General features: G+C 38.5%; 2 protein-coding genes across 6 annotated transcripts; one reads left to right on the top strand and one right to left on the bottom strand.

Moving 5' to 3' along the window:
• Nucleotides 1–2,583: 2,583 nt before the first annotated feature.
• g3bp1 (GTPase activating protein (SH3 domain) binding protein 1) lies at nt 2,584–9,926 on the top strand. Of its 4 annotated transcripts, none has more exons than XM_036548899.1 (12): nt 2,584–2,718; nt 4,392–4,508; nt 4,831–4,912; nt 5,222–5,395; nt 5,540–5,630; nt 5,796–5,889; nt 6,278–6,500; nt 7,365–7,466; nt 8,029–8,146; nt 8,623–8,748; nt 8,839–8,948; nt 9,061–9,926. In XM_036548899.1, the coding sequence occupies exons 2-12, from the start codon at nt 4,414–4,416 to the stop codon at nt 9,289–9,291; spliced, it is 1,446 nt and encodes a 481-aa protein (XP_036404792.1). In that variant the 5' UTR covers nt 2,584–2,718; nt 4,392–4,413; the 3' UTR covers nt 9,292–9,926. The 4 variants fall into 4 exon arrangements, with proteins under 4 accessions (XP_036404792.1, XP_036404788.1, XP_036404789.1 ...); XM_036548895.1 differs by having other exon boundaries at nt 8,608–8,748; XM_036548896.1 differs by lacking the exon at nt 2,584–2,718 and adding an exon at nt 3,646–3,738 and having other exon boundaries at nt 8,608–8,748.
• Nucleotides 9,927–19,302: 9,376 nt separating this feature from the next.
• glra1 (glycine receptor, alpha 1) lies at nt 19,303–70,505 on the bottom strand. Of its 2 annotated transcripts, XM_036548081.1 has the most exons (10): nt 70,235–70,505; nt 64,333–64,457; nt 54,297–54,335; nt 43,970–44,037; nt 39,272–39,495; nt 34,862–34,944; nt 34,158–34,295; nt 31,202–31,416; nt 28,990–29,136; nt 19,303–19,629 (listed from the first exon to the last, which is right to left on the bottom strand). In XM_036548081.1, exons 1-10 carry the CDS (start codon nt 70,288–70,290, stop codon nt 19,342–19,344), a joined length of 1,383 nt encoding a protein of 460 aa, XP_036403974.1. In that variant the 5' UTR covers nt 70,291–70,505; the 3' UTR covers nt 19,303–19,341. The 2 variants fall into 2 exon arrangements, with proteins under 2 accessions (XP_036403974.1, XP_036403973.1); XM_036548080.1 differs by lacking the exon at nt 54,297–54,335.
• Nucleotides 70,506–72,089: the final 1,584 nt, after the last annotated feature.

The raw sequence follows: 72,089 nt of genomic DNA, 5'->3' as shown, positions 1-72,089 counted from the left end.
CTCCAAACCAATTTATTTGAGAGAGATGGATGAAATGCATGAAATGGACTGTCTCCTTGTCTCCCCATTTCTCCTGACCCCTGTCCTAATGCTACTCTTGTGCTCACTAATTCTTGGTGTAGGACTTGTTCATATCTTACCGATGCAAGGAAAAACAATGGGACACTGTGGCAGGTGAGTAACTTTGGATATTGAGCAGGAAATAACACCACAAATTTCAAACCTAACACCAGTCAATGGATGGCAAAATAAATTACACTTGAATGTAAAATTACATTGAGAACATCTGTTACACTTATAAGTGTCTTCTATAGGGTAATCAGTCTTTTTTAAGATGGTGGTAGATCTGATTTGATCAGTAGCTTACTTAAACTGGGAGGACAGGACATGAGGTCTTATTGAAGACTTCTTTTAAGTGGTAAAAATATGGTGATGTTTCATGGTTATGTTTTTACACTCCACAGTGTTGAGTACCTTTTGAGCAAACTCCACCTTTTTGATTGTTGGAAGTGTTATTTCTGTGCTTAATCACTGCAATATGACTTTAAACTGATCACCTGTCCTTTGCACCCAGCTATATGTATAGGTATTTAAATCTAGAGCTTAGATCTTTTCCATGGAGTGCATCCTGACTGTCTGAAGTACAGATTCTCCTCAACCTACTAAATTAACGTAATAAGAGCCTCTTTTTAGGGCTGTAGGGTGAAATCTGTAACTTCTCAGGAAAGTATTTCTATCTGTAGGTTTACCGTAAGGATCGGTCCTTATACTGTTTTCATTAACTATCACTATTTTTATTAACTAGTGAATTACATTTCATCCGGTCAAAGTCAAGAGTGAAGCATTGGTGTTAGTTTTTGTATTTGAAATAAGGTAAATCAGCTCTGATTTAGTGTCTGCCCAAATGAAGAATATGTGATCATTATATATTCTGCAGATTGTATTACTGGGAGAAAAGGGTTGTTCTGGACATCTCCCATATAAAAATGAGCATTATTGGGGGCATAGTCCCTTGGGGGCATAGTCCCTTAACTTAAGATACAAAGTTAAGTGCTCGGCTAGTGTAGAGATTTTTTTTTTATATAATGAAAATAGCAATCGATAGGATAGATAGACATAGATAGGGAGGAAGGTAGGCTACAGATACAGCTTGAGCAGATGAGTTTTAAGCTTTTTCTTGAAAGTGTTCAGGGAGTCTGTTGTCCGAATCTCGACAGGAAGCTCATTCCACCAGTGTGGAGCCAGAACTGGGAAGAGGCCGGTTCGAGAGATGCTGCCCTTGTATTTTAGCATGTCCTGTATGTATTGGGGGACTGATCCGTTAAGTCCCTTAAAAGTGTCAGGCAGATGATGATTCAGGCAGAAATAAATGGAATTTAAACTACATTCATGGGAATGTTAATAGGAATCTATAGGCTTTTGACATCTAATGACACTAACAATGCCTGCTCTTCAACTATTTCTTGCATTTAGAGAATTAATCATGTCAATTGTATCACATTTGTAGGAAGGAACTGCTTTAACTGATGACTGATGAAAATGGTTAACAAAAGCAGAGACTTTTTCATTAAGGAATCAGTCTCAGCTAATTCTGGCCCACCCTTGACAAAAAGTTTTGGTGCTTTGGTGAGGATATAGAGCATTGGAATTACTGATACATCCACCCTTGTTAAATCAAACTTTTTTTTGTTTTGTTATTCTCTCTTATCTAAAAACCTGTTATTTGTCACAAACAGTAGTTGTTAAGTCAGATCACAATTTAAATTTAGAATGTAAAGCCAGGTCTCTCAGTGGTCTGTAAATCTCACTTTCATATTCTATGATATTTTGGAGGACAACACTGTGACTTTATTGCCTCCTCCTCTGCCTTAGATTTGATACTTAGGACTTTATACATTCTTTCTTCTTTAGCACTGAGTGCATATCCTTTTTTCATCTTTTTTTACATTACATGTTCATAGAGGTGTTTGTTTTCGGCAGCAGGCATAAGATTTTCCTTTTAAAAAGGGAGTTCTGTCTGTCTAAGGAAGTCGTCACTTAAATTTATTTTATCTGTATGTCATCATCCTTTTCCATGCTTTCGTGTGAAGACCAACTGCCTCCACACCTTTTTCTTTCTTTGCAAGCAAAATGTCATTTTTCATATTTCAACGACAGTAGTAACTTTACATACTGCGTGGATAAATTCCCAGCGTTTAATATAGCGTGGTTCCACCGTTGACCACACAGAATTTTGACTTACAAAATTGAAGTAGCTTAAAGAATACGTCTAAATATGGTACATGTTGTACAAATATGTGTCCGTGGGTGTTTTCGATTGCCTTTTTTGTCTAATCTACACGGCCATTGTTTTTCGTCTCCAACCTCCCATTTCCATCATCGTGCTCTTAGATGAGGAACCAAACTTGCTTGGTTCTGTCCAATTGGTGGATTCACTCTAATGACATCCTTTACGGCAATTGGCTACAGAGAACGCTTGCCAATCAAACTACTGTTTGATTGGCGGCATTTTCTCTGTCCTGTAACAGGATTGGTCTGCTAAAAACGTTTGAGCGTCGTTAGGTTGTTCCTTCGTAAGCTGTATGAGAAGCCGGTTGAGCACGTTGTAAGGCCGTTGCAGTCGACTTATCGCCTGGCAGGGGTCGAGGTGATATTGGAACTACTGAAACTCACGCTGTAGTAACTATAAAAACAGCTATCTAACACATTTGCCCCCAGGTAAGGTGAGAATTCACGAATAGGTAATTAGCTACCTGTTTTGTTTGAATTTATTCGGGCGAGGAGAAAGGCCATTTTACATGCTAGGTAGCGACATGATGCCGGCTGAGTAGTATGTGGCTACCTAAGTTAGCAAGCTAACGATAGTGAAAAGTGGCACTCGACTTGTGTCTGGTCACCGGGTAATTTCTACTTTGAAGTTACTGACCAGATCACGATACCCTTCCCGATGCAAACGTTTGTTTGTTGGCTTGTTGTGTAACTTAATTTGTTAGCAAATTATTCGAATCAACGCTCGGCTTTAGGTAGCGTTTGGATTAGCGTCACCTAGTTTGCTAACTAGTGTCAAGTAAATCGTCCACGGCACAGCCGACCTGGCCGCGGATAGTGGCACAGGTAGTTTACTAGTTTTCTTGCAAGTTATCTTTGCTGACACCGCAGTAAATGTTAAGACGATGTTGGCTGGCTAATTCTTTAATGGCGAAGCCTCGAAAACGTCGATGGTAACGCAGGTAGCCGAATGGATAACTATTAATATCTTATGGGGACAAAGTAGCACTATTTGTTATATCAAACCAGTAATGTTAGCCAATATAGTTAGTCTGTGTAGACTATTGTTAGTTTGCTCTTCGATACCCATCCAGTTCACTCGTTGTCTGATCTGCTTTCAGAACTAGGAACATTCTAGAAAGATCTAGCTATATGGTGCCCAACACTAAAACCTATTTTGAAGACTGGGTTTGTGAAATATTCGAGCTAAAGTTGATTTAAAGATGCGATGTTCCTCGCTAAACGAACGAGAATTTTGTAGGCCATGTGCCGATATTGTTAGCTAACTTGTTAGCTATATAACGTTACACCCTCACATGTGCCTTTCGTATCCATTTTGCAATGCGGAAATGGGTGAGCCCGCTTCCATGAGCTAGCAACGCTAGTGAGTGAGCTCGCTTGCTGGCTACCATTTTAGCAAGCTAGGAAATGTCTTCAACAGTGCGGTCATGAGTTTTGCGCAATTTCCAGGTTGATCTTCGTTGAATATCTAAATGTGTAAAGTATGTCGTAGCTGTTAGAGTTGAAAACGACGGATTATGTTTTTGAAATGGCGTTTCGTTTAGAGTTTAAGAGCTAGCAAGTCAATTCCTAACGCAATGGTGAATAGACGTAGTGCTTTCTCACTGTCCTATAGCACGTCTTTTTTGCCGAGGATATAAATTTAGCTATGTCTTCATTATCTTATTGAAAGGCGATCGACTTGGTTATGGAATGGCAAGCTGTCTTAATGTAACTACTCTCTTGGGTTTCTGAATACAACCAAAAACGAACGAGCTGGCTGCCGAAGCCGAAGGACGGATTTATTAAGTGTCACACCCTTGCTTACATAGATGTCTGCAAGGCCTCGTTTATCACCATGATTATCGCGGGGATGTGTATTTTCATGCAGAAGCATATGCTCCAGTTAGGACATGAGCAGGTGGAGCCTGCAGTCGGCTCTACCAGGTTTTAAGTACTTCCCAGATCTGTTAAACTTGGAATGATTTGGCAACCATTTTGTTTCAGTTTTAAGGAGCAACTCTTGGGTCAGGATCAGTGCAAAGTCATACTCTGATATGGGAAAACCAGGAAGAAGTTGTTTTGTCTTGTTTTTGCATAATTATAATTTTGTGCTCTTTTAGTTCAAACCAGTTGACCAAAGAAATGGTGATGGAGAAGCCAAGTGCCCAGCTTGTCGGGCGAGAATTTGTCCGACAGTATTACACCCTTCTGAACCAGGCACCCGACTACCTACACAGGTAAATTTTGCACCAAGCATTCCCGCAAGCTCTTAACCGTCACAACTGCTCACTAGTCATCAGAAAATGTGATATATGTTAACAGTCCAAGTATGTTAAAAACTGAAGTGTTTTCAGAAATTAGCCTCACTCAGTGATTTCTTTTGATTTCTGGTTTAGCTCTGTGTCTCCTAATTAAATCTTGTAAACCAGCCTTATGCCTATCAGGTCTTGGTGTGAAAAAGCATTCATTTTTGGTGTGCACACTTTCCTTTTCATGCAGTAAGTCTAACTTTGGGGCTGTGGAGCCTCACATTGACCTTTTCAACCACATTTTTTACAGGTTTTATGGCAAGAACTCATCCTATGTCCATGGAGGATTAGACAGCACTGGCAAGCCAGCTGAGGCAGTCTATGGACAGACTGTAAGTACCCAATTAATTAACAAGGCCCTTTGCTAATTGAGGTGAATATGTCTTAGTGTCATACCTTCTGAAATTTGCCTCATTACTCATCCTAAGTACCGGGGAGATTTCTCATTGACATGCTGGGCTAGACCCTCAGTGATAGTGTCAGTGAATGCGGCGAGAGCTAGGACTGTTAACTCATATTCTTGCCTGGCAGAAATGAAAGGAACCGTGACTGTCTCCATGTATCTTGAATTACAGCTCATTCAGTTTTTGGCTGTTGGAACCGTTGCAAAGTCAGCTTGAAACCATTCCATTGTTTTCTAGGAAATCCACAAAAAAGTGATGGCTCTGAGCTTCCGTGACTGCCACACCAAGATCCGCCATGTGGATGCCCATGCCACGCTGAATGAGGGTGTGGTGGTGCAGGTGATGGGTGAGCTGTCCAACAACATGCAGCCCATGAGGAAGTTCATGCAGACCTTTGTGCTGGCCCCTGAGGTGAGGCGCTGGCTCTGCTGGATTTCTGAAGACTCTTTTTATATTCAGTAACCACATGCTGTTATAGATGTTTACTCAAGGGGCAAGGTAGACATTTTAACACTTGGAGCAAATGTTTCACATGTCTTGTGCTGTTCGTTTCAGGGCACCGTGGCGAATAAATTCTATGTGCACAACGACATATTCCGCTACCAGGATGAAGTGTTCGGAGACTCCGATTCTGAACCCCCAGAGGGTGAGCAGGGATTGATATTGATATTAAACCAACAATTTTTAAAATCGAATGCTCCCTTGCCTGTTGTCATTGATTAATATGTATAATTCAGGTTGCGATATGGTTCTGTGTTACCATTCAAACACAAGTGTGGCCTGAGCCTTTATGCATTGCCTTTGTTCTCAGAGTCTGAAGGGGAGGTGGAGGAGCTAGAGGAGAGGGTCAACTCACCTGAAGTAGCACAAGAAGAGTCTGCTGCATTCTATGAACAGACCCCATGGTAAGGTCATTGCCATTCTTGTTTCCCTTGGTAGAGTCCAGTCATGCTACTGTTATCTCAACATTTTATTAGGTTTTGCTCAGCAGAACCACCAATACTAAGCAATTAACACTGTAACTGATGACTGAGCTGATCATTTCCTGCAAACTAGACTATGTAGGGGATACAAACCAGCAGAAAGAACTGCTATCGCATTGCTTATGTTCATATCATCATTTAATGGGTCTCTGTGGAATGTACCATTGTGCCCCACAGGGTAATGGTTGTGTACATGCAAATTGGATTAGATCCCTGGTATCTGCACCAGGAGCAGTGTGGTAAAACGGCAGGTTGGTTTTGTAAGTGAAGATGGCGGAGCTATTATTAGACATATGCCGTGCCATTTCAGCGGTGACCTGGAGGAGCCCGTGGAGGAGGCAGCGGTAACCCCAGACCCAGAACCCGTGCAGGAGCCCGTGCAGGAGCCTGAGCCGGAGCCCGAGCCAGCTGTGGTGGAGCTGAAACAGGAGCCCGACACTGAGCCGGAGCTCCAGAGCGAGGAGCAGGGGGAGAAGTGCCCCCCCTCGCCCACGCCTGCTGACCCTGCACCTGCCGTGCCTGAGGAGAACAGGGTATGCTCCCCGCATGTGGCACCAGTTCTGCCTGACACAGAATCCGTTTCAGCAACAGAGCTTGTTAGCAAAATGGAGTCTGACATTCTAAAATTGACTCAGTTGAGAAGTGCAGTCAGGATGTTCTGACGGTTATGTTCAGGAATATATCAAGTCAGTTATTTACCAGCACTTTTACAAAAAATTGCAGTTAGCAAGGAGTTTACAGCTCGTTTAAAACAAACTGCAGTACTCTAAATCCCGTTGACAAACTGTGGGTTATTGAATAAGTACAATCTAAAGTTTTAAGGTCTGTGTGGTAGAAATGAGATATCTGAGATCAATTGCAAGATTATTGTTTTGGCCAGTTCATTCTACCACTGGAGTACTAAAATGGAAAAAAGTGGGTTTGCGTGAGTGTCTGAGATTTTAAGATTAAAGAGCTGTTCGAAGTAAATGAAGACCAGTGAGCGCAATGGTTAAAGTAAAAGCGAAAACATGAGTTCTGAAAGGAAATGCTGATCGCAAGAAGTCTGTGGGCAAGTTAGCAGTTACGGTTTTTCATAGCATTTTATGTATTGGTTAGGACACACAGTAAGAGGAAGCCTAATGACAATACAGAGTAAGTAAGCAGAGAAATGACCAGAGCCTGAACAAAGGTTGAGTAAAAACACAAGCATTGACATTAAGAACTTGGCAAGAATCACAGCAGTAAAAGTAGCAATGGGGTCAGTAAAGACCTGTGCTTGGTGAAAGAAGGGACATGGCCCCCTAGTGGAGTAAAATTTTTTTGTTTTCCATAGGAGAAGTAAGTGGTGGTTTTTGCCATTGCTCCAAATGATGAAATGAGAGGTAGGGTGGTCATGATGCCCTTGTCTCCTGCAGCCTTTCTCCTGGGCCTCCGTCACCAGTAAGAACCTGCCTCCAGGCGGAGTGGTGCCGGCATCTGGAATCCCCCCTCACGTTGTCAAAGTTCCAGCTGTACAGGTATTCTCACTAACCTTCAGGGTAACAGAGGTGGAGACGAATGGAAATAAGCCATAAGCAAATAACTCATTCTTTCAATGAGTCTGAGCGGCAGGATGAGGCCCAACTTGATGAATGGCCTTTCTGTTTTGTGATGTGCAAGGCTCTCAAAACTGAGTTTTAGTCGGTAGTCAATCAGAAATCTCAATGCTGTGTGAATACGTAAAGGTAATGTTTGCTTCATTTTTACCTTCATCTTCATCTTGACATGATGCCAGTCTGTCAGGTGTAGCTTAAGGGACTTCTGACTTCAAAAGTACAAAGTGGTGTTTCAGTACAGTATTAGTTCACTGTGTAGTTGTGTTATGCTGTGTGCTTTTGTGGTGTTAGGCATGCAACAGAAGTCCAGTTAAGTGTTGTTAGTGCATACTGTGCAGCTGGTTCTGTTCACAGTGGCCAATAACAAAAAAAAACACGTGATTTGGCTTCACTTATCTATTGCTCCTAGTTTCACTTGGTTACCTGTAAGACCACTGGCATGTTGTCAGATTTGGTGACTGTGTGTGGTACCTTTCTCTCATAGCCCCGTGTGGAAGTAAAGACAGAAACTCAGACAGCAGCTCAGAGACCTCAGAGAGACCAGAGGCCACGGGAGCAAAGGCCAGGACCCCCACCAGCCCACAGGGGACCGAGAACAGGAGGTACCAGCTGTTAATGTCTCTACAACACCATGGCTGAAACCTCTAATTGCACCACATGTAGCTAATTCAGTCTTACAGATGTGCCTATTACAGTATTTCATTTAGCAGTGCTCAAACGGCATGTACATGTTACGCAGTCTCAGGAAGCAGCATTGCACAGGCATTAGTCAGTTCTGTTAGTGACAGTGCTGTACATTTGTCATAAACAGATGTTATGGGACATGATTCAAGCAAAGTTGCTCACATACAACTAATGCTTTTCTTGTATATGGTCGTCCATTTGCATTCAGATGTTTTGTGATACTTGTGTATTTTCTATTGTAATATGTCACGAGAAAGCTAGCAGGAAGTAAAGCGTTGCTTTCTAGACCGCAAAGAGTAATGGGCTTTCTTTGCTCCTGCAACTGAAGATTTGATGCATGTGAACATTGCTGCAAATGGAACCTTGTGTGTAACTGCAGCTGGTGGTGTTGCAGTTCGCGAGGGCGAGCAGGGCGACTCAGAGGTGCGGCGCGTGGTGAGGTACCCAGACAGCCACCAGGTCTTTGTCGGAAACGTGCCCCATGATGTGGACAAAGCAGAATTAAAGGAGTTCTTTGAACGTAAGTGACCTCCTCAAAGGATGAGCTTACAGTACAGAGTCAGAACAAGCATTTTGGGAGTCTAACAAATTTTTTTTTCCTCTTTTACAGAGTATGGCACAGTATTAGAGCTGCGAATCAACAGTGGGGGCAAGCTCCCCAACTTTGGCTTCGTAGTGTTTGACGATTCAGAGCCTGTGCAAAAGATCCTCAACAACAGGGTATGTTTTTCCAGTTCACTGAGTTATTTTAACATATTTTAAAGTGGTGTTTCCCCCCGCCCATAAGTGGCAGTTAAACCAAAACATTTCAATACCTGTATTTTAATTCCAGCCCATCAAATTCCGAGGTGATGTACGTCTGAACGTGGAGGAGAAGAAAACCCGGTCAGCTCGGGAAGGAGATCGGCGAGACATCCGCCCGAGGGGCCCAGGGGGACCCCGCGACAGAATAGGGGGACCCAGGGGAACACCCACCCGGGGCGGTATGGCCCAGAAACCTAGTTTCGGTGCCGGGCGGGGCACTGGACCTAGCGAGGGGCGCTATGCGGGGCAGCGTCAGTGAATTCTTCCCCCACACTAACCACTACTGATCCCTGTCACCAAGCAACAGAGGTGGCTTACATCTCATCCTCTCTCCGCTTTTATTTTCAGCATTGGGGTTTTGGAATGTGATCCCAACTTGATCTGGACATTATTTTCCTCATCTTTCTTAGTTCTGAACTTGAATTTGTAACAGGAAAATGACAGAGCTACTTGAATTGAAAAACCCAGAGACTGGTTTTGGCGTTCTCTCCCTGTTTCTTAAAGGAACGTTTTTACTTCTTGGGCAATCCTGTGTATTGCTACCACCCCCTTTTTCAGAAGTTAAATGAAAGCATGGTTTGTTGGAATTACTGCTAAGTTCAATCACCTCTATCTGAATGGGTACTGTGTCCTGTGCATCTGAACACTTTCTGTATTGCTTCATTTATACTTCATCAGGTATGACATGCAGTATTTTTAACAACTGAGTCAATGAGAGAACAAACCTTTTAATACATACTATTTTTAAACCACTTCATTTGTTTTGTAGTCTGGTTTCAACATTTGGAGGTCCTCTGGTGAGAGATGGTGTTCTGTTTTGTAAAAGCAAATTGTTGTGCCTTCTATTTATCTCATTCCAGTCATGAAAGTTGTAAAAATAAAGTGTAGATTTGCTTTATCGCTACATTCCTTAATTCATTCCAAAGTGTTTTTAATTTGCACACTTTCAGAAAGGAACGGCTCTATGATCTGAAGGTATGTTATTTGCTGTCCTACACGCAAGGCAGGTGCATAATTTAAAATCACTCATGATATGAGCTCAATGGACCTAAAGTAATGTAGCATTTCAATTTAGAATTACCTCTCAGCTCCCACCTATGGAGTTTCTCTCATTGGTGAACATTTGTTAGTTACCTGTGGTCTTGCCTGTGGGAGCCCAGGATAGCGAGTCCTGTTACACAATGCTCTGTGTCTAGCTTAAGCCACAGCCATCTTGGTGTCTGAACGCATTAGGACAAAGGTTTCTGCAAATTTCCCTGCTGGTCACATTAAATAATGAAACACTGATTGCTGTGGTATCTGGTTACACTCTTGTCTTCAAAGAACTTGGAACTGAAAGTGCCACAAGAACAGCATCAGACATCTTTTCCAATCTTTTCCAAACCATATAGCTTGTGTACACAACATTTGTATTCTGAGTACTTCCTGGGGAAATGGAGTGTTGCAGTGTATGTGCCCATGCATATTTTTCTTTTTATACAAGCAGAATTATATTGTACACATACTAGTGGAACTATTCCTCATGTCAGTCACAATCCCAGATCACTCCCAATGCTGTAAGTAATATAACCATCTTCACCTAGATTTGTCCCTGGACCTTTGTGAGGTACAGAGGTTAAAGGAGCACCAAACCACAAAATGACGGTCTTCGTGTACCTTTCTTGTGCTTTGTTTGGGAAGCAAAGTGTCTCGGGAGCAGAGAAACCTCCAATTTGTTTCTTCATATTTGGTTTTGAATCCCCAGAAGAATTTCACACCAGCTTGTTTTATTAAAACAAAAAGTCTCTTAGTTGTACATTCTGACTGGAAAAGGGGAGAAAATTGTTCATGAATTGTATTTTAAAGCAAAGTCGGGCACCTCATGTGTTTTTGATGACCAAATATACTTGGACTCTAATGAATCCTGATGGAAATGTCCTGACTGCTCAGATTTCATGTTCAAGTTCATGTTCAAGATTTCAAGGTCACAGTCTCTTGATTTTTTTCCAGGTTTCTGTTTGATATTCTGGCTAATTAATAAGTGGCACCTGTGTTTGACTTTTACCTTTGATTCTTGTTCATAATGCGTAGCCAAAGTTCATCTTGACCGTGGCCATTGACCATGGTTTATCTTCCTTATACTTCATTCATGTTGTTTAAATCTCCATGAAGTATGCACAGAAGGTACATTTTGCAGCAGAATGACATGCCAGCTTGTGGATGTTCACATACCCATACATTTCAAAGGCAATACAACAATAGAAGTGTCCTTTGGAGCAAGCATGCAATTGTGGATGCAACCAGAAATTGTGCTTCCAGGTTTCACAGTGTAGGATCAAATATAAAGGCCACATAGGCTCCTGATACAGGTTTTAATTATGCATTTTTAGTGCTGGTGGATTTAACTGCATGTGCTCTTTTCTCTCTCCTTGACATTCATTGGATGTATAGTATTTCTTAAATTTCACAATGCTTGTTCCAATTTTGCACTTCTTGTAGGTAGAAATCAGTTCTCCCACCGATGACTGACTCATAAAGAATATTTCCATTCTGATGCAGCATCCCGATTCATGCTGCATGTTGTTTTACTTATATATTTGTCACAATAATTATTTATTAATAGCAAACATTACCTTTATTTATTAATACAATATAGGGCTTTATTAATGGTCAGGCCTTTGAACCCCCCACCCCCACCATCACCTTTCGCTCATGTCTCCAAAATCTGGCATGAGATTAACAGTTACCTCCAGAGCATGCACAAACGTCTGTACTGTGAACAAATGTTCTTAGCCTGGAACATTGATATGAAAAAATATTTCTGGGAAGGGAGACAGCAATATGTGAAATGGTTTGCATTCCTTCTCTGAATGGTCATTTTTGGAGCTAGTACAGACAATACATTGACTTATTTTAGTCAATTCATCAAAAAAATCATTTAATTAGGTAAAAGCTGAGATAAAAGAACCTCTTTGGGGTATACATTTTTCTTTTTTACATTTACACTAGAGGCAAAAATGTGTTTTCCACATTTATTTTTGCAGGCTAAGAAACAAACATGAGAACAAATGCAAATGTTTCTAAAATGTCACCCAGGACAGAGTCTGCCAGCAGGTGGCCGAGTAAGAGTATTCATATTGAAAAGAATGCAGCCTCAGCTCTTTTGATTATTTATTTGATTTCATTCTCAGCTCGCACCCCTTGGCCCATGCAGGCTCAAGATGTCCAGCTACAGCTGGCAACGACCCTGTGAACATACGGCCCCCCAGCTGGAGGGACCCATCCACACGCCCCAGGCTCTCCACCCAAGACTCTGGAACACATTGGACGGGTTTGTCACACAGGCTGTCATTGTCCTTCTTTGGATGCTACGCTGGGCCTACCATTTCGATTTGTACACATTTACATTTTAATTTTCCTTTGACATTGCATGTTTGCAAATTTAGATTTTTTTTTCCTGGTTGGGTACATCTTGGCTCTTTTATTGTCTTGTCATGCAAGGCCATTTGCCAGCCATGGTTTAAATGGGGTAAACTATTCAGATTTCACTCACGGAGGAAAACAAAACAACGTTAAAGCCTTCATGTTTTACTGGGTCCTCCCCTAAGGTGTAATGTAATTCCAGCCCAAGTACGATGCACTGCGGGTGGATCAGTGGGACTGGGTGGTCCAGGAATGGGGGGGGGGGGGGGGGGGGGGCGACTTCTTTGTTACTTGGGGCAGGGTGTAGGGGAGGGGGGGTGAATTGATTGAGCTGTTCCTTTGAGGTACATAATCCTAAATCGTAATTTGCATGCTGAATTTAGGGGAGTGTGCCAACTGAAAGGATTTGCATGGGCACGTCAGGCAGAGAAGATCCCACTGCTTCTGCATACACTTACTGCTTGGCGCTGTATAGAGCTAGAAGGGACGTTGGAAGATTCTGCCGTTTCCTAGACAGATTTATCCTTCTCTGCAGTTTGTTTGTCTTTCATTCAAGTCATATTGTGTTTTTAACAGCTTTTTCAAATGGGGAACTAATCCACACTATTCAGTTACATGATAGATGTGTGAAAGGTAAGCCTAATTACAGAGGCATTTTTGTGGTTTTTGTTGTTTCTGTCAAATGGTAGCATGCTCTGATGGATTTAGTTTAGGCCCAGAGCTGAATGTTAAGTTAATGTCGAGCAAATAAGTAATTTAACCCTATTTTTTAAAGGAACAAGGCAGAATAATTTTGCAACAAACAACCAAAATTAATCGAAAATTACCGTTGAATAAAACAACATGAAACACAATTAAACGATAAACATCCATGAGGCAGAGCCATACTTGGAGGCTGTATGAAGGCCGTGAGGATCCTGTCGACCTTTTTCCACTTGCATGATTGTTTTGCTCTTGACTTTTAAAATAAACAGTCTGCAGTATTGCTTCATGCTTTATATGTATGGATACAGCATTACAGTGTCTGAGCAGTGGCTGGCAGACTGCTACCACCATGAAAATGTACATGATAGAGCCTCCTCACAACTCATTGGTCATTATTTGTGATGTCTTTTATTTGAATATTTACACATTTTAACTCTTAAGAGTAAAACTATGTAATGTATTTACAAGCTGTATTTTAAAATAAACATATAATGTCCCACAGACTCACAATGATCAAGGGGTAAAATAAGAAGGAATGTATACAGACTGAAACATATGGCATGAGTGTTCAGGCCCAGCCTTATTCCTCCAGAATGACAAGAATCAGATGACAATTTTGTAAAATCTCCCAGTACCCAGATTACATTCTATGTTCTGTAAACCCAAATGTGGCTTGAGCTAGCTCTTAAACCAGTGACTCAAATCCCTTTTCAGTAAGTGTGTGCATTCAATTACATTCATCTAGATATTCAGGTCAAAATGATAGATAGGTATTGAATCTTTTGTTATAGGTACTACACTCATGTTATTTTGGCTGTTACTCAAATATGGAGGTATTTACTTTTTTAAAATGGACATGAGACACTTTAAAATGATAGTATTCATAACAACCCATAATATCTATACTGTGTTTTGGCCATGTTCAAAAAAAAACATGATTGTATAGCCCTCTTATTTAAGCATCCCTCTTTTATTTACAAATTTTACAAAGTGTCCCCTGGTCTGGATAGTGTTTGTTTGCACCCACATTTGTACATGAGGACTTATTATGGCCCTGCATTATTAGGACAATATTAAAGCTGTATGTGTATGTGTTTCTTTGCAGGCAATTTTTATTGGCTATCTCATTGTATATGCATTGTCAGTGGTAAGCGTTGGCTATTCAGAGGGACAGCAACAGGAACAGTCTCAGAATGGCCAATCCACAGCAATGCAGTGATCCCTCCAGAACTTCCTTATTTTGATAGACTTGAACAGCCTTGAATGGAATCACAAGATTACACTTCAGGTACTGTGAAATTCTTAATTTTCAGTTGTGTAATTGTGTACACATGAGTAGGAGTAAGTACACATGTGTGTGTCTCCTCAGCTGTCAGCATATGGCAGTACTTCTGATGAAGGCAATACAAGAACAAGAGAGAACAACAGCATGCTATTTTTGCTAGGACTATTAATATTCATCAGGGACAGTACATATAAGCTGCATACTATAAATCCTACAAACTGAACACTGATATACGGACACATCATACAAATTTTAAAGCTTTGTATATGTCTTTTCATAAGTAAATAATATAGCTGAAAAAATAAAACAAAATGATAATACATAGAATAGTGATAGATAGAAAAATGTGGGCTATGCTCCAGCGCAAAGGCTATCTGCATTGTGTGTGTACAATATATACATTATTTATATAACATATGCTTCATAAGTCACACAATTACAGTGATTTGTACATATAACCATACAATTCAAAAGAAAATGTTTTGCTCACGGGCTTTTGCTAGTTATTCTTTTAAGGAATACAATATAGGGCTGTAATTCTTCTGGCTCTTTAGTTTACTGTGATTACACATAGCTCCTTGAGTTCAGCAGCAACAAAAACAGTAATAGTCCAACAACCTTGACAATGTTCAGAAACAGGTAAGAGGATTTTTTTTTCAGAAAACCTTTAATTGTAATTAGAATTAGCATTATAACATATTTCAATATTTAGTTATATACAGATACAGCAGAAATTTTACATTCCTTTTTTCTTCAAATTGCTCACATTTTTGTACAAGCCAAAAAATATCTGCCAGTTAATATTCTATCCATGCAAAATATACAATATTCCAGATTTATAAATTGAAAAGAATGAATAAAAAGGATCTGCGTAACTTTGTCAGCTCCAAAGTGCGCACTCAATTATGGCAATTTGCAAATTAAAATTTGCACTTTGTGCCAACACACAATATAAGCAAATAAAATAAGAGAATTAAGGCCATACCAAGTTGTGCAAACAATATTTAACATTTTTTTCAGTAATGAATGCCTCTTCAGTTCTTTCTTATTCAATAATTCCATTAGGACCTTAGCACATCTGCAGTCATGTATATGGGAGGTATTGGAATTTTTGGATTCATAATGTTTTAATTTTTCCATAGGAAGCTCATGTAATGATATGGTGAGGAAACTAACAAGAAAAAGAAAAGAAATTGAAATCTGGCCTCAGGAATTAATACTGCCTTTTAATTAGTGTCTTCATTTATTTCTCTGGCTTCCAGATGATGATAACACTGCATATTGCATATTTCATATTGCAGTCTTTCTCCACAAAACAGTTGTGATTGATTTAATGTCTGAATGTGCTCTTAATGTAAAATGACATTTCAATATGAAACTATGCAATATGAATGATAATATAGATATATAGATATGTAATATAGATATATGGATAGATATACAGATACACAGAAATATATATATATATATATATATATATATATATATATATATATATATATATATATATATATATATAGAAAGAGAGAGAGAGAGAGAGAGAGAGAGAGAAAGAAGCTGTGAGAGACTTTCAGAATTGCTCTGAATTCTGTTCATGTGTCCCTACTGAGCTAGGTGTGCCAAAGAATTTAGTTAAATGTGTTAAATACTTGTAACCACTGTAACTCACCCTGTGCGTAGATGATTATTCATACTTACTTTTGTTTGAGTCCATACATGAGTGAACAAAACACACCCACATATATACAGAAACACCTGCAGCCAACCACCTCCTCTCTCTCTCTCTCACACACACACACACACACACACACACACGTTTCCTTTCATTGATGGTACCTCTGTATAGGATTCTTAAGTATTCAACAAAGATATCTGACCCCAAAAACCAAATAGTATTTAACAGAATACTGTTTTATCACACATATATATGCTTGTATAACAGATACGTTCGAGAGGAACAATCCATTTTTCCATTGGAATGAATGGATGAATGCAATGCTCAATTTGCTGCATTTCAACACAATGTTAGGCACACGTTGTGCTTTTCCATGGTCACGTGACAGTACAAACATGAATAACGCATGTCAAAGTAAAAGTTGCAACACCGTAACCTCTTTCTACAGCTTTGGTGCACTACTGAAACACCCACATGTTTAGGTTTCTGTTATGGTACGCTATTATTTAACACACGGATTGGCAGATCTACCTTCAGTTATATTACCATACTGCTGTTGTTTACAATATTGACAACTGATGCCTTCTTGCAAAATGTTAAAGAAATCTCACACATATTTGTCAAGGGCAAAGCCTTTCAAGTGATGACATCCATTTTAAGAGACACTGGCAGATAAGATGCCGAATAAAAAGGTATATTTATGAAAATAGATTCAGATAAATGTAATTATTTTACTACAGTAGGAAGTGGTGTAGCTTAGCTGAGTTATATGTATGAGACAAGGAAAACAGAGGTACAACTTTGATAAAATATACAAAACAAAACTAAACTAAACAGAACTGGTCAAAAGACACATTAATACTTGTCATAAAAGTGTAGCATGTTCCTATTCTATCAAACATCTCCATGTTAGGAAGACAATGACAACAGTGTAGCAAAAATAATTCTTTGGTTTTAGAAATAAACCAAATGAAAACAATCAGTTCAACAAATTTTGGCAAATAACAGCTCCTTGCAAATAGGAATACTGTTAAATCATAAAAAAATGATTGCACAGAGTGAAAGCCATTAATAATATATTATAGGAGTGACCTGTGTTGGTCTTGCAGGACTGGATTACAATATAAATAAAGTACAATGGTGAATGCTTACAAACAATATGTCCACTAAATTGGAAATATAATATTGCATAATATTGCCATGCATAGTTCAACATAAGTGAAGTTTGTCTAATCAATGATGAAATGTTAGAGGAGGATACAGCACTTACAAAACACTATTAGGAAAAGCTATTGTTTTCAGATGGTGAAACGAAAGGCCAGTGGTGGCAAATATATTTCATCAAAGGGGTTTCTCCTAAGGTCATCATGAAGTATAAATATTTGTATAAGCCATTCAATGTCTTGATTTGCTCATTGGACGAATACTTTAGAATGAAGTAAAATGGTAACAGAAAATAATTGCATATATATATATCCATAATTGCATAGAAATCCCTTGTGAAAAAGTAAAACATTAAACATCTTTCATTACTTTGGGCTATGTGTTGTATAGATAAAATAAAAGTCCCAAGACAGATGTTTGAAGGATTCCATTTCATAAACAGCCCTATTCAGAATATGTCTTATTTTTACTCATTAAATCCAATGCTGAAGCCGGATTAGGAACAATCAGGAAATAATTCCTTTCTGTTTATGAACACATTTTTCTTGCAGTAGTGTTTTATTCAGTTTTTAAGCCAAATAAATAATTTCATAACCCCTATTTATTTAAATCTTTTGTAACTTCTTAAAAATGCAAGACATTTGTTATGCACAACCTTGCAAATCCTTGCTATTCTCCTCTCTATTCTTTGTTTCTCTCTATATATCTTTTATCTTTCTCAGTCTCTATCTTGCTTGCTTTTTTATCTCTCTCTCTCTCTCTCTATTTATCTATACACATAGAGAGAAATACATGTATTTAATTTTATATGTGTATCTTTTTCATAAGGGATTGTACTTTTGTACTTTTGCATGTAAGCTTATGCAGTGAACCTCAAAGTAGGTTGATGAGCTACACTAATGTAATTCAATCACATAGATTAAGGTAAGTTTAGTCTTTCTGAGTTAACAATTCTTTCAGTTTCCACTTTGACCCACAGCTAACTCTTGTTGGATTCTGGCAGACATTTGAATGAATTGAGAATGTGAGTGCAGATGATAGGTGAAGAGGTTTTTGGGGGACACTAAGAACAGCTATGAGTCAACAATAACAAATATACTACAGACAAATGTTTGATATTGAAAAACTTATTTCCTTTGTTAGTACTGCAAACTTATGAAAGATCTGGTGGCAAATGAATATTAATTACAATTCAGCAATGGTATACATAAATAAATGCATAAATAAATAGTATGTAACAGGGATGGTCAGCAAGTGCTAAATGTTTCACATATTTCATTTTGATAATATATATATAGATATATATATTACAGCAAAGTGATGTAACTTGGCACAGCAATAAAAAATAAAAATAAGAATTGCCATACAAACACATACATAGACAACTGCCCGAATAAACAGTATCTTGGATCCACATTCGTCAAGCCTCCATCACAGAACTGATCTCAGAGATAACCCCATGAAATCCTCTCAGTTTTTGGCCAGGGACTGGGGAAAGCATTGACAAGTGCTCATGATACACATATTGAAGCAAATTTCGATATATAGGACACGCAACTCGTCATCTTTTGCATCATTTTATTGTTGGAAGCACCAACCTGCCTCAGAACCTTTAGAAATCCTCAATTACCAATAGCCTACCTTGAAGAAATACTTATATATACTATATTACAGTGCTGTAGGTTTTGCCCTTATTATTCTTGTAAAGCAGGGTTTGTCTTTCAGGCGCAAAAAAGTCTTGGAAGAGTGTCTCCCTCGTTTCAGATACCTTTTTTTCTTCCCACCAGTTTAGAAGTTCTTCAGTGTCTCCATAAGTCTAATATTTACTTTTTTCATTTTCTTTTCTTTTGTAAATATATTGCCACATTCATATTTCATGCATTTTACTGCATTGCTATTGCACAAGTCCGGATATTTCAGGGAAAAAAGGGGAAAAAGAAGAAAAGAACCCACAATAAATATCGATAAATACCTCTGCCAAGGAGTCGCCACCGAAAAGCAAGTGAGCGTGGAAGAAGGCGGAGCCGGGGGGGGGGGGGGGGAGTAGGTTATAGGCCATGTTTTCCACTCTTCAGGAGTTACTGCTTATGGACATCCTCGCTGCGTATGATCTTGTAGATGATCCAGTAGAAAATATTGAAAATGAGGAAGACGAGGGGGAAGGCCACACGGGACACTGTGTCGATCCTCTTGGCGCGACCAATAAAGAGCTTGCGCATCTCCTCCACGGTCTTCTCTGGGGGGTTGGTGGAGGCAGGAGCGTTGTTGTTGTTGCCTTTGATGGCCATGCCGTCTTTCGCCTGCAGGCATGCCGGGCCCATGCCGTAGGCCGCAAAGCTGAACCGGCCCTCCCCAGCCTCGTCTTCCTGTAACACAGCCAAATATTCAAACACATATTATCCATCTGACATGTCCTTCTCTTTTCTCCTTTGCACACTTTTACAAGTGGAAAAAGTAGATCTCACACTGGTGCTTGGTTCTTGTCACTCAACCCAAGTCCTGGAGGGCTGCAGTGGCTGCAGGCTTTTCATTCCGGCCAAACACTTAACCACCTGATGCCACTAATCATTGTCTTGATTGAATGAATGTCGCTTCCTTCCCCAAGAGTATTAGTGCTTAGTGATGTACAGAACTGGATGCAGCCCTACAGGACCAAATGTCAGTAACCTTGTGCATGGTTAATGGATTTTAATATTTAACAAAGTATCCTGTGATGTTAGCAATTTATTGCTAGCACATGATAATGTTCTATTAACCTGACCTGACCATGTGAAAGAATGCTGTAAATTACAAGAAAAGATCCATGCAAAATGATGAAGTTATTTAAAGACCTTTATCAAAACTAAAAGCTGCATTAATTTGTCTCACAAAGCAGGGATAGATAGCTGGGACATATTTATCTGAAAATATCTGCCACTTGAAATGAGCATAAGATGCGACTGGATTTATGGGTGAATATTTATTTTGCTGTGTTCACGTTCATTCATTCTCGTTAAGAGAGCATCACTGTCTTTTGAGCTTCAGCAGTTTATGTCATTCGGCGCTGAACATCTTTCTGTATCATAACCTACGTAGCTAATTACTTTTCTGCATAGGATAAGACCTTCCATCTGACCATAAAGGTATTTTATGGTTGTCGCAATGGCTGTTCTGCTGCATGCGGGGCATGTGAATAGGGTCTCTAAATTTGCTTTATGCTTCGATTTAGACTCACATCACATTTCTGCGATTTGTGCTACGGAAGGGAAAAAAGGAACAAGCTGACATTTACTAAATTAAGAGCTGGCTCCTTTAGAAACAAACAGCCATTTTTAGATGCCCCGTCCTCCTTCTGTCCTTGTCTTTATGCTTCCCCATTTATAACCGTTAATGTGTAGGGGGGTGAGCAGGAGAACACGTGACCATGAAGGGGAGAACCTTCGGATTCCCACCCCCCCCCCCCCCCCCCCACGCCCCCCCCCTTTGTGTGGACACACGTACATCTGATTATGGAGGCTGTGACCTTGGCTTGTCCTTCAAAGGGACCGGCTTGCCATTTGTACGTATAACGGATGCTCCACTTTATTCCCGCTGCCATATGATTAATGTGCCCGGCTCCAGACGTGACGTGGCTCGGCAAAGAGGAGCAGAGGCGCTGTTTGCCTTCTCCTCATATCACCCTCTCATCATCCCGGCCCGATTCATCGCATCGCCTCCCTTCCTAGTTAAGAAGTCCCCCATTAATGCGGTGTGCAAAATCAGACTCCAGCTCTTATGCGCGCGTGAGGGAAAGAGCAGCAGAGAGCAGTGCACAATCAGAGCCGTGCCCTTCAAAGTGGCTGCAGAATGCAACGCGCGGGGCAGGCCATCAGAATGCACATCACTCTTCCATTTGCAAGTCTGAGCGAGGCGGCGGCGAGCGCTGCTCGGCGGACCTCTCGACTCCTCCATCCATCATGCTTTTCGCTCGTGATTGATGCATTTATATCTTTGACTGTGGCGCTCTTGATTAATGCAAAAGATTAAAAGGCACCGTAATGAGAACCGCTTTCTGCAGTTCCCTCTTAAATTCCCAAAACATGTTGGCCTTGCAGCGGTCTGGCGCACAACACAGACAATTGATGATGAGCATAATTTTGTTTCCTGGATCTCATTCCCAAGTGTCATACTGAATTGTTTATTTTTTAGCTGAAAATATGAGTTTGTCTTGTGCTATATACCAAGTGATATGCCACGCAATACATTTAATTTCTTAACATTTTCCATCTTTTAAAACCCCTCTCCAAGAATCGACTAAATTTGAAAGCTTTTTAAATTAATTTCTGAAAGGTGAGACTGATGGTTAGTATCAAAGTGCTGTAATGTAAAAATGCAGAGTGTCGCAAAAACAAATTCTGACTTCAATTACTAAGCCTGTTTTGAATTTCATACAGAAATCATGTCTTCTAATGCACCAGTTACCGTATGCCGTTGGGGGCCTTTTTAGCATTCCAGTAATTATTTTGGAGGTTTCAGAAGTATGCTATTGACAGAAACTCTCTCTGACACTCATTAACGCAGAGGACATGACAAATGTATCAGTTCTTTCCTGTTTATACTCTGTTCAAACAACAATTAAAAAAAATCTATTTGAAAAGATTGCTGGATGCAAATTAACCTGTTCCACTTTGAAAATGTGTTTGACTGTGAGCTGGCAGTGGCATAGTGGGCTCACAAATAGAATACTGCAGGTTGCAGGAGTCAAATCCTTTGTGGTGCATCACAACTGTACTCTTCAACAAGGCACTTAACCTGAATTTATTCAGCAATACATCCAGCTGAATAAATGTAGAATAGTGTAAGTTTCCTTTGATAACAATAATTATAGTTATGATTATTAAGTGCCTGGGGGACAAAAAGAGGCAAAGGAACTGTCTGTGTGCAGTAAAAATTTCACTTGATTATATATGCTATACCTCATGTACCATATATTTTTAAATTAAATAGTATGTCCACTTTTGCCCATGTTCCCTCCAGCTCTGCTATCCTTTAGTAGTTATTTACATCAATACTGCTAATTCTTATCTCTTAATGCTTAAAGAGCAAGACAGTCGAGATCATGTCTTTAAGGAAAAAAAAAATCCTGTGAAAGACTACCCTGAAGTAGTCTTCCCTAATGAGCTGATTATAGTAGATCAATCAAGGGCCTTTCCCTAATGAGCTCTTGTCATTGTTCAGTGGTGAAACAGAATATGCAGCCAGGAGGTCATGTTATTTCACCTAGTTACTAATATGTCCCTGGACTCCTGCATTAAAGAGGAACAAAAAGAGAACATCTGAAAGCAATGGCTTCCGGCAAAAGCTCTTCAGCTGCATTCCAATTCAAGATTAACATGGTCTCTGCAGCCATTTTCTTCCAGTGTAAACCTTTATGTGATCCAGCATCAATACAAGCTGTAAAATACAGACAGCAGTCTTGCATTCTACATCTACATTATGATATGATGTTTACATTATGATGTTTGGAATTCTCAGTCTGAAAACTGCAATGTTTTTTTCAAAATCAAGGTTGTCTCATTTCAATACAACTACCAAAGTAAACGTATGTGGAGATCTGTGGTTTATTGCATTTCTCCGCAGTATGTGTTGTACGTTTTCAACAGGAAAATATTTCCCTGTGGCTCCCCTTATAATTTTACCACTTATTTATTCAATTTTGTGCAAGGGCAGGAATTGACTAAACAGATTTTTCAAAACCCATTTAGTTCAACTCTGTTTAATTCATTCAGTTATTCAAGTGTAACATTTTTATTCTGCAGTCCATTTTATTATAACTTCCATACAAGGGAGATTAAAGCCCTTCATTCAAGCAATATAAATGTTAATTTCCACAATATTCAATTAATGTTCAGTGCTTGTTTGTCTTGTATTGGTCATCTTCTGTAAATTAGGTGCTAACCTATTGATTAGAAGGTTGCACTCCTTACCTACCTCCAGCAGAGGGAGTCACTATTCTTTTGCCTGAGACTCATTTGAGAGAAGTCAATCAAAAAAGAAAGAAATAATAAAAAAAACACTATCATCTGCTATAATAACAACAGTGTACATGTGTCAATGACTGCAGTTTCCAGTTAAAAGATAGCCTCTACAAGATGTAATGGATGGCAGTCCCTTTGCCAGCCAGAATATCAGTAGCGGTCAGTGTGGTTAATTTGAAATGTTATACTGCAGCTGCAACCAAGGTGATGGAGAGCTCTCCTCTAACATTAAGGAAACAGTTTTACCTCAACTGCAGGTGAGGAATATGAATCAACAATAGCATTAAATAATTTAACAATGGCATGCAATTTACTCTTCCTGTGCACTTTCATAGATAGTAAAATTCAATTTTGTTTTAAAAATGCAAGATGCAAGACACAGAATACCTTGCAAAAATGACTTAGAAATGTTAGAGTACACAATGCTAGAGTAAAAAAATGTATGTATCGAAGTGTGTATGTGTACATATTTGTTGTGTATATATTTGAAACAACTTGCCGTGAGCTGACTCTCTTGCTAATTACCAGTTGGTAATGCTCTGGTGCTGGGATCCAGCAACACGACAACATGACAGTGAATGTTACACTTTTGAATTCATCTGTTGGCTTACTGAAATGTGTATCTCTGTGTGTACATATGTACATGAGTCTTTAAGTTAGCAATATAGAGTGAAGGTTATTGAATTAGACTTATAGCACATTACATGTTTAAACCTCAGGTAAGGGACTGTGATGTACCATAGAGGAAGACACTTTGCCTGAATTATTTTAGAAATGCATAGTGATATATTAAAGGTAGGTTCTGTAAATTGCCCTGGGTAAGAGTCTGCAAAGCCAATATATAATGTATTTATTTTTAGTAGATGTGCTGTTGCACTGGTGGTTCTAACGACTAGAACGACTAGTGAGGAAGGTGCAAACCATATCAATGTCTAAATATTTCATTCAGAACATGTTTCAGGTTTCCCTCTGAGTAACCCAGTTCTCAAGGGGGCACAAGAGATTAATCATCACTATAATCATTTTGCAAATTGCAAATTACACCCTAATACTTAACCACACCGTTCCACTGGGCATTAACTGAAATCTCATGAAAGTGTTGAGGGTGAGATTGGATGCAGATCTAGGTCATTTACAACTGACAGTTGGATTTAGTACCTCTGCTCTTTCCCGCAAGCCGTGGGTGTATGTTGCCAGTGGGACAAGCATTTGCTTGCCAGCCTTTCTGCATTGACCTGGAGTCTAGGAATTGTAGACTAATCTACCCTCACCTATTACATGCAACTCTAGGGGATTTGAGGATTTCTGACAATGGGATTTTGGATTTATTTTTGAGCTTTTTTACTATTTAAATTACCGTAAAGACATTTCCAGAGAGTCTGAGCAACATTACAACATGACAGAGAGCTTATACGACATTTGTGTTGGTGTGAAGTCTTCAGCACAGCTTTGCTCTTGCATGACATCCACCATTCAAATCGTTCAGGTTTTATATCTCCTAGAAGCTGGCAGGTTTATGCCTCATTCAGTATAATGGCTTTGAATTTATAATCACATCGCGAAGGTAAATATGATTGATTAAATACATTAAGCCAACCCGTTTTGGTGAAAGCACACACTCCTTCCCGTGAATAAGCTCGTTGGTGTAAACAACAGATTTCAAAACATGCGTTGGTGTGTCCTTGGTATCTCTGGGGAGCCTGTAGGTTTGCAGTCCACCTCCCGAGAAACAAATCGGATGTCTGACAGCTTGTTTAATATCCTTAGAACAAAACTGCTAAAAGCTAAAGGTCTACATATGGCAAGAAAATATTAGAAAAGGTAACTGCTGACTACTGCGGCATGACAGGTGTTTTAAAGGAAAGAGTTTCAGCAAAAATCAACTCTGCACTGCAGTCTATCATCAGCTAAAGAATATTTCAGTGCAATTTCAGTGGAAATTGGCTGCAATTCAGGTAGAGAGAATGCAGCACTGCTGAACATTGACATTGGAGGTTCACATACAACACACTGCTTAATAATATTAAACAATTAAAACATCTCAAGGCACTGCCATGATTTAATAATCTCTTCAATGTTTTTTTTTGGGCATTTCTCAGCATGCTTACTCCATGTTACTCCAGGCTCTCTACTTTTCAGCAGAGAGCCTCCATGCACAGGCCCTTTAAACTACACAGAAAATGGCTGCCATGGATGGTGTTTCCCTATCTTCAACTATTTTAATAACCTTGGAAAACTTCCACACAGTAGTTCTTCATGGGTTATTACTCTAGCCTGGCTGTTCCTGCATACTTACCAAGGGAGCAGTCCCCTGTGGAAGCTATGGTCCTGGCAAAGTGAGCATTTCCTACAAACTGTTGGCCCTTTCCTGCTCTGAAAGATCCCCTTGTCCCTTTGGTCTGATTTCAATAATCCCTTATCAATTAAGGATGACTACAGTCATGTTAATGTAGAAGACATGTAGAGTCAAAACCTCTCTATTTCACATAGACTGAATAATTGTTTACTTAGTACAGTTTAACTATGGGCAATATCTAGTAGAGCTTGCCATATTTCACATTTGATAAAAGCAAGAATTGCAAACAAACCTTTCATGAATGGAGCACTTATTAGTTGAGAGAGAAAATTTTTTTTACAGGCATTGTGTAAAATCTATAGTAAGAATCAGAAAACTGAAAACGCTTTCAACTGTTTAAAATCATCCCTGGCATCTTAGTATCTAGATACTGTACAGAGACAATGGCAACATAAGCTTCTGAAGAAGCTAAGGTCAAAAGCCAGCCTGCTTGTCATTCAGCCATGTTTGAACTGTTTTAACCTTGGAAATAGGCAGGTTTATTTTGCAAAGAACAGTCCTCAGATTACTAAAATAAACCACTGTCTTGAAAACATATAAAAAGTTTGTTTATGATCCTGAATCTTTGCAGAATCTGTGCACAGTAAATGAAAAAAAAAAAAAAAACTGCTGTACCTCTACACGAGATGATAGATTAAACTTCCAGAATTTGCTGGAATACCCATAGTGGAGGATATATAGAGAATGCTGATTATACATTTTAGTTTATTTCTATTATGTATAGACAATGAATGCTCAAAGACACTTGGGACAATATTTACACATCATCAGTCTGGATGATGAATGGGTTTTTATCAGCCATGGAGCAAAACAAGCTACCTTAAAATAGACTGCTAATTTAAATGACCAAAACATATGTTTTTTAAAAAATAAAGACACAGGTAAATACAATACCCGTAATTAGTATAGAGGTAAGGGTTCATAATTTGCATGAACTGTTTGATGGCTCCAGATTGCAAACTGTACTACAATGTGTAATCTTCCCTTTGCCATAAACTCTAGTGTGTTTCTTTAAGCAAAGCCAAGTATGTTAGAGCAGTGACACATATGCTGTAATGACGGGAGGAGGGTTTAAGCGATGGTAACAGTAATGAATTCAATCAAATTAGGGCCTAGCCAACACGGTTTTATGGGTGCAATAATCATTCCAGAGAGGCCCTACAAACTTAATAATCCTGACATAGTATATTAAAACAAGGTAACAACAACAAAACTACAAATATTTGACAAGGAAAGACATTTCAAGAAATAATAAATGATTAATTTATATAGTATGTATTAGTATAAAGACAAAAAAAGATCACAATACAATGAACTCCTGTAACTTGTTCAACTAAATGTCACAATGCCAAACTCATGCTCATAAAAAAACGCAGCAAAAACGCATGCTAAGTCTTAAAATATGATGTTTTGTCTTCGGTGAAACGATTCATGACTTTGACTGGTTTCCCCTGTTTTATCTAAAGCCAGTTTTAACCACATCTACTTGATGCCTTGTTTCTTTGTACTGGGAACCACAACTATGACATCAGAGATATGGAATGACATTTTGAATTTATTCTGTACCGCAAGCATAGTCCTTTATGCTTTTTCAAAGCTTACGTTTGTGTCTCATTACTTTGCTTAAATATTTAATTTGCAGATTCTAATTTCCTCGACTATAAGACCCTGGTCTCAGAGCCCAAACGTCAATATGCAATGCTTAAACATGGTGAGTGAAGCGCGAATATTAGACGTGTACCACTTGTCAATATTAGAGGTTCAGAGAGAAAAAGAGAAAATGTGATTGCGCTTTGATGCAAGAGTGATTTGCTCTGCTGTGCCACTGCACACATGTGAAGTGATGTATTGTACTGGATATTAATAAATACCAGGTAATTATAGAAAGTTATAGAAAAATGTATTACACATTTGTTACATAAATCTTATTGTATAACACAATGTCATGATATTAAATTACCCTAACCACAATATAACAATTTTTACTTAACACAAGTGGGGTTGCTACAGTGGGTGGCACAGTGCAAAGGGTTATGTCCTTATAGCTCTGGTATCATCATTTTTAATTTTGACAAGTGATCCAATCCTAAAGTGTCCTCTACTAATGATTCACTTACTTTGGTCAACAGTCACATAATGACTTTTGGGCTATAAACTGACATTTGGGTTTGGGCTATCTGGGTTTGGGCTTAGAACTATTAGCTATTGTCTGAAAATCTTTTACATCTTTCCTGAGTGAAAACTGATCTTAGAAGTTCTAACCTATTTACACAGTTGGGATATGAATGGACATACGTTTAGACCAAGTTCTTGTTTCAATGGCTGAATAGTGCCTGATCTGAGACCTATCCAGTTGCGTATGCTGCTTTATTGCATTGATCTTAAGTCAACAATGACTTCAAATATTTTCTTTTTCCTATCCAACAAATACAGTTGGTTCTTCAGCCCATCTATCTAATGCCATTTTTTCTGTCATTGAAATCAGTTTCATTAGAATGTCCTTGGTGGTTTTCATGGCGGTATGCTTTAGTTTTTCACAAAGAGGGCAAACATACCGTAGATTCGAAATTCACAGCACGTTTTTGTTTTCTTGTACGCGAATGCTGCCTGGACTGCTTGAAAGATTTGTTTACATGCAGTGGGTTATTGATTGCTGTAATATTTCATTTTTTTCTATCCTTCCTAACCTTCCAGTGTTGCTGTAGAAGGTATGATGCGGATTCTGCAATGTATCCTCTGTTTTATTACTTAGGCTTGCTAATGGAGAATGCTGCTAAACTGTACATGTACACATATTTTATAGTAATCTAGGGATGAAATGTGATGAAAAAAGTAATCTGACTAAAACTGTAAATATGACTAGAGGACTTTCCTTGGGTGATCTATGAATGCCTTTTGGCAGGGTGACAAGGAAACAGCAGGCAGTAGGTAGCACACACAGAGCTTGCTGTTTGCCAGTGTCAGTTCATGATTATGATAAGGGTATGACACGTGCACCTGCCAGCAGAACCCCAGGAAAGACACCAGTGTGTTGTTTAAATAGCAAGAATATAGCACATTGCCTGACATAAAATAATACTTCTGGAGAACTGAAAACAAGTAGCATAATATATTTTACTGTATTTATTATTCAATTTTTATAGATACTCTGTGAAAATGTAGGACATTTTACTGCTATCTATATTGTGAAATGAGTATGTGCAAAAGTAAAGCATATGGCTAATAAGTGAACCAGACTAAGCCAGGGAAGTTGGTCTGAACGATTGCTAGTATGCTCCCTCCCACAAGAAAACTGAGTCTGGCGCATTTGATGCAACAGAACACAAATGTCCCTGTTGCATGCTGGGACTGACAGGGGGCATTGAACTCCTTACCTTGAGGTGTCGTCTCCTCCTCCGGAAGCGGAGAAGCTCCTTGTGTTGCCTGGCGATGAAGTTGACCGCAGCATACTCCAGCAGGGCAGAGAAGACAAACAGCAGGCACACTGCCATCCAGATGTCAATAGCTTTCACATAGGACACCTGTGGCAGGCAAGCAGAGAGGAATATGAACACTGCAAACTCTGCCTAGGCTGTGATGGTGAGTCACACCACAAAAAGCAGTGTGAAGTGCATATGTTAGCATGTTTGGTAGTGTAGACCCAGTGCCCAAAATCCACAGCTTACAATACAGACCATTACAACAATTTCTCTCTAAGGGAAAAGCACAGCATGAACACATGTACACATACATGAAACACAGCAGTGTCTTTAATTTTATAACATTACATTATTACAACCAGTAATATCAAATTAAATTTTCTTTTTACAGAAGTGACTAAACACAAGCCTTAATTCAGTCTAATTACAACATGCTTTACCTGTTACTCTGACTCATGAAGTTAAGCGGGTATTATATTTTCTGTTTTTTACATAAAAATATAACATCAGTATGTTATATTTGAAATGCTGGAAATGAAGAAAATAATTTGTGGGTAGGTTTAAAGTTGTAAATGATTGTTTTGTGTTAATTTGAACCTGACCTTGTGTCTTGTCATAGTGTTACTGAATAAAATTTAGAATTTAAAGCAGTATTACCTTCATAACTCAATGATTTTTTGTGCTGTGTTAGGTTATGACAAAAGTAATACAGAATCACGTCAAAAAAGTATGTAGGCAAGGCTATGACCTAACCCTTTTCAGAGCAGTGAATGAGACTGTACATCAGTCAGGCGCAGTGACACTGAGAGACAGCTCTTCCTCTGCCTAGTGGGCTAGGCTGCTCCGTGTCTTTGGCTGAAGCTCACTTCATTTGACAGGTCAGTGACCACCATGGCCACGGAGTACAGTTTAGGTGGCATTACACAAAACACGGTTCAGAAGACATTGTTTAAATGATGAAATTCGCTGGCCTGAGACAGCTCCGCTGAGAGTGTCTGCTCTTTCACTGCAGACCAATAAACCAGTTTCACCGCTTTATTTCCCAAAGCAAGACCCACATCACAGATTGTGAATATATGCTTTCCATCTCTACCGAGTAAAAGATTGTACAAAAAAAAAAAATCATACAGTAGACTGACATAATCCTAAAGCGAATATTTCTATAGGGCACAGCAATGATCAGAATAAAGTCAATGCAATTCAATGCACCACTCTAGCCCTATGGAATCTACTTTATCATAGCTTGGGGAAGCATTGTGACAAATGTAGGATCACATCTTAAAATTGGACCACAGGCCCTCTCAGACCCCAGTGCAGGGCTTCTGTGGAACAGACAGCAGTGTGGCATCTCTGCTGCAGAGTGCTCATGACTGTGACAGCAGAACTGTGCAGGGATCACGGTCCACTTGTTCATTTTTTTCAGAGCACACCAATCACCCAGATGACAACAAATAAAATATAGGACCGGTTTCTCACTACGTAATTATACAGTCCACGCTGCACACACAACCTCACCTCATAATCTCCAAATCCCTCTGGGAGAGGATTTACTTTTCATTCATTTTTTTTAAAGGTATGCTTCCCTCGTGTCCAGTTTGGCCCACTCATTTTGCCCTTGTAACCAAGCCGTTTCCTGCTTTGAGCTGAAACATTTTCCAAAAAATCTTTTGACACAGAATTAGACAGCACTGACAATCAAGACAGGGTCACACATCATTTCACCCCTATCAATATTTCTGCCATCTTGACAGCAAAACTATACAAGAAATATGGTATTTTTTGGGTCAGATGACAACCTTCCTATGAGAGCCGAATGACCATTGTTCAAAAGACTTTCAGCCAGTTTTGCACATGTAAAAATGTAGCCTAGGATGGGATGCTGTATTTTTTCTGAATCACAGAGAAGTGTGTTTAGAGAGGAATAAAACGTCTCAATCTGGCTGGCCTCTCTCTTTCACCTTAGACCTTGAGTGGCTGCTTCCCTTTCTCCCTCTCTTACTTTAGGCTGGTCCTCTCAGTTTTACTTCACACTCAGAGTGGCTGGTTCTCTCTCTCTCTCCCTTGCTTTAGGCTGTGAATGGCTGGTACATTCTCTCTCTCGCTCTCAGAGCCTGAGTGGATTGCTCAGCTTAGCCACTGAGTGGCTGGTGCTCTCACTCTCTCTCACCTTGGGCAGAGAGGCCCTGGAGCCGGAGCTCTGAGTGGTCATGGTCAGCACCGTGGTGATGCCCAGTCCCACTCGCGCAGGTGCAGCGTCCATGTTGATCCAGAAGGACACCCAGGACAGGATGACAATGAGCAGGCTGGGGATGTACATCTGGATCAGGTAGTAGCCCATCTGCCTCTCCAGGTGGAAACGGGCTTCGATGCAGGTAAACTTCCCTAGAATACAGAGGCAGTGTTAAGTTGAGCGCAGTATGTGGAATGGAATAGAATTTCGTCTGGATTCAGATTTTTATATATTAACCACTATTAAATCTCTCTCTCTCTCTGTATATATATATATATATGTGTGTGTGTGTGTGTGTGTGTGTGTGTAAAGGGGGTGGCAAATCCATTGTGTTACATTGTGTTACATCTCTTGCTTGTTCAAGCCCAGACAATAAAGCCAAATTCACTTTCCATGAAAACTCATTTTCCATTTGACTGCCCTGTGCTTGGACAGTCTCCTGACATTTTCCTTCTTCCACAGGAGAACAAAAGAGTGGAGACCAAAAAAAATCCCCTGTGTCTCACACTTCTGCAAAGGAAGCCAAGCTTTTAAACAGATGGTTATCTCATTTAATCCTGCAAACATTATGTTTGAACCGAATACTTTAAGCCTCATGTAAACTACCTATCTTGGAAGTGTCTAAATGTTGAAAGATAATATCAAGTCCACTCAAATAAAGGTGTACATCATCTTTACATCTTTCAGGTTTCCTTTTGAATTTAGTGAATTTCATCTTGTAATTGTAAACCAATTTATCTATAGAAATAAATATGTATGGAAAGTTAAAATAAAGGACAAAATGTTTTGTGTCTCTCTAAAATGAACAATTTTTCACCACGCTAAATGGTGCTCCATCCATTTAATCAGCTTACATCTATTCACGACAGCTGTCTCTGCCATGATTTTCAATTCGATTAAATTTAACCATAAAGCATTGTTTTGGAAGGAAACAAGCTGTTTCATTCATGATTTATAGCTGTGGTACACTTCAAAGCTTTTAACATGTTGGAAGAGAACTTGTTATATATTTATTTGTTTATTCAATATACTACCAATTTTTTTTTTTTTTTTACCATTTCTTCGCCCCCAGTGCACACTATGTTAGCAAATAAAGCAAATAAAAAGGTAGCTGGTTTCCCCCAGGTAATAAGATTTGTCCGTGGAACATAAGTGGCTTAGATAATGTACTACAGAGTGAAGCTGCAATGCACCAGCATAATAATCGATGTCATGTCCAGCATTCAGCCCCTCCGAAGGGATGAGGGGAGGAGACGGGAATGCAAACGGAAATGGAGGCCGGAGCACGAGGTAGCAGGAGCCAAGAAATGTTCTCCTCGGCTCAACCCAATCGATACTGTCGTTAATACGGTTGAGAGAAATGACACTCGGATGACTGCTGAATGCTTGATTGGGGAGCAGCCGAGCGCACACGCAGGGCAGCAGTGGCCGTTGATGAAGAGAATCACTGCGGCAGCGGAGAGCGGCCGCGCTCAGAGACCTTGGTTTTGAAGGGAGACGGAAAGGAAGCAGTCCTGGGGGTTGTGGTAGGGGGTGTGTGGGTGGGGGTAGGGGGGTGGGGGGTCTCTCAGTGTTGTACAACAAGCCAAAGGCAACCCATCAACCAGCCAGGGCCACAGACAGCAGCACTCCGTGTTCACACATCACATGATCGCCAGGTTTCTACACGTGCCAGGTTGTTACCTGCCCGCTGTGTTAAGTGCTATTTCCCCATGCAAGATAGCATCTGTAGGCATGTCATAGCTGGGAGGAGAATGTCAGAGAAAAACTTTCAGTAATGAAAAAAAACAGGTCTGACATTTCTCCCTCGCTCTCGGTAAACACGCAGCTGTGTGAGCTCTGCTGGTGGCGAGGAGTCGCACAGTCTGGATTCCCGCTAGTGTGTAGATATTCAATTAGTACATTATAACCACACAGGCTTCAAAGATTAGGTCTTACTGTTATTTCATTAAATCATATCTTTCTGATGCTTTTAGAATGAATATTAAACACAGCTATGCTACCAGTATTTTGAATGTTAATTCCACCCTTCGGAGGGATAGTCTCACGTCATTGCCACATTTATAGGTAACGTGACTAGTGCAGTACTATTCATTTTATTCCCTGCTCTCTTTGGTGGGTTATTCTTTTCTTTATTACAGCAACAACCCTCATAAAAAACACACCGTTGTACATTTATCAGTGAATCCCTTACAAAAGATAACCATGTCAGCCTTTTATCAGTTTACTCAAATGCAGTTTGGTAACACTGTGACTTATTCCTGTAAATTCATCTTGTCACATCAGCCAAATGCATAAATTGCCAAGGAATATTATATTCGCTTAAGGTATGTATCATTTTTACATTTTAATCTGCAGTCAATATTTTGCACTTATACCCTAGCAACAATTCAATGCTCCAAGAACGTCACAATAAGTCCATTTTTTTTTACTCATTTCTGATGAAAAAAATGGCCTCCAGTGCTTTTTCCATTTTATCTGGAGTGTAACAAATCCAGACTGGCAAAGCCAACTGGACAGATGGTTTTACAGCTGAATTGATGAAACCATAAAGGATAAAGGGAAACATGGTTACGGTTCTCTTCCCTCGGTGTTCAGATCACAAATGAGGTAACAATGAAACGCGTTTGCATGGCTTTGTAAGATTGTTCTGCAAGAAACTGAAAAGGTAAACCCTGTGTGAAGAACAATTGAGTGATTGCTCAGAAAATTATGACCCAAATTTAAAAAGTTGTGGAGGGGATAGATTGAAGAGATGTCATAAATCTTAGAATTCTATGAATAGGTTTTATTTTTTCCAATTACATTTTGGCTGGGAAACAACAGCACATGACTTTCTGGGTGACCCTTGTTCAAAGAAAAACAAACTGATAGTCAGATGAAATGAACAGACCTGTGTTGTAGTGCTTGGTGCAGTACCGCAAGTCCTTCTCTTCTTTCAGTATAAACTGAGGTAATGTCAGGTCGTCCGCTACCTGCACCGCTCCTTTCTCATCCCACTCGAATATGAGGTCGTTCATAGTGTAGCCGACTACAGGAGAACAACAGGTTTCAGTCAGTATTAAACATCAGAAATATACGGCATTACTGATGCAAATAGCACCACTTCAGTATCACTTCAGAGACCACAATGTTAAGTATGTGTTTGACTCATCTGTTTTTGGAGATATATTGTGAAATATTATTTTCATGTGTCACACTGTCATTACCTGGTCATGAGAGAGCCTAAGTTTAGCATTCTGCCAATTACGCCATTCCGTGTGCTGTCATGTAACCGTTAAATGTCAAATAACTTTCGAAAGAGAGCCGCTCATTCCTGAGACGGCTGCCAGACATACCAGGGAAAGGGATGGTGTTGAATGCTTGCAAACAAGCGTGAGCTCAGTGACTAAGGACTAATGCGGGATTCTAGAAGAGCTAAGAAGAAAGTGGCTGAGGCTAGCTGAGGCCACTCCCGGCTGACTGACGCATCTGCTTGAAGGCACACTTATATTATTGCCCTCTTCATCATCCCATTTTCCAGACCAGCTCCACATCCATCTCTTTGCCATAAAATAAATAATCTCCTTCCAGCTTTAAGGATAATGGAATACTCACAGCTCTCCAGCTGCATTATACAGGTCTGCACGTCCATAGGGAAATTCTTCAGGTCCATGGGGCAGGCTAGAACCAGTGTTATTCTGGGTAAAAAAAAAAATACCAAAAGAACAAAACAAGTTTTGGAGTCTGTTGCAGGCTAAAGGTTTACAGGCTTATCAGAATCTTCACAGATCCCATTATTTCAGGGTGCAAATACATGCCCTGACATTACGTACAGGGCACATTTATCTTAGATTTCAATGAGGCAGAAAATATATTAAGGACACAATATAACAGGTAGAGGCTTTTTTTTGTTACAGCCCTATGAAAATCCAGAGAGATGATGTATACATACATACATGTATGTATGCAGATGACATTACTTAAGAGTAATATATTTATTTAAGCGCAGCAGGGTTATGGGTTATCTGGTAAAAATAAAATAAGAACTCATGTTGCACTTTAGAAACAGATCACAGAATTACAATCACATTTTTAAGCTCATTGTGCACGTCTATATTTTCTGCATCCTCAAAGATAGTGGATTAAACAGCTCAGAAAAAAATACTCTCGACTATATTTACCAGAAAATATCCATGACCTTTGGCCTCTTGATTTCATGAAAGCTTTTGAAATACGAGGCTTCCAGAATAACAAGAATGAAGTATGAAGAAAAATGACACCATTTCAAACCACTGTCCTTGTTATGATTATAAAATAAAAAGAAAAAAACTGTTCATATAAATATCATTGCATATTCTTCTTCATATTATTATTATTATTATTATTATAATCGGCTAACAGTCAATATCAGCACTCTCATGTGCTTGAGAGATTTAAATCCCTGCAGAGTAGACCAAACTCAGCACCTACAGTTTTTCAATGGACCTGAGTATATTCAGGAAGTCCATGATTTGGCCTGAGTAGATCTAAGCATTAAAAAAAACAAAACAAAACAAAACCCTATTATTAAAGATTAAAATACTGCCTTCCACAACAACCCTGTCTCTTTGTTCAGGTATGTTTCTTATCATTTCTGTTTAATACAAAGGCATAATCTTCACGGGGAAGTGAGGATTTAATAAAAATTAAATGGTCTGAACCCTTGTTTATCATCCGCCATTCTTAATACCGAACACAAATGACACTAATTACTAAAACTCCTCACTTAACCAACATATAGAAGAATTAAAAAAAAAGATTTAATTTAATTTAATAATTATTAATGATTATAAAAAATAATTATAAAAGATATTAATTATCAAATAAATCACCAAATTCATTGATAGGAATCACAACTGGAATAAATTAAAAGGGTTTACTGAGCAGTTACACTAAGACAAAGACAAAATTCAGAGTTTGGGCTACAGACCTGTTCCACTACCTTAACAGACACTAAATTACATAAAGACATTAACAAAACAAGAACATGGATGGATCACGGAATGGATGAATGAATGTGTGAAGAGAAAATTACCCAAGCCAATTGTTTACCTCTCTCAAAGAAGAACACCAGAAGCACTCACAATAGCAGCAAAACTCCAAAAGGAAAAATCCAAAAGGTTGCCAGAGAAACTGAGCAGATTGGATGGAGCACAAGCAAAAACTGAGCCAAGCTGTGCAGACAAAAACTGAGCCACGGACTGGATGACTGAGCGTATGACTGAGCATTGAGGCCTGTTCTAGGCCTGACTTAAGAAGAAGCTCTCTCCACCTCCCTGACCCACGCATAATTACTTTTATGGTGGGCAAGTGCCTGGAAGTTTCTTCTGGACTTAATTTTGTGCTTTCAATCCAAACATCTGGAAATACCAGATATAGTTTTGAGATTCTCATTTTTACATTCAGCTCTTCATGAGCATCGCAATGACACCAAACATTAATAGGCATGGGTTGGGAGGAGAGAGTTGGCTGAGAGGAACTGGCAAAATGGTGGTTTTTGCTGCTATATTGAGAAATACACATATTATCTCATGGTATTGGGTTTTCCACATTTTTTCCATTACATGAGGGTACAATTAATTGTGTGGTATAAGTGTAAGTTATCCGAACATGTAGATACACACAACGAAACACACAAACACACACACGCTGATTGTGCTCAGGAAGGGGAGAAGGGGAGAGAAGGCAACCCCCTGCAGTTGTGGTCTATCTGGATGTTACTCTTTTTAAGAAGTAAGATTGGCTGAAAAGGCAGAGTTCTTTAATATTATATTAGAAGTATTTGCACCTGAACCTCTTTCCAATTAAACCAAACATGACTGTGGCCACCATGTAGCAAAGGATTCTACATCTGAGGGGCAGATTAATACCAATAAACAAAGCGGTCGTACCACACCCTACTTCCGCTTTTATCTGGCAAAAATCAAATATGAGTCCAAACAGTCAATCATTAGTTTGAGGTTTTAAGTATCTGACTGGGTTTTAGGTAACTTTTTGAAATCTTAAAGCAATGCTTGCTTATTTTAAGTAGGTATGTGAACTGTGGTAACTGATTTAGGGGTATTTATGTGGTAGGCCATCTGCCCTCTTGCCTGCCATGTGTGTGTATTTGTTGACTCATCTTATCTGCCCTTGGTCTGGTCCTGAGTAATGAAAGGAATCATGAAAACCCAGACCAAGGCAAAGAATCATAAAATGCATGGTAATCTCCTGACAATCTGTTAGGGAACCTGTGAAAATGTCAGAAGCAGACATGCAAACTGAGACAAACAAATGCACCAACAAGCAAATGCATCAAAGGCAGCAGATCTATATGATAAACAACATTAAGTGCTTGTGAAGGAGAACCTTCATCACCTCTCCCCTAGAATCCAAAGGCTAATTGTTAATTGATTGTGTGCACCTGTGTTACTTTGCATGAGGACCAGCCTATTGGGTAACAAGCCACACCTTGCTGATTGAAGCCTGATTGAATACAGGTGTGGCTGAGGAGCTAAGAAGGCCTACTTTGTCCCAGCTGTTGGCCTGCACAGGCTGGTTTCTTTGTCTGTTTGGTTTTAATATAAATTATTAGTTTTTAACCTTTTGTTCTTTTTTACTCATTTATGAGAGAAGTATTGGTCAGCTTCTCTACACTGCTTCTCAGACATGTATGACTATGATTTACTAGATACTATAAAATACATTGCCCATCTATTTACCAAGCATATTCAAAAATAAATACATGCACAAAATATTTCTGATGAATCAGTTCTTGGCTCTTTCTAAGCAACATGTTTTCTACATTTAAGAAACACATCGGCAATGGGCAGTGAGACCTTTTTTTGTCTAAATGAAATTATTTGATTGGCTCTGGCATCCCAGGAGGTCAAGATAAGTGAAGTCAAAACCGATGGTCTAATAAGAAACTGTTTTTAATAGTTGTGAAGATGTTTTACTTGAGTCTGGAGTGTATAATGAGAGCTATGATTACTAAAAGGGAATGGTAAGGTTATATTCAAAAGTATGAAATGAGGTTCCAGCCAACTCCTTTCACATCATAATATTAGTTGTAAAAAATATTCTGCTGTGAAGCCATGCAATATTCATAATATATGCTGAATCTTGCTTGCCTACACTGTAGACTACTTTAGTTTTAATGAAACCTCTCCATACCATCATTTACATTCAGCTACAGGCAAACATTTCTTTCCACATCCTCAGGAAAGATTTAAGTGTGCTGATTCAATTTTACTTACACGCATTGCTCTGATAGTATTGCTCAGCCAAGGCCAGATAAAAGTGTTATTTATAAGCAATTTCCTATCAAACAGGATACTGTAGCCAGATCTACAAGGTCCATGTGATGGTATCACGAAAAAAAGAAAGACACAGTATTTTCCCCTTTTGCTGTTTACTTCATTCCATTTAGCTGTCAGTGTACACTGATTCCATCAAGCTCAGATGGACCAGATAGAGGAGGGATATTGGCTTGGTATGATATTAAGTAAATGATACCTGCCAGGGAAGACGACTACTTTGTCATACTTATTTATTTGTATTTGTGGATTCAGTATTGATATATATTACCTAGGCATTAAAGTGAACAGCCTTAAACTCTGGAAAAGTGATGCAGAGGCAAAAAAGTGTTAAGATTCTATCAGACTCATAGGGATATGCTGCAACTATTCTTATGTGAACTGAGTCTGATGATAACTCACACTATTAATATCATTAGATTGCATTACATTACATTCATTTAGCAGATGCTCTTCTCCGGAGTGACTTCCAGCACAATAGAATGTAAGTGTATCCATTCAAAGTTGAAATCACAAACTTATTGTCTTAACTTTCATCTAAGGTCTGATTATGTTTCATTATTTTCATTATTATTTCCACTGTGTTATGTTTTGGTGAGAAATGGAGGGTCATCTATTTCCAATGATATAGGTGAAAACACAAATTGAAAGGTGCAATGCCAGTGGGATCCATCAGGGGGCACCTCACCTTATGCTGTACAGGACATTTCCGTTTTTCGAGATCCGCAGCAGCTTGTTGTCTGTGGTGACCCCGTGAAAGTTGGCTCCCTTTTCATTGGCAAAGAACAGATCGGGTTTCCAGATGGAGTCCAACATAGAGGGGTCCAGATCCAGGGAGTCGTCGGGGTACTCGCTGTAGGCCAGCCGAGGGTCGTTCCACTGCTGTCTCAGGAAGATGTTCACTCTGTAGTCCTGTAAGAGGAACCCGCGTTAATTGTAAGAGATCACTCAAGATAGGAATAGGGGCCATGCAGATTGGTTCAGATATGTGTTTTCCTTCCTTGGCGTTACTCTAACAAGATTTAGATGTGGTGACGTGTAGAATTATATCAGTTATCCCGTAGATAACAGACTTATGTCAAGATTACGTTCAACTGCCATAAAGTGAGTAAAACATACACCACAGTTTACTGGATGCTGCTATCAGTTGCAGTATCTGTTCTTGTAGTCAAATCGATGCGATGACTTTTTCCCCTGTTCGGTAACTAAAGTGCAGACAGGGTATAATCTTGGAGTGTGTTCTGCCGTTCTGCCATTTGGCATGGACCCAGCAAAATTTTCTTAACCACAGCAAAGTAAGGAGATCTTGATGGATTTGTAATTTAAAAAATATGTTTCTTTCTGATTTGCTGAATTTGATGTGCTACCCAGTTGACAGTTGAGGAATCAACAGTTTCATCACCTGTCCCTTAGTGGACAAATTATTGGTGTTTTTAAGGTTTTTGTTGGTGATTTCTATATTTAATCACATGGACTATTAGTGCCATCAATTCTTCACAAGGTTGACTGTGCATTTGTGCAGCAGTGTACTGAAAACAGACAATAACAATGAGTTTTCAGAACATATAGTTCCCATTGAAAATATTACATTGGTGTATTACATTGGCTAATTGGCAGTACATTACATTGGCAAATGATGCACTCCAGTTCCTTAATACGACTTATGTCACCCACTTATAGGATTTCTTCCAGTTTACAACTAGACAAATAGACAACTATAAAATATCTCTTTAAAAATGTTACTTCAGGAAGAGTCCCCAAGGATAAAATCCATTCCTTGAGTTTATATTTAATATTTGCTATGTGCAAGCAAACTTGTAACAAGAAGGTTGCCGGTTTCATCTCCCAGGTGTCCTCTCCTGTGTGGTACCTAAACTGAATCAGTAAAATATCCAGCTACATAAAATGGAGATTAATATGAAAAAATTCAAGTAAACATAGATGCCCTGAATGACGTTGTTCTCTAAGAAAATAAATAAAGCAATTATGTGTTGAAATATTATAGTAGCTGGTCAGCTCTATAAAACATTGCATTGATAGGACTGTGGCACTCAACCACGCATTTCTGCCAAAGTGTAAATTCTTCAAGAGCGTATACATACAATGGCATCCATTAGCAAAGGTCATTAAACTGTCATAACATGGCATGGACTAACAGATGAGCAGAATGAAAATGGGGCAAGTGACCTTTGCAGTGGCAATGAGCCACTCCATTACCTAGACCTTCTCTGGAGGTTGTCCCAAGACGAACTGCTTATCTCAAAATACACAGCAATGGGAGATGCATTTACTATAGTGAGTAGCTTATTTCAAAATTGCCCACAATTCTGTATTGCATTATTGCAATTTAGAGTCTCTGGTAATATACCATCCCAGGGATACTGCAGTCATTTTCACAAAGACTGTGCTTTGTAGACTCCCCTGATTTTATTAGCATATAGCGCCTATGTTTACATTGTGCCATGAAAGTGTACTAACGCATTTACAAAGCTCTAAAAGCCCAGTAATTCTAAATAAATACATTAATAGCTAAAGGAATCATACCGAGATTATAAATGGTGCTGCAAAGTAATGCATTACATGACAGAAATATTCCCAAATGTTGGTGCAGAAAATGCTAGACAGAAGGTAATAAGCCAGACTTCTCTTCAGACACGGTTCTCTGAACCATGTGGTAAATAATTAATACACTGTATATGACCTTAGAATTAGGAATCTCTGTATTTAATCCACACACAGCCTTTCTGCATTGGCCATCCACCATACTTCCAGTTCAGCTGAAGCAAAGAGGATGCTGTTGCAGCCTTAAGAGTTACACTCAACCTAAATTTCTTCTGTAAATATCCACCTACAGTGGACTCCAAAACACCTAGGTTTGGGCTGGGATATTAGCCACTCAAGAAGAGTAAATGGATCATATAAAATGAAGAAAAAAGTAGCTAAAAATTACTCAGAGATGTAAATATTAAAATCTACGATGTGAAAAGGCAACACAAAAACAACCAAACGAAAAAAAACACTGTATATGTATATGACTGTATATGTATGTGACTGTATATGGGCTCTGTAGAAATGTTTATTCCAGAAAACAGTATTTTTAAGTAAATTATTTATAAAAGTAATGTGTACAACTGCTTTCTTCTTGCTCTTTATAATCCGTTTACTTATGAAGATTTATTCCCGTTTTTATTTTGAAGATAGACAGAAATAAGAAAATTACTTTTACACTATACAGAAACAAAACAGTGGGTAAGTGCATAAGCAGTAATGTATTATTATCCAGTGTAAAATACTCTGTAAACTGAGGGTGGGAAAAAACTTAACTCAAAACATGGTGTTGTGGCAAACAAAGCAATTTAAAATGGGACCAGCTGCATGCTTTCAGTGTGCAATCATCTAGGATGCAATTACTGAGTCGAGTGTATATTGCAGGGAAACATGTCAAATGTCAGTTATGTAAGTAAATATACTGTAAAAATATAAGCAAGAATATAAAATCAACAAATATAATATCAATAACAATACACATTGTGAGTGCTTTCCCTTCTATAGTCTATGGATGGCTAGAAAAATACTTATCAACAAACAGGCATTAAAACAGCCTGTTAGGGTTTGCTAGAAATCATAGAGTAGTCGATGTCTTACATTCATCAGCACCAAAAAAAAAAAAAAAAAATGTGCCTCATATTTCTTGATGTGATTTTCCAGGCTGAGGGGGCTGATTTATAACAATGGCTCATAATGTGATTCAAGCCCAAGGCCAGACTCACTCCTGACTGCGACGGATTTAAAAAGTTTTGCCTGTTCCCATGACTTGGGCGCAACGAACTCCGGTGAAAAATGGCGGGGCTGGGGATTGATGCGCTGCGGCCTCCTCTCGAAAATGAAAGACCCGGGCCAGCTAATTGAACAGCCGTTCCCTCCGCTCCCCTGGGCCTCGTCTCTTTAAAACAGGGTAAACAATTAGGATGGCGAGGCGGGGCCACAGGGACTGCAGGTCCCGATAGTAGACCGATCCCCGTCGGATCTCCCCCCCTCGTGTGAAACATTGTTCTCAGCAGTGCTATAAACAGTAAAGATTTATTGACGCCATTTCTCGCTGCTGTCTTCCCCTCTCCCCTATCTCTCCCCTTGTTTTCGGTGTTGACGAGAGTGCGAGCAAGCCGGATCAATTCCACTGGTTGTAGCGGGGAAAAAGAGTGGAAAATGTGGCATTAGTTCTGCATGAGGTGGTTCTGCCGGCCGCAGCAGTTCGAGGACAGCTCTGTTGATGTGCGAGGCCGATGGCCGTGCATGTGTATAGGGGCCATCCTTTCACCTTCATTTGGTTAACGCTCCTTACAGCCTTTTAAGATGCTGTCATTAGGGCAGTCATATGCTCACGTGGAGGTGAGGACAGTGATCTTGCTTTTTTATAACACATCATCAAGTGTCCGTCTCCCCTGAGCGGCTCTCACCATTTGGCAAGGCAAAGTACCTGAGCGAACCGGCAGCATCGATCCATTGAATGATGATTTAATATCTTCCCATCTCTGGACAATCTTGTAGGTAAAACCACTCACAGAATCACAAGCTTTAACAGCAGCATACTGACAACACTACAGTAGCATCACAGGAGCACTGCTGGTGCGTTCTGAAAAGATGTGTCTTGCAAAGTGTCTTGCAAGAAGCAGTTGTTCAGCACTGTATCTACACTGGAAGCCTCTAAAACACTCAATTAAAATGTTTTAATAACAAATGAACCAGGAATTAAAGCGTAGAAGCACTACTCCCCTAGCACAAATGAGGAATTAAAGGGCATTTTTGTATCACAGAGTTTTTTTTCTAACAAAAGTGTTTTACTAAATGCTACTCATTAAAATGAAATGGATAATTGGGAGAGGTGACTGGGGGTCAATGCAAAATGTCATGGACAGTGCCTGGGATATCATATTGATTATAATGCATCAGTAATTTGCAGCAACATTTCTGGGGAAGAGGAGTCAAATGAAAAATCTGGACCGTGACCTTCAAATCACCAACACTACTGTACAAATCATGGAAAACTACTGTTCCATTTCTAATGTCTATTTATACCACAGAAACATCAAAATGTAGCCCAGAGACTGTGAACCAACTACATTCGAAATGGACCCACTTCACTGGACCCATTGACTTCAAAGCTTTAAACTAAGCAATGTTGTTACATCTGTATGTTTTCAATGTATGTCCTTATTGCTAGATTAATTCATTAATAAGGTGGATACTAATTGTCAGTTTTAGAAATTATGTCAATTAGCATTGACCATTCAACTATTATAGAAAAAGAATATTTATTCTACACGAAACTAAGAACACATGCTCTCTTTTAACAGAAAGACTGAAAAGTTTGAGTAGTTTGACTCACCATGGTAGTTTCAGCGATGGAACCAAAACTGTTAATGAAGATGTTACAGGTTACGTTCACAGGGGGACCTGCAAAAACACACACAAAAAACACACAGAAACAAAAATTAGTAACAGTTAATATTATTAAAAGTGGTCCAGACTTAATCTATCAGCAATGTGCTCTGTTCTTAGCACTGAACAACATACCTAAGCAAGTGTTACACTTTCTTTTTCTTGTACATTTCAGTGACTGCCAAACTCAAAGTTCTGTAAGAAACAAACAAAAAACAACCAACGAACAAAAAAGCAATTTGCTACTCAAGGTTAAGAACAAAGCACACTGAAGTTAGATTCAGTCTAAGCGAATGTGTTTCTGGTTTATCATTGCACATAAAACATTTAACATTTAGACATGAAAATAGAATCCACTTATAGACATAGTGATGTAATGAATAGAGAATAAAATAACCAGTTTTTACCCAGATATCTCAGTGATACTATGTTTGTTCCTGTGGAATTCCATATTCATTTGTGAAACACAGTATTTACAGCAATTTTATCACTTCATTAAAAACATTGCGGTTTAACATTTTAAGTAAGGGGTGATAGATAACTACTAGTATATGGAGTTATTTAAAATTCTATAATCTGGAGACTGGCAACTGTTTTCCAAATGTTCTCATCAATTGGAAAAACACTCAAGTCAGTCAAGGTGGTCTCAAGATGAGCGTCTCAAGGTTAGATTAAATAATTATGGATTAGTATGACTTTCCAGTCATGGAGTCTAAATTAGATGGTAAAAGAAAGGAAAATGTGATTACTCTTGAGGCAAAAACTGACTTTAAATAAATCTGAGAAGTCAGCTATATGAAAAATACATTTGTTTATCCTTGTCAAAAGTAACCATAACATCGTGGCAGAAATGCCACACTATGCAGGGTATTCTAGTCATAATGGTAAGGTACAATTACATTTAATATAATTATAAAGACAATTTGTTTCAATAATATAAATACATAAATGCAAATAATAAAAAGTAACACGTTCATGTAAAAAAAAACTGCCATTGAAATGGAAAAGGTAGCAAAGAAACACACTCTCATTTCCTCACAAATGCAATAGAATCATGTATAATATGCCTCTAAAAGGAAACCATACCAATTAAACTTCTCATCTCCCCAGTTTATATTTTCCTCTGTGCAACTTGGAAGTGTATTGGCTGGGCAATGTTGAAAGGCCTTGAATGTCACAGCGGATCCCCAGTCCTTCTGGGGACTCTAGATTGTGCATACCCTATTTTACAGCACCATGGCCAATGAGGACACCACATTTGTAATTCATTGGAGGCAGATACACAGATCACAGCAGACTGCTTAATGAGAGCTATGGGATTGGAGATATACTGCAGCATTAACTTGATCAGTCCTTAGAACACATTTCTATGGCAGTAAGAAAATCCTCAATACAAAGTCACTATCAGTGACTACATCAGTGCTAAAAGACATTTTCGTGTTCCTTTACAATTAACATATAAGGAGAGAGATTAATCAAAAATGGTATCCTATCAAAATATTAGGCTGATTTAAATTCTGTTCTGTGTGTATCTGCAGTAAAGAGATATAGTTTATATATGTATGTAATAATATTTCAAACAATTCTTACATATATTGCATTATACCATAAGAGGAAAAATCAAAGGCTGTTACCCTAAGCAAATGGGACTTTGTGCATTGCTATTCAGCCCAGCAATGTTAACATCTTTCCCTTCAGAGGACAACGGGTAAGTGAATGTAGTAATTTGTCTTTTCCTGACATTCCATGCAGTGTGTGACGCACAGCCAGAGAAATCAAATGTCCTCTCGGCCACTGCGGTACACTTCCTGTCCTCGCAAAAGGAGGAGGACAGTGTATGAAAAAAAAAGCAGAAAGAAAAAGCAAAGATGACTGAGCTCATTAGCTGCCATAGCGGGATGACTCACCACACAGATACATCAGCTTTACTATGTTTATGCCAAACAGTCTACGGCCGGGAAAACAAAGCCGTCATGAAAGGATACAACGTGTCACAAAAATGGGATCACAACGGTTATGAAATCTCTGCTCATCTGTCCCAGCGAATCATATCTTAGGCTCTTTGTCATACCGCTACTCAAATAAAAGAGCACTAATAAGTCTTAGTCTGATAAATTGCTGCTAATAAAGCATTATATCAGTGCCGAACTTCTGAGGAGCAGAGTGGGTGTTACAGCAAGAGCATAATTAAGCATGAATGAGTACCCATAAAAATACTAGTCAGATAAAAAATACAAAGAAATAATAATGTAAATATGAAATTCACAACTATGAATAACAACAACATGAAATTTGAGAATGATTTTGTCATTTTTGTTATGTTCCAAGCTCAAAGATTCAATGACTCAAAGTCTTAATGCAGTCTCAATGAAGTGTAAATATTCCTGTTGTACCACTGAAAAGATGAAAACTGTATTCCTCCTATTATTATTATCATTATTATTGCTGTTGTCATTTAACTGGCGTACGCTGTTATCCAGGGTTTTTTTTCCAAGTCTGTCATACCGACATACAGGTAACTGCCGAAATAAAGGAAACACTTTAGTAGCAGGTGCTACCACACAGGTGTGGTACCTGAGTTAATTAACCAGTTAAAATCCCATCATGCTTAGGGTCATGTATAAAAATGCTTGGCAGGACCAGCTGCCCATTAATTTGGCTACCATGACTAGAAGAAGTGATCTCAGTGTCACTGAGAGAGGGATGATTGTTGGGGCTCGTTTGGTTTCAGTAATGAAAACTGCTCAACTTACTGATGTTTCGCAAGGAACTGTGGCTCAGGTGATACTGACATAGAAGTCTAAGGATAAGACATGATCGACTAGTAGTCGAAAGCGTATACTGCTTGACCATGATGTCTGTACATCAGATGGAAACCAAAACAGAAAAGCAACTCTGAAACAGCTGACTGCAAATATCAACCTACGGTCTGAGGTAGTTTCATCAAGAACAGTCTGTCATGACATTCTCAGAGACTACGGTCAGGTTGCAGCACAAATACCCCTCATTACACCTAAAAATACACATTTGTGAGTGGTGCAAGGAACGCAAGCAGTGGTCTACTCAGCAATGGAAAAATGTCATATGCTCTGATGAGTCATCCTACACCCCGTTCTCAACAAGAGAATGTGTGTATGTGTGGCACTCGCAAAAAAGAAAGCTACAGGCCCGAGTGCTTGTTTCCCATGGTGAAGGGTTCTGGTGGCTCTGTTGTGGTGTGGAGTGCATTCATCTGGCATCGTTTAGATCCACTCAACCCCTTGGAGTGCAAGGTAAATGCCAATAAATACAAAGTCACTGTGAGTGATCAACGTCATCCTGGGGTGAAACATTTCAGTTCAGACGGGAGTGGCCTCTTCCAGGATGACAATGTCCCCGTCCACAGGGTACGAGTGATCACTGAATGGATTAATGACCATGATAACGATGTAAACCATAGCCATGGCCATCTCAGCCACCAGATCTCAACCCAAATAAACACTTATGGGAGATTCTAGAGAGGCACCTGAGACAGCATTTCCACCACCATCAACAAAACACCAGATAATGGGATTTCTCAAGGAAGAATGTTGTCGCATCCCTCCAGTCTAGTTCCAGACACTTGCAGAATCCTCACGGCTTGTGACAGACCAACATCCTACTAAGATTTATTTATGTTGGTGTTTCCTTTATTTTGCCAGTTACCTGTACGTCTTCTATTAATAACGACAATTTATTTAACGTGTGACTTTTATAACAGTGTATTTGCTGGTGGTTGTACCTGTTTTGATTATGTGTTATAGAGCTCTCTTTAATATGGATTAAAGAGCAATAAGTATTTAGCAATAACACTACTTATCAAAGGCAAAACTCCAACAAATAAGTGATTCTTTAATTAGACCTTCTGCCTATTCCTTATTAAAGGTTCCATATTGTGGGTGTTAGTCTAGCACACTGTGCAGCCCCATCTTTATTGTCTTGGTTCAAGTTTACAATTTGATCTGCAGCTTCTCAAAGTGTTGCATTTTAATACCCCCCCCCCCATTTAAATGTGAAGCAGAATCTGATTTATCACCAAATACCTCAAATGCCTTGAGGGGTGTGAGAGAGGGAAATAAGGGGATTCTGTTAAATAAATCAGAAATTAAATTCTATTGAATACATTCACAATACAGCTGCCTTCAGCACAGTCACAATGACTACCAAACATTAAATATTTATGTTGCTTGGTGTACCTATAAGGTAATGCCACAGCCATAACTCATTTTTATTGCACTGTTATATTTTCCACAAAAAATCAGGGAGCTAGAGTTACATTCATATTACACCTGCAAAAAAGTTGTAGAAAGTCATTGTCATATTTGTCCTCACGGAACCCTAAATGCAAGGGTGGACTGGACCTTTATTAGTCTCAGTAACTAAAAATGAGATAGATTCCCAGCTAATGTATGTAAGTGTTAATTAATGTATTTGTTTCCTTACACCAATAACTATTGATATTAATGTGCATTTTAATCAAACAATGATTATGTGCTTTGTACATTATTTATCACAGCATTATTTGTGTCATCTGCCTGCAATTTATTTTTATTAGCCTCTACTTAGCAATAACAATATATGAAAAATCCATTGCATCCATTATTGAGGACAACATTTCAAACAACTCAAAAAAAAAAAAAAAAACAGCCTATGGGCACTGATGCCCAGAATGATTCAGCAATTAAGAAAAAGTTTAGGGGATGCACTGAAAAAAACAAATGTCTATTTTTCTTTTGATTTTTCTTTAGCTTTTTGACATAACCTGAAACAACACACATAAATACAGTTTTTAAACATTATGAGAAACGCTCTTCTCAAGAAACAAAACGTTCTCAGGAACCAAAAGGTCAAAGAGTTGTGCTTGTACCTGTGATTTCCATATGTATTGAAGATAAAAGGTGAAAAGAAGGTACCTGATTAATTTGTATATTTAATTTAATAAATATGTTTCAAACAAATGCTACTTGGTATTCACTTCAAATTTTGTATCTCTATTTTAAAGATGATTTGATTTTTCAGAGTTGGTGTTTCAGCTTATTTGTAAGCAGAGCCACGTGCAGTCGGCCAGGATTTGCTTGTGTACATATTTATTGATTGACTTTTTAAGATGAGCCATGCAAATTATGTGTCATGTCTAAACACGGCATCAGAACAAATTGAAAAAAAGGAGAAAAGACATCTGCAATCTAAAAAGGTCAACAGACGTGTTTGCCTCCTTAGGGATTCCAAAACTGAAAATAACAACAATGTAAGCTTACACAACCTTGCCCTGCACGGATGCAATGTCCATGTCAATATCACACGTTTACACGTCACATTCCTCCATAGGTACAAAATTGTCATAATACTCTATAGCAAATACTAGCTTTCTGCTTCATTCCCAAGAAAGCGTTGCTCTTGGGTATTCTTGCCATTGCTCTGAGTCTTCCAATTTCAGTCATGGATGCACAGGGCCACTAATTATGCAAGGACCCAAGAAATGCACTGAAGAGATTCTCGGAGCCTTACTGCAGTGAGATAGCAGCAGGAAAACCACAGTGCAAACAGAGAAAAACTGAACCAAATGCTGAATCTTCCCTTGCATGTACCTCAACAACAAAAGCACTGTAATTGCTGTATAGCTGAATGTAATGCAGAAGTCTCAAGGGAAGAGAATGTAACTATGCAGTAGAAATAATAATAATAATATGTCAAAAAGACATTAATATAATAATAATATATATTATAATTATATAATAATAATAATAATAATAATAATAATAAATAACATCAAAATCAAATAATGCCTCATGAGAATCATCATTCTTGTAAAGCAAATCACTAGAAAATGTAATCGTTGCTAAAATGCTTTGAAAGAAGCATCAGGCTGTTATTTCCCCAATGCAGTTTCTATATAAAAACTATTTCACACTGATCCAGTCATGCCCATAATGAGCTTGCCCACCAAGGCAAAACAGTTTCTATTCCTTCACAGACTTTAGACAGAGAGAACCACCGAACAACTTTTTCCACCGGCATGCAGGAGCTGAGCAAAGTATATTCAGCAGCTGTGCCGTAGGAATGCATCTCAATACGGGCTGAAAAGCATTAAAATTCCGGAGTGGTGGGAGAGTGGAGGCAAGACTAGTTTGAGCACCTGAATGTGCTGTCTGACAGCTGCGGCAAGAGACACTGAGCTGGCTGTTTCACATTCCTATAAGTAATGGCAGACTGCTAAATTACCAGGCTCCTTTCCCACCCCTCGGGCGAGCTGTGACTGATAGGGTGACATGACAGCCTTGGAGGAGTGTGACTCGAGAAAGACGTAAATCGATACCGGGGCCATGGCATGGAATAGGGAATTGAGAAGAGGTGACTGGGGCTTGATTACACTGGATTAGCTATCAAGGTAGTTTTTGGTTAAAAAAAAGTGCAGTTAAGCATAAAATAAATTAGTCAAAGATATTAACTTTAGCCTGATGACAACATTTGTCCTAACATAAGGAGAAAATGGGGAAAATGTGATAGTTTGTTGTGCGGTCAAATTGATATTGTATAGAAAATACTAATAAGCTGTGAATATAATTCAATATTGCTTACTCTGGAAGAAAGCAATATCAGCTCTATGTTCAAGCTGGACACATTGTTCTATCAAAACCACAACAAAACAGAAAACAGTAAAGCATAGTTAACGAGTACATCTTAAAATATTTCTTTGCTGGTTCCTCTTGGGTGAACTACAAAGCCGGTTGCAGTTGACCTGAATTAGAGGCAAATCAAGGGGTAGATGTCTGTTCAGTTGTACAAAAGTTCCCTTTGTCCATAGAGCATCAAAATGCCATTGAAAAAGGGCCATAAAAACGCCATCAGAATTACATGTAAAGGTTGTATGCAATTATCTGGCATACCTTATCATGCATGCCTACTAGTTAAATGAAACCAAACCCTTCCTTTGTGTAGCCTGCCACCTACTTTAAGTAGCCTACAGTTGTGTGGAAAATATGTCCTAAAACTATTCTAATATTAGCCAAAATTCATAAGTTAAATACATCTTTAAAATTTTATTCTGCAAGAATAACAAAACATTTATCACAGAGGCCACCATATCCACACAAATAACACATTCTGGGTTCAAGTATCACAAGAAAAGCAAATACTACGACTTGGAGTGGAGGCAATTCATAAACATAATCGGCAATTAATTTACAGTTGACAATAGGGTATGTTGTGCTGGAGACAGAAGCATAGCATTCTGTGTTACATGTTGCATATTTCATCACAATGAAAGAATATCAAGCTTTCATGAGGTATAATAGCAGAAGATGCAGCTAAATTGCCAGTTTTTAATTCCTGTTCACAATAAAATTTAACAGCTCTTTTACAGCAAGCCAGCAAGAAGGTTAATATGTGATGTTGGTACAAAAAGCTCTGTGAGCTAAATGACATTTGCTCCAAGAATTGATGTCCCCCATAACTGATGTCCCTTTGAGCACCAATATGGTATAAAGTACGTAAAACTAAAATAACAAATATGTCAGAGAATAAAGTATCTTGCTGAGCAACAGCCATGAGGTGCAGTTCAGTTTATTTGGGCCCATATGTGAAACCTCATAGACATTGACATAATTGCACTGAGAATGCAAATTGAAACAAGTGAACTTAGTTAAAAAGGGAACTGAACTTGCCTTTAGCAATTCTTGCCCACCAGCAAATGTGTAAAGTAGGAAAAGTCATGCATTCGGCTTCAGCAGGAAATTAATTACTCAGAAAGTGCACCAAAATATAGGCAAGATGTCTCACAAACTACAATATTTACCTTCAGTTCAGCTACCTTGTTCTTCATATGTTCCCCATGAAGAAGAAAGTGTCTTCACCACTCTTTTAGTAAAATTATGCTTGTCATTACACGTAATGTATGTGGTGACTATCCTTGTGGCAAACTATCTTTCCTATTCTTTATTGTTTTTATTTTTAAAAATACTGAAAAAAGAGAGAGGTAGGTCATAACAACCTCAAAGAAATCCATAAAGAAATTTAAATTGTACGATCAACATCTATTAGTTTAAAAAAAAAAAAAAAATTATAATTAGGATCATACTAGCTCAACAATCCTAATATTACTGTTATTACAACCACTAATCATTATAATAACAACAGCATTATTTCTGTTCATTTTTAACTGTTTATTCACAACCACTGGATGCCAAAAATGTTATTGGTTAAAATAACTATCATTCTAAGAGGATGCTTTGACTACAAGCAGCGTTAATGACAGTCAAAAAATGGAAACAAATTCGCATAATGGCAGTTTCATATTTCTTGGTGCTTGGACAAAATGTTCTTGGTAGTATCGAAATTAACATTAACAAAATCTGGAGGATGATATACTAACAGAGTAAGTGTTATATTATGGCACAAAATGACTTCTGGAAAATATGTATTACACACACAAACACACACACACACACACACACACACACACATACACACACACACACAGTTAAGAAACAAAACATCATTTAGCCTTAGCTCACACACCATGGCCACTACCTGCCATAAATAATGCTTTCCATTTGCTTTTTTACAGTTCTCACCATTCATTCAATTCCTTCTCTGCTTTTCTTGTGAACAGTATTAGGCATTGTACATTACTAAAAATATTTATACCAGCATGATGGGTCATTTGCTCCCATCAACAATTTAGTCTTCACTCCGCTGTCTGTTTGCTACTGCTATACACCGCTGTGATATGCATGGTGCAAACAGCCACATCATCAAAAACAAGGGTGTCAAACTCAATTCCCAGAGGGCCCTGTATATGCTGGCCTTTGACCCAACGAGGCACAATTATTACTCTGCATCTGTTTTTTATGTTCCTCCTCTCTGATACATCACATTTTAAGATTCTGAGTCTTTCCTTGTCTATTACATTCATTCTTAGCTATAGAGTCTAATAAATCAATGATGATCAGAAGAATAAGGAAGAAGATCAGAAATTAAACTCCCCTCTTTCTGTCTGTTGACCTTGTAATCAGGAGTTCATGAGAAAGGCCCCCTTTGCTTCAACATGTCTTCAAGGCCTCCCACAAGTCAGAGTCAATGTCAAGGACAACTTGCATATTTCATTTTACACATTTTATATGGCAGGCAACAGAACATTTTTCAACTTCTGACTGAAGGGTAGCCTACAGCCCAATGATGTCATTCCTGTTTTTATAAATCTCCACATTAGAAATGTTTGATTAGCAATGCATGACAAAAATAAGATTAAAGAGGGATGCTGTTTAAAGCACAGTTTTACAAGCTTGCTTTAGGTTCAGAAGAAAATGGTGCAGGGAATTCAAAATGTTCCAATATATTTATATTAAAAACCACATTTTACTTAAGGGGAAGAGGAACATATTCAACTATATTCTGGTGTTAGTGCTGATGGTGAGCAATCAGCTGTAAAATATGACATCACCTGAAAGACTGTCAAGCAGCAGTGAATCATTACTCTGCCTGGCAGACACTTACACAGAATGAATGCCAAGGTCACGGTGCGTGGGTTGTTCAGGCTGCTAACAATTGGAAACGTGCATTTTTTGACATTTAAAAAATGTGGCAGCAATAAAACCATTTGAATTAACGACCCTATTTTTAACACTGTTCTATTTTTACACAGATAGCATGAAATCATATCTATATGAATATTTTACATATGTTTTAAACAGCTTCCAGTCAGATTCACTTGTGTTTTCTTCATCGTTACTGTTTACTCGATTGATTTTTGTAATGAGATTGCTTGCTCAATGAACTTCTGTCTCAACAAGCGAATGTCAGCCTGGTAGCAGATGCCAGGATTTTCATTACTAAATTAAATTTCAGCAAAATTTATGAACAAGGTTAAAAGTTATGCTCAAAATGCACTTTTGCGATGTATCGGTGAAGAGATCCGCTTTCGTCAGTAAAAGAAGCTTTAGCAGAACAAAATTAAGTGAGACTATGTTCTTAAATATAGTCCAAAATTTCTTTTCACATGCCTGTCTCAGTAAAATGAAAATGCTGACACTAGACAAATCTTTTGTTATTTTTCCCTATGTTACTGTGCTACCCCCCAAACACCTGCTGTCTCTTCAGGATTACATATACACGTTCTTACTTAAGTACAATTAATATATCAACATATCGTTCAGAGATTTCAATTTTTACACAGTATATATATATATATATATATATATATATATAAGATTTCTTCCTGCTGCACCTGCATACTCCATGATGAATGAAACAAGTACCTTTCTTGTGTGAAGCTTCCGATTTGGAGCCTTGTGGGTCTAATGAAAAAAAGATCATGATTAAAAACATTATATTCTAACAACAAGGACTCATGTTTTGTTTCTCATTGCAGAAACAAAGGAACAAAACACACAAAGAAGCAATGCTATTGTTTTTTTTTTAATACTACACCTGCCAACACTTTGACATCTCTAAGTGTGTGGCAGGAAATATCAGGGGCCAACATACAATAGGCAGGGGCGGCAAGGGAGGGATGCACTTTGTATTTTTTTTTTGTCAACAACGCCAGAGCGGGCAGGAGAGGAGGCGATGCATAGAACTGAAAGGGGAGAGGGATGGGGTTGCAATGCATACTCCGTCACGGGAGGCAAAGGCGGGTTAGCAGAGTGCACTCAGAAATGCAGTATATCAGAGAGAGAGAGAGGGAAAAGAAAATGCAAAGACTACATGTCAAACTGGCTTCACTTAAATCTGCCTGGCGTTGTTCATCTGCCATGTTTCCTTTTTATCTTTTCACAGAAGAGCTGGCAGACAGGGTGACGTGGCCCTGTTGACCACGACCTTTTTCAAGGGCTTGGAAACCGAAAAGATAGGGAATTTCCATACCTCGTGAAATTCGAGTAATGAAACTTCCAATTTGGTTGCAGAGACAAATTATTCAGTCACTGTGCATACAAAGGGAATGGTAACTGGCTCCCGATTGCCAAATATGAGGTAATATTACTGAGATGATAGTACACTTGAACAACTAATACTAAAGAAAACCACTTGGGGGGGAAAGTGGGGTAATTTTTTTTTTAATTTCACCTTTATTTCACATAGCTTTTGTTGAACTTTTGTAGTTTTATCCTAACTCTAAATGGACATAACACTATCAACTTTAATGAAATTCATCCCATTAAACTGAGATCAAATAGCTTGGAACTACCAAAATGCAATGTAAAGCAATGAACAGATACTGGAAAAACCGACAGGAGCCGACACTCTCTTTGGTTGACTTTTATGAAGATATGTATTTATTCATTCTTTTAATGAAAGTAAAAAAAAAAAATCTATCTGGCCATGAACAGGATACAAATGTATCTTGCAATCAATTGTAAATCCAAAGGCAAGCAACAATTGGATAATCTTTAATATGGAAGAACTAGCATCTTCAGAATACAGTATCAAAAAGTATCTTTCAGAGCTGCTTGCATGACTATGACACGTATAACCAGGCTGAAAGGAGGACACCTCTTATGGCAAACAACAAAATCACCATAACTACTGTGAATTATGGTAGGGGTGATGTTTTCGGTTTATGATTTATAGGTACAACTCCTGGAGGCCCTAATTGAGATAGGGGAGCTATGAACTCCAACACTTACCAGAGGAAGTGTTGGAGTTCATGACATCTGGGCCAAAAATTTGGTTCCCTTTGCCAAGAAACTTAAGCTTTTCTGAAAATGGACACTGCAGCATGACAGTGATCCAAAGTATTCAGCCAAATCTGCAAAGATTTTGGTTAACTGAGCACAAAATCAATGTCTGCAACTGGCCATCGTAATTGCCAGAGTTCCAGACAATCCATTATTTAACACTACAAAATTCAGCAAAGTGGTTTACAGATGAAGAGTAAATGATCTGAAGGACCCAGAACAAAACTGCTAGGAGCAATGGTCAAAATGACTTTGCCCTGTGCAATGACATTGAAGTGTAACATTTTTTAAACAGGACATCTGATGCATTTTGTTCCATTTTTGTTGCTTTTATCTGTTTTACATTTAATCAGTGGTTAAAACACATTTGGAGGGTACTATATATAGAGAGAGATAGATAGATAGATAGATAGATAGAGTTGAGTTGGGCTAAGTTATATGGATTGCATTTCACACTGTCCAAATGGTAGCAAAGTTACAGTACACAATGGTTGTATTTATTTTGTTATTCCTTTCATCAGGGCTCTCTAAATTACTGTAATTTAAGGGTTCTCTAAATCATTAATGCAAATTAAACAATATATTAATGTAATTTATTCCTGGTTATGAACAGTATACAGTTTAATTTAGCTCCGTTGAGATACATTGCATTTAATATGTTTATTTCAATATTTGACAGTGTTGACACACATTTAGTGGCTGAGTCAGTCTTGAGAGACACACATGTAAAACCTACTTTAAGCACTTCCAAGAAGAGTTGCACATCTCAGTTATCATTAAGCAAATTCAGACTTGGGCCACTTAAGCTCCTATGTAGGAGAAGTACATTTAGGGTGGAATTTGCACAAAATGAGGATGTGTTTCATCAATTAGCAACATGAATTTTGACTTGACATTTAAGTCTTTTCTCTCCACAACCCTCCTGCGCACAAAGGCATTCATGTGTAACAACAACAATGTTGGTAATTAGACAGGTTACACGCAGCAAAAATAAACATATAAACCAGTTTCTATTTGACAAATATTAAGTTTTACATTTTAATTCACTCCATTTGATAACCTCAAACAACTGTCGATGAAATCTTAAATGTTTACTTACTAAACATGACATAATATTCACCCTAAAGTCTGAGATGTGGAGACAGAGAGATTGATTACTGAACATTTGACTCAACTGGAGAGATAGATTAATTATCATAATTATCCTAAATTACCCTAATGGCTCTCCATGTATGGTTAGATCCAGAGACTAAGGTGCCTTGGAGATTGCATTGGGAAATCCTTACTAAAGAACTCGAAGATTTGTTATTCACTGGAGTCGGTTAAACTAATCTAAATATAAGGCTGAGTTGCATAATTTCAGACTCGTTGAATATTTGGTAAAATCATGAAAAATTCATGGCAGGTCCCTTTAAGTTCGGCAAAAATACTCCATTGTGACCTAATTTTAATTAATTTGTTGGTCGGGGGCAGACCATTTAGGAACCTATCCTGGTCCTCTCAGGAAATTTATTCAATTGGTGATATTTCTGATGGGTATGGTCTGTGCTCGTTCCAAGATCTCAGAAGTTCTGATAATCTGCCAGTCATACTTTATGCACTTACAGCTCAGATCATCAGCGCGAGCATATGGAGTGCCGTGGGACTTCTCGCCCACAGCACATGCAATGGCTGACTGGATCAAGCCCTCCTTAAATTCATGTGGATTGGTATCAATGATGTATAATTCTTTGTTGGCACATTGTAATAAACCATTATCTATTAAATCTACATGGGAAGGAGAGCTTGCCTCCTTGGCTTTCAACCCAGACTGGGAGATTATATGGTGCAATCTCAGTCAAACATCCAAAAATCTGACTCATCAACTCAAGCACTAAGAGGTTATTCACAAAGCCTATGCAACCCCATTCAGAAGCTGTCACATGAAGCTCATGTCTAATTATAGCTAACATATCTGTGCAAATGGTGTACCATGAACATTTTTATATACATTCTGGGAATGTCCAAAATTAGCTGACCTGAGAACTTTTGTAGAGGATGCATTAGTTAATTAATGAGTTAATTAATCTTTACCCAGGAATGACTTGGATCTTGATTTAGTTTGAGCCAATGTAAGATGCTGCTGGCTACTGGCTTTACAACAACTTAGAATACCACTAAGAGGAACTCTGCCTTGCATCGAAGTTTCCATTGAATAAGTTCCGGGTATGTAGCTTTCAGAAGCTAACATGAAACGTACAACAGCAAGATTAAAACAAGAATATCTACTGTTTTAAATGGGCAAAGCTATCTGACAAAATCAAAGATCTTTTGATGTAAAACTTCTGAATTTATTTAAATAGTTTTTAATCATTTTTAACTATTGTGAATGTGACTTTTTTCACCCCCCCTCCCCTTTCCCCCTTGTCAAATTCAATAAAAAGTTGACCACAAAAAAGACTAAATCATCATAATGTGCTTTTTAGTCACACATACATGCACACATATAGAGAGATGCCTGCAAACAATGTCCCCTGTCATGTGGTGTTCCATACAAACACGTCACCAAGTGTCCTGTACTACTCTTTCTTATATTCCTGAGGTAAGTAAATAGATGGTAAGAGGCTTTCCCTGAAAACAACTTGCAAACTAGCAAAACGTTTTACTTTATCCCAGTCACTTGAAATTAGAGATTTGCGTAATGATTTACTTATTTACTTACTTAATTTAAACAACAACATTCACCACAGATTAAATAGTAGCCAGCTACAGAAAGGACAGTGCTATGACATAACTGGCACAGACAGAACAGTCAAAGAGTGTCTTGGAACACTTTGCCCCCTAGCTAGAGGTCCAGGTAGCAAAATATTACAACCTCTTCTATTTGGCAATGGTGAATCATCAGGCCTTGCTTAGATGGTATGGGATTGACAGAGAAAGCATATCTGGTGCTTTTGGTGCTCTCACCTCTGGCCTCAGAGTTGTTCCAGCTAGTGCTGGGGTGCATGTCACAACCAAAAGTCACAGTCACCAAAAATGGCAATATTGTCCAGTGGTTCAGCAACATTTTCCTAATTTATCAGCATGCTGTGCGTGCTGCACCATCCCCTGCATTTTACTGTTTTCACCATTTTAAAAATCTTCACCATGTGGTCTTTTATAACATAGCTGGGCGAGGAGGTTAGAATTTACCTTTCCGTGAATTCAGACAGCTTATTTTATTTAAATTGCACCGTGAAATCACATTTTAACGGTGTCATGTTTGAAATGCGCAAGCAACGTGTCATTCAGTCGCAGTGACATTGACTATCTAGCTAGATTCAGTATTCACTAGTTAGCTAGACTGCACTGAATACAATTTATGAGGCCATGCACACTGACACAACAGGACCACTGTTAAACTACAGTTTCAAATGGACAAAAAGCCAGACAAAATAACTGCCATGAGAGAGCTGACACAATTGTCCCAAAACAGTTAGAAAGTATGCAGGACCCCTATAGGATCACCACTAAGACTATAATCACACTGAAGATCACCCAGCACACGAAAATGCAAAATGCCAATTGGAGGATGGGTGTGGCTTCATTGACATCACCCAAACAACTTGCATGTGCCTGATGAGTTGAAATGTCCAAGTGTGGAGAGACAATAACCCCTACTGACATACACAACCCAGCCCAGGCAGAGAGGAACCAATTTTTTCCACTGCTGTAGGCTCCTGGTCATCATTGGCTGATGACACAGCTGGGATCAAACCCAAACTATAGCACTTAGCTTGCACTGATGTTTTTTTAATTTTACTTTTCGATGCAGACATACTGAAAAAGCTCATTTCAGTTCCAGTTCCATTATTATAGTGTGTGCTCAGCTTTCATATTTAAAGTTGTGCATATATTGTGGTTTCATTACGCAATGAGGATTAATAACTGTGAGAACATCTATCAACTACCAGGCTCTTGGTAGGCAGGTGTGGTTTTCCAGGGTAATCTACATTTATTTACAGCGCACAAGTTTGTACCACTCTTTTTCAGAGACACATAGGTGTCTGCATTACTGTAAGTCTGAATCCAAAAACTGAAAAAGATATAAGCGAGGTGGACAAAAAATACTCCTAAGTGCACCTAAGCCTGAATGAATACTTGCAATCTATGCTTGAAACTAGTTATGATATTACAAACTTCAAAAGGATATAAAATGGAAAGAAACTGTATGACGGGATGATTGATGGTGCTCATAATTCAATGATTTATGTTTTGTTACAGTTAGTAAAGGGGTACAGCATATTCTGAGTTTCTCCAGAAAATTAACTAGATCACCGAAAGTAGCAACAATAAACAGCATTTAACCCACACACGCAGTCAGAGCTATCAAGCAAAGCAAGCTATAATGTGTAAAATGAAGAATATTACAAAACATGTTTTGAGACAAAGCCCTGTTTTGTTTTACTTCCTGAACTAGTGTACAAGAAGGAGGTTGAGGGGTTACATTTCGTGATAATGTGTCCTACGAACAATGCAGCCTGTAAGGAACATAAGAACATATCTATGAAATAAATTTATTAAAATTGTTTTGCAAAACACAAACAATTTTGTAAACATTTTTGTAAAACACTTGCATAATTTAATACACAGTCCATTGAGTGGTTGAGCTGAATCAATTTTTTAGAACACATCAAGGTTAAAAATGCAAGATTAAAATTTAAATCTTAAAGAATAATAAGCATTATTCTTTAATATTCATATTTATTAGAACTTCAGCACTTAAACCGGGTTTAAGTGCTAATATGCTTTGCAGATATCTTCATATAAGGCATGGCATATTTTTAAATATCACTCACATACACTTTTGGACCTTTGGGTAATTACTCAGGTAATTACTAATTAGTTCAAGTTCACCTACAATACAAGGGTACGTCCCGTGGTACAGCAAGTAAACAGGACTACAATTCCATCTCTCATCGACTGACATGTCAGATGCATTTTGTCACATGCCATACAGAGGCTCCAAATACCGTGCTCTGTAAGATAGGACCGACTAACACAGAGCAAAAATGTGTTACTAAAATAAATACTTAAAGGGCCTCATAATAAAACTTATCTCAAAACTGAAGAAGAGAGTGAAGACCTTTTCATTCAAGAGGCACATTAGGTTCATGTTTTAGTCCCACAGATAGACCTTGTCTAGCACACAACGCTGAACTGCATTAGGTGTGCTTCACCAACTGTAAAAATGCTTTTGCCATTTGTATATGTTAAAGGGTTTCCAGATAATTTAGAGAGCCCTGCACAGACTATATCTCTCACAAAGTTTTGTAATACCCACATACATTGAGGAGTGCTCACAAGAGCTCCAGCTGAGCAATACACTTTTTTTTCTCCTCTGTGGGCTTCAGTTATTTACCAGAAAAAGTGAATGCGACCTGTGCACATAACGGTCGCTTGCTCAAATAGAGCAGTGGTGTAATCACAGGCGAACTCTGCATTGCACAGTTCGTTATAGCATTTAATGAAGGTTTTAACTGTTGGTGATGCAAAACGTGTCTCAATCATATAAATACTTTGAGTAACACACCTCCAGTGGTACAATACATCTCCATTAGGCTATTGTTGCAGAAGCTTGTTGCAGCTGGATGCAGTAAAATTTAAACTAGGGACAAAGGAACGGCATATGTTTTCCATAATTTGCTGTTTCTCACCAGCATTATTACACAGGCCCAAAAATCGGATTTGTAAAATTGAGTCTTATGAAACTCGATATAATGCAGCTTGTTTAGGAGAAAACTCTTTGGTAAAAAGTCTATTGAAAACCAATTAACTCATTGGAGCTCAGTTTTGTTCCAAATATTGAATTGCTGCTGTATCTCCACATATAGTTTGTCCTCACATAAGTGTAGAGTTCATAAGTGTAAAGTTCATTTTTAGAGATAGCAGTTGTTTTGCCTTCAGACATCCCCGAGCTAGCAAGATCATTACCATGTTTTTTTTTCCCATTGCCATTTGTATGAGAACACAGCACTCCCATTAATTAGAGCACTCCCTTTAATCCCATTAGGGTCCCATTAATCATGTGCTGATCACACCAAATAAATGTCAAGTTCCACCAGCGTATCATTTTTCATTTCTATAGGTTAACACATGAATGAGGAAGAGAAGCGGAGGAGTTACACGGACATACAGAACATCCAAAAAAAGAAAAAAGCAATCAAGTAAATATACTGCAGCAGACTGTATATTTACAAATGAACACTCGTCTCGAAAGAAACCCATTCAGAGGCAAGGTGACTAAGTCATTCTGTTTAAAAGCCTTATACTGATCATCACTGTAATGTGTCGTGGCAGCTTTAAAGGAGCTTGGGATCGTGAGAGGCGAGGCCACCCAATGAAGCAACCCATGGTAGTGATATTTTTTTGGGGGGGAGTCTGTGCGACCTCGTGGCTGTCAGTCCCGCTGCACGTCACCATGACTGATGTGGAGGGACAAGGTTAAAGAGGAGAGAGTAGAGTCACAGCTGTGCTCCACACCATTCATCACTGCAGGCCGCAGCTTAAAACCCTACCTAGCTGTCTGGCTAATGAGGAGCCACCCTCCGTTCAACATCTTTGACCGCACCGTAAAGGAATCCCAATTTGCTTCCCCCCATTGTTTCGACCTGTCTGTCAGAACACTGCTAGAGTAAGAGGAGGGCACTGGGGGGAAATGTATGCCAGCTCGCAGACCCTACAAATTGAAGATTTTCAGTGCAGCATCATGAAAAATATAAATGTAAGTACATGTATCATGTAATTCAACCATCAGTGGATACCATAAACCTAGCCATAAATGTCAATGCAGGACAAAGTTCCGTAATTGCAGATCACTACATGGGCTGTCCCGAGTATGCCAATACATACATGACATCGTTCAGTTTTTTAAGCAAAATCCTGCTAAATGGATTGGAAAGATTTCCCACAGCGGGGCTCAGTGATGATCAGTGTAATTTCTTCCCATGCTGGCACATTCGTAGCTTCAGGCAATTCTCAGTTCCCTTTTTTTTTGTCCTCCGCCTTTTACCACTGTTGCTGTAACCACCAAATTAACAGAGCTTGTGCTAATTTGAGAAGGTGTGGTCCGGCGATCCAGGAGAAGGTGAAAACGTACACATTAGATGGTGTTTGTTATGAGCAACCCTCCAGAATAGTCAAGCTCTGAGTGAGGCTGTTTGAACGCTTGAGAGCCATGACTTATGCTCATGCGTTATGGTCTCAATCTGCTGAAAGTCTGGTAGGAAAATAAAAGGCTATCAGACTTTAGTTTATAAGAATATATTCTTAGGTATTTTTATCCTTTAAAAAAGCACAACAGTGCTTGAATGAGAAATTGCACAGAAACTGCAGACAGTACAAAAAAAGGAATATTCATTATATAAAATCAATTTAGGGAGGGGAATATTTTGTTGAGGGGTAAAATTATGGTTTGGGTTTTGTATAAATCAACTGGGTAGCATTGAGTTATTTAAACAATTAATGAGTGATTGTTGCTGCTGAGATGTCTTTGGTGTGTTAATATAATCTCTCACTGGAGTTATGTTGATTTGAACATAAATTAACTATCCTGCAGTAGCATCAATAAGAGAATAATGTCATTTCATTTTAAACGGCACTGCAGCAATCAACTGAAAGTGTATTAAATCAGGAGGATCCTGTATTTAGTATACAGATGCATAATAAATTAATGTTTACTATAAATTCAAATTTTGTTGCACAGCATTATTATTTTATTATATTATTTTACCATACAATTAAGGATAGTTTGGAAAGAGTTAAAGATCATTTGAAATAATTCTCATTATCTTGGAGGGTTGCCATTATGAGTTCCTTATCTCCTTTGTTTTGGTTTTGGCAGTGTTAATAAACTTAATAAGGAAACCTCTGACATGTATCTTTTGTACTGCTTTCACTGAGAGACATATTTGGTCTTTTCATTCTCATAGTAGTCATACAGTTTACAAGAAGATTTCACATTTTAACTATTGAGTCCACAAGACATACATTCAGGATATTGAAACATTGTTCAGGGCTATTTACAGGAATGTCGCCAGCCGAGTAGTAACCGTAAGTGTTCAGATTGATTGAACCATGTAAGGCCTCAGTGCTAATAAAATAACACCAATTTTACACCATCAACCACCATCTTCTGTTTTTAAAGCTGGAATTCTTTTTCTTGTTTTGCAGTGTTTACAAAGGTAATTTGTCCTTTAATGCCATTTGTCTGCAACAATGATACTATAATAATCTCCAGGACCATAATGATTCAATCTTGAAAGAACAGAGCAGAGGAAATTATGTCTGGTTTATCTATACCTTTGTATAAAAACACTAGAAATTAGTCTTACGTATATACTATGATTCCAAATGGGATTCTTATGCCAACAAATCATTTTTTAGTGATTTAGCAATTACCAAGATTTTTTTTTTTTATCTTGAAAGAATTTGAGAACAATCTGAATGCTTAAAACATTTTTTTTCTCAAAAAAAAAAAAAAAATATATATATATATATTATACTAGGGCAGTTTTCCACCCTAGATGTATGAACATTGCAAGGTGATGTCTGGCAACATTCCTGTGTTATCCAATGGTGTCTTTGTGGCTACTCCTACCTTTAAAATTTGGTCTGATTCTTGCATCATAACCTGACACTTTCCCCATGAGTTTGTCCAGGAACTCTGAGGGGGGCATCGGCGTGGCTGCTTTTCGGGCTGCTGCTTCCTTTGACGCTGCCAAGCTAGACAGAGAAAGGAAGAGAGAGACAGAGAGAGAAGAGAAGAAAAAGAATTGAATCCTGAAGCAATAATACCAGGCATTCTCTGTCCAATGATAAAAAAGAAAAAAAAAATGCCAGATTATAAACATCACTAATTAAAGCACCTAGCTGTAAGTACATCTTTAGTCTATAGTAATCTTCAGATGAGCCGCTTAGAATCCGATTAAGTAAATCTGTTTTGGATTCAGCGAGGCTCACAATTATGTCCATTTCAACAACATTAATGGCCACAATAGCATAATCTTGGGAGTGAAGCACTGACCTTCAGCCAGTGTAATGAATCGTCAGGGTGTTCTGTCATAACATGTTATTAACAGCGTTTTGCTCTGAGGACACCCGAGGGTATTTCTTTTTCATTTTGGTTTGACATTGAGTATACTATCTCACGCATTCTCTTCAGGTCGTGATGTCAAAACCATGTATAAATGTTTAACACGGCTCTTGCATAAAGCTAAACTCCCACAAAAATTAATTCTTGTGGTGGTGGTCAGAAGTCCAGAGATGAACCCAGAAACTGTTCCTGACTTCCCTTGCAGGAAAAGTTCATTAGGCATTCACTGCCATCCCTATGTAATTAACCTCATACTAAGAAACATGGAATCCTAATCAGGCAAGAAATCAGTGAAAAATTAGGCACACTGCCGACTTGCATTTCCCACATATTGTCACCAGCCTGCCTGGGTCAGCCTAGCGGTCTGGGCACTGCCCACGCTGGGCAGACACAAGGACACCAGCACCCCTTGAGGCTGCTGGACTCAGACTAGCGCTCTGTAAATAACTCTACTGTGGAGGATCATGGGATTTCTGCATTTTTGGGGTCATAGCTATTACATTTTGCAAGCAGTTGCGCTGTGTGAGGTGGGCATTTTGTAACTGAAGATTACTGCATGGTCAGCCACTGGTGCCAGAACGACATTTTTTTTACCAAACCAAACTTATACCACAGCAAGTCATGAATATTTGGGAGGAAGGGAATACAATATATTCTATCAGAAGTGATACCATTACCATTACCATTACTCAATATAATGCGACGATAAAGCAAAAAAAGACACTGTTTCATAAGTTACTAACATTGTTTTTTTTTAGCATAGTAGGATATTGATATTTTGATGTTCAGCTATCATTTAACATTTCCACTCTCTTTCTAGGAGTCTCTCAACACCTTTTTTTTTTGGGGGGGGGGGTTCCTTCCCCCTCTGGAATATCTACTGTGCTACATGCACTTCACATTATAGCAATCTCAATTGGAAAATTAGAATAAAATTGATTTGATTGATTGATGCTGCCTGTTTATATTTATTCATTGTTGTCATTACTGTGATCTTCATGCTTTAGACTTCAAACTCAAATCTACACTGTATATGATTGGTTATAAGTAAATACAATGTCTAACAGATGATGGACATCTTCCATGTTCAACAGAATAGACTTTACTGATGAATAAGAGACAATCCATACAAGAAAGAAGATGTTCTTATATTAAGCTAGAGTTATTATCAAAGATTTTAATTTAAATGCCACCGTGCAAAAGGAGCCACTACAAAAGTATTTACAAATTGCACTTACATTGCATTTACAAACAGCCCACCAAACTGTTATATTTTTATCAGTTAACTATTGATTGAAATGGCTATAGGTCAAGACATAAATTCAAGACTAATGCTATCTTAAAACACATTTCCTCAGCATTCTCTTGTTTTTTCTTCAGTTGGAATTATCAATGCATCAGGTTTTTTTTTTTTTTTGTTGTTGTTCCTTGGCTTGCTTTATAGCTATGCGCCTTGTCTAATAATTGTTGACTACTGTATACAGAATCTAGCTAGTGACTTACCAATTAAAATGGTGGAATGATATAACAAGAAGTATCTAAATAACAGTAAAGTTGGTTTAGAGCAGATGGTCTTCCAGAGAGACAGTGTCATATGATTAACAAGCTGTCAATGAGCTACTGCATGCCTCTGCAGTGAAAAAAAAAAAAAAAAAAAAAAAACAATGTAGATTTTGTTCAGATATTTTGCAACTCATTCAACCCCAACATGCATGTACTAAAAATGATAATGATACACTGGACATCTTTTGGATGATTAGAGATGGTTGAGCACAACCACATCAAAAAGCTATTTGTTATTGCTTTGCTTGTGCTGTGGAGTTGACTCAAGCTAATGGTATATGTGTTAATGGCTGGTGTATTGACATAATGTTGCCAATGCTCTGATATCAAGACTGACTTGTGTCAAATTTTGACCACATGACAGATCACAATTGACAAAGGCCTAAATCTTCAGCAGCTCATCAGACATGTAGAGGCAATTAAATTTACCCTTCTCTTACCAAGAAAATGTGAGAATACAATCTGTATGCAGAGAGAAGAGTGGCAATGACAGTAGTATATGGGCAACCATTATTTCAATTTGTTTAAATAGGCACACATCATGTGTCATGCCATGAACAGCTATGTAATCATGAGATTATCTGCCACCAGAACAAATAGTGGGCAGATGCATCAAAATCCACGCCAATGGCAAGGTTTTGAGTTTAAAAAATATTTGTGAATAAGAAACTTTGTATCAAGCAATTTCTCTCACCATTTTTGATTTTAGATCAGAAGCTCTTATTATTACGTGACCCTTGCAGCAACTAAATAAAACTCGTAATAAACTGAAAACTTGCTGTAGAATATCTTTTTTCATGGTGGCTCCTTGACTATTTGGATTTTCATCTCATTCTTCAGAGGGCTCATGATCAAAGTTACACAAATTGTTTGATCAATGAGATGCATGGTGAGAGTAAGGTCTGAATGCCATAGCTGATGCAGCAGAAACAAAATGAGGCTGTATTCAGCTTGCAATTAATATGTAAACAGCCTCACGACCTGCATTTGTTATTCTGAAGCTATAATCATTAGCCTTAAGTCTACCTCATTATGTTCTGTAAGCTTCTAAAGAATCTTAATTAGTCTGACCATCACTTTTTGAGACAATCAACAAGGATATACAGATACACTTTTTTCTTTCTCTGTTGGAATAGTGTGCAGTGCATGTCAGATGTGATTAAACACAATCTACATTATAAGAAATGTATTGCAGTATTAAACAATGTGAAAACTGGCTTGATAAGCTTCATAAACTTCACCTCTTATTTCGTGCAGAAGTTTATTTTGGTTCAAAACAGGATTTTGTTCCAATATGCTGCTCAGAACTAAATTGAAGCTTTTGCCTCTAATTGGACAATCAGTAACTGAGCAATAACATTGAAAACACTCGCATTCCATCGGTAATGACATAGTATTATGTCATTACCGATGGAATATGAAGTATTTATAGTTGGGGTTAAGTGCATCTTAGCATGAACTAAATTCACTCATACCACAGAGTGAAATGAGAAATCATTGGTAATAATCTTGATTTATTTTTATGTTAATCTGTCTTAATCTGTGTTGATCAATAATGAATAACCATACATCATCCACTGGAAATGATCCTGCCTAAAACTGATGATAGCTGGGACTATGGAGAACTCGCTGTTAGCAGTCTGCAATCTTAATACTAAACATACCTGTACATGACTTTCTGATGCTATCTCCCTTAGCATTAATTAGATCATTATTCTAACCTTCCTCGGTATAATAAAATCATGTGCAACAAATTCCACCACAAGTATAATATTTCACTGCTTGGAGGCAATTCCATTTTTTCTACTATTTTGAAAACTGAAGTGAAGAGATTAATCTGATTTAGCTAAGCACATGTTGGATGATAGATGTGTAACATGTAACTGTCTCCTCAAGGCCACTTCAAGGTCACCTTAATTTTTTTTCTTACATTAATGGAAACAGAATGTTTTACAGAGAATGAGAGAATTATTTAACAAATTATTTAACTTTCTGAGCAGGGAGAACAGAAAAAATATGCATATATGTGTTTATCTAAATATGTATATATGCGGTAAATATATATAATAATAACATATATAATTACCTCAGGAAACTCAATGAAAAATAAAAAAAAAAAAACATAAAGATGAAGCAGAGATGTAAAAACAGATTTTGCCTGTTTGACAACCATCACATTACAGCCCATTCATCTGTACACTTACAGAATTTCTACCATGCTCACCATGAATGTTCTCTTTATCACATCTGTTTGAGGTCGACAGACACGCTACTCGGTCATCATAAAATTATAAATGTCCCTAGAACATTTCCCAAAAAAGTCGGAACATAACAGTTGTAAAGATATGACATCACATGCTACAACAAAGGCCACCCCCCCCCCCCCCAACACCACTGCACCACCAGTTAAAATCGGGACACACTCAAGCAACGGGTACTAATGGAATAATGGGTTATTGCTCCCTCAACACTTTCTTCAGATATGTATTGAACTATCTATTCATAGGATGCCTCTTTCTGACTGGGGGTCATCCTTGATAAACATCCATTTGAAAGGCCAATTTTAGGGTAAAGTGTGTATTTGTAAACCATTTGTATTCATCAGTTGTTCTGGCATTAGCAAAGTGATCAATGTTTGGTTATAAATCAGCATTCGAAATGAGGTCCCAGCCTACGTTGAGACTGGGGAGAAGATATCAATTAAGAGGAATTGCAGAGTTCAGCACTGAGGGCTGAGACTGTGCAATATCCTGATTCAAGTTCATTAAGTAAGCCCTGTGCCCAGAATGCAAAATAATTACTGTGAGATGCAATTCACAGAAAACAGCTAATGGTGCCTAAAAGATGTTGCTATGTTTGTATTTATGTAATAATGTAGTTTCAATGAACACATTTGGCAACACTTACAACACAATCAACTAACTTTGTAAGAATGTTGTTTTGATTAAAGAATCTTTAATAGCCAGGTTAGACTGAAGACCATTATCAACAAGGCCACTGTCGACAAAACTGCATTCAGCTCATCCAAACATACAGCGGGAGGAACCCAAATGCATTTCAAAATATAATCAAAATGTGTCCTCTTGTTGCAGACATAAAAAGCTAATATCTCAAGTGTTGGTAAACTATGGCAAGTAGTCAATGGTACCATTCTGCATATAATGAGGCACAAAGTCCCCGAACACAATGCCAACGACAGCACCTACAGGAAGCATGTGCATGTGCCTTGATTCCTTTAAGACACACTACACACACATACACACAAGTGCACGCACGTACATTTGTATTCAAAATATTGCAACTCTATTTCTTTATACACCACTATTCATGTGACTGGAGTTGTACCAACACTACTGCAAATTGTTGCCAAGATAATCATCCAAAACAGTATTATCGCTGTCTTTGTCTTACAGACATTGCAAAATAAAACACTACAGTTAGATATTTTCCGTCAGTTTATACACCGGCCAAGCCTGTTGATCAATTTTTTTTTTACATATGAAAATATATATATTTATTTTACCATGCAGTGACCGCTAGTACTCGCTGTTTGCACTGGAAAACGCTGCTTTCATCGGCAATGCAGTTGGTGACTTCATGCAATTAATTGCTTTCCTTGTACAGAGAAATAATAACAGTAGCTTGTTGGAAAATTAACATAAACAAGTGGATGTAAATCTGCACCCAAATATGCATGGCATACTTACACTGATTTGCCCTCTAATGTACATCCAGACACATACCGATACATGCAAACCTGATGCGAATTTCAAGTCATCCCATGAAAGAAGAAAAAATGCACATTGCCACAGAATTTTTCACATTTAACAAATAACGGACTCACCTGAAGAAGACTATAGTTTCCCACAAATAGATCCCAAGAACGTTAAGTCGGTACATTTTTGCCGGTGTTGTAAGAATGGAATGAGTTAGCCACAGTACTGTACACTGATAGATTAATTCCTTTCTGGATACTGCACCTCCAAGGTGAGCAATTCTTCCGTTGCGTGATTCAGATTCCAAAGCGTAGCTTCACCACAAGGTTTCAAAAAAGGCGATAAAATCCCTTTCTCCGGACTGTGGACGTTAATCTGTACACCCTTGGTGAGGGCACTCGTTTCAGAACCATGGATAGAGACAGAGGCAGTTTACTAAATTGTACTGTCGGATTCTGGACTTTCAACACAGTAACCTTAATCGAGGAACATAAAATGCATATTTTTCTGAGTTTTACTCTAAACAATCCATAGCAGCGATTCTTTTGGCTTACTTGCTGGCGGATCGTGTACACGCTCCTTCGATTTTTTTTGTCTAGTCGCAAGCGTGCTGCGTTGCAATGTCAATGTTACAACACCTATAGCTGCGTGGATAATAGCCCTACATTAACCGAATCCCAAAGTAGTTTCACGATATATATACATACGTAGCAGGGAATTTCCCTCAATCTCTCTTTCATTTAAATCCCATTGAAAGCGTTGTTGCTCTCAAGCCACGCATAGTTACAGGCACCTCGTCGTAGCTGACTGATGTTGTTCCGCAGGTAGTCTTATTTTCTACGTTGTTATTTCCCCGGAGTTGCTTGTTATTGCTGCATGGAGCTAGTTCCATTGTCTGTGACAGTTTGGGAGACGCAGCCCGTGTACAATTTCATACTTTTAGAATCCTCATGATGGAGGCAAAATTGTTGATGCAGCGAGCTTCTTCCATAGCTCGTATAACCCAGTGAAAAGGATTCAGTCCCCGTGTGTTTCTTACTGCAGTCATTTACTCAACTCAAAAATCACTTCACCTTTCAACACACGCCCACATAGTGCTGTCATTGGTCTGCACGGTGAACAGACAAATGGTGAGTCTGCTCATTGGAGACAGTTATTGTCATTTATGAGTTTTTAATGCTGCATATGAAGGTATCGGAGTCGCAGTATTTTAATCGATTTTCGAAGTATTGCAGTTTCTTTTTACTAGTTATAGCATGGGCACGGCAATCAGTTCATTTAAAATATTGTAATGCATTTTTTGCAATCATTAGTTATGTCCTTTCTGCATCAACCGAGGACAGAAACCTAACATGAACACATTTACGTTTGCTGAACTGCCACTGTTCGTCGCGTGAGGAATAGTATGCAGAGGTTGTCCTGGAAGCACGAGGGTGCGAAAGGAGAAAAAAAGGTTTCTGTTTTGGACTGTAGATGTAATTTATAACGCAGAAAAAGGATAAACGCTTCCAGTGGTTGAGTAGCACATATTTTTGCGAGGAACTGCTTTTAACTCTTTCTGGATAACATTTTTTACCCCTCACGAGCGGTGTTGGCGAAGCGGAACGCTCCGCAGTGCTGTTAAAATAATGACCGCTGTCCAAAGTGTCCACTGGAACGTGCTGCTGTTCCTAATGCCAACACTGGCGCTTTGGTCAGGCGCTTGTTTTAAAAGGACACCGTTAGACACAGAGGGTAGCAATTTTAGATAAACACAGACACGACGTGCCTATACGATAAATTTAAGTCTAATCCAACTCTGTTTAAAGGACTACAACAAATATTATGTGCGACCCCCAGAGATTTTAAATAATGAATAATAAATGTCTGGTAAAATGAAACGTTTAAACAAAACTCTAATCAATTAAAAAATATGCACTGTGTCAATCATGTCTAGCGAGTGTCAGCAGCAATAGCTACAGCACAACAATTGCCAAAGAACAC

Source organism: Megalops cyprinoides, chromosome 16, assembly GCF_013368585.1.
Source record: "Megalops cyprinoides isolate fMegCyp1 chromosome 16, fMegCyp1.pri, whole genome shotgun sequence".
Lineage (NCBI taxonomy): Eukaryota > Metazoa > Chordata > Actinopteri > Elopiformes > Megalopidae > Megalops > Megalops cyprinoides.
Note: the sequence above shows the minus strand (reverse complement) of the source record. Positions and strands in the feature narration are given on the sequence as shown.

Excerpts from the sequence above, each read along its gene's own strand:
- g3bp1 (XM_036548895.1), top strand. The coding sequence starts at position 4,414 with ATGGTGATGGAGAAGCCAAGTGCCCAGCTTGTCGGGCGAGAATTTGTC. Across the intron at positions 5,890-6,277 it reads TTCTATGAACAGACCCCATG|CGGTGACCTGGAGGAGCCCG; the intron begins GTAAGGTCATTG and ends GTGCCATTTCAG. Across the intron at positions 8,949-9,060 it reads AAAAGATCCTCAACAACAGG|CCCATCAAATTCCGAGGTGA; the intron begins GTATGTTTTTCC and ends TTTTAATTCCAG.
- glra1 (XM_036548081.1), bottom strand. The coding sequence starts at position 70,290 with ATGTACCGACTTAACGTTCTTGGGATCTATTTGTGGGAAACTATAGTC. Across the intron at positions 54,336-64,332 it reads AATCAGACCAAATTTTAAAG|ACCCACAAGGCTCCAAATCG; the intron begins GTAGGAGTAGCC and ends TTTTTTCATTAG. Across the intron at positions 34,296-34,861 it reads TATAATGCAGCTGGAGAGCT|TCGGCTACACTATGAACGAC; the intron begins GTGAGTATTCCA and ends GTTCTCCTGTAG.